This window comes from Hemiscyllium ocellatum, chromosome 29 (assembly GCF_020745735.1).
Source record: "Hemiscyllium ocellatum isolate sHemOce1 chromosome 29, sHemOce1.pat.X.cur, whole genome shotgun sequence".
Taxonomy (NCBI): domain Eukaryota; kingdom Metazoa; phylum Chordata; class Chondrichthyes; order Orectolobiformes; family Hemiscylliidae; genus Hemiscyllium; species Hemiscyllium ocellatum.
Genome location: NC_083429.1, coordinates 11,203,998 through 11,276,086, shown reverse-complemented (window position 1 = coordinate 11,276,086; position 72,089 = coordinate 11,203,998).

Genomic DNA, 72,089 nt, shown 5'->3' with positions numbered 1-72,089 from the left:
GGGGACAAAACATCTGCAATACAAATTCCCAGCTCGGCGAATAGAACCACAGCAACGAGCACCCGAGCTACAAATCTTCTCACAAACTTTGAAGATAAGGAAGAGTTGTGAGGCTGGGTGAGGTGACAGAGATAGGGAGAGATGTGAAGAGGGAGGAATGCAGAGATAGCAAGAATTAGAGTCGTAATGTTATGTAGCATGGAAACAGATCCTGTGATCCAAACAATCCATGTCAAACATAATTCTAAACTGAGTTAACCTCACCTGCCTCCCCTTAGTCCACATGTATCCAAACATTTCCTGTCAGGTACCTGTCCAAATGAGTTTCTCGTAGAATCACTGCGCTGTGGAAACTGGCCATGTAGAGTCAGAGTCATTGAGATGTACAACATGGAAACAGACCCTTCTGTCCAACCCATCCATGCTGACCAGATATCCCAAGCCAATCTAGTCCCATCTGCCAGCACCCGGCCCATATCCCTCCAAATCCTTCCTATTCACATACCCATTCAAATGCCTCGTAAATGTTGCAGTTGTACCTACCTCCACCACTTCCTCTGGCAGCTCATTCCATGCACCGTCTGTGTGAAAAAGTTGCCACTTCAGTCTCTTTTATATCTTTACCCTGTCACCCTAAACCTATGCCCTCTTGTTCTGGACTAGTTGCTGGAAGACTGGTGCCATTATTTGAGAAAGTTGGTAAGGAAAATCCAGCAAACTATAGACCGGTGAGCCTGAAGTCAGTAGAAGGCATGTTGTTGGAAGAGCTTATAAGGGGCAGGATGTACATGTAATTGGAAAGGCAAGAACGATTAGGGATAGTCCGCATGGCTTTGTGCATGGAAATCACTAACTTGGACTTCAGAAAGACGTTCAGCAAGGGTCCACATAACACACGGGTTACCAAATTCATCACCATAGAATACAAGGAGATGGGGAGATTTGGATACAAAATTGGCTGGAAGGTCATAGAGTCATACAGATATCCAGCACAGAAAAAAACCCTTCGGTCCAACACGTCCATGCTGACCAGGTATCCCAACCCATTCTAGTCCCACCTGCCAGCACCTGGCCCATGTCCCTCTAAACCCTTCCTATTCATGTTCCCACTGACAGAGGAACCTCAATTATGTGAACGGGTTGGGTGGGCAATAATTCATTCGGACAATCAATGATTCGGTGAATCGATTAAATGCCTTTCCTCTGGGGCTCAGAGTTTTCAAAGTGTGCTCCCCATTTAGGAGATTGCAGCAGCACACAACACGATTGCCCGTGCACAAACCGTCCCCAGCCTGACCCTCACTGCCTCCCACACACCATCCCCAGCCTGACGCTCACTAGCATCGACACACAACCCCCAGCCTGACCCTCAATGCCATCCACACACCGACCCAGGCTGACCGTTACTGCCGCCCACACAACGCCCCCAGACTGACCCTCAGAACTATCCACACACCGTCCCCCAGACTGACCTTTACCACCTTCCAAAGACTGCCCCCAGCCTGACCCTCACTGAAGCCCATACACCGCCCTCAGCCTGACCCTCACCGCCATCCAACACTGCCCCCAGTCTGACCCTCACTGCCGCCCACACACCACCCCCAGCCTGACCCTCAGCGCCATCCACACACCGCCACCACCCTGACCCTCACCACCAACCACACACTGCCCTCAGCCTGACCCTCAGCGCCGTCTACACACCGCCCCCAGCCTGTCCCTCACCGCCATCCAACACCACCCCCAGCCTGACTCTCACTGCCATCCACACACCGACCCAGCGATACCCTTACTGCCACCCACACAACGTCCCCAGACTGACCCTCAGCGCCATCCACACACCACCCTCAGACTGACCTTCACTGCCGTCCACACAATGCCCCCAAGACTGACCCTCAGTGCCATCCACACAATGCCCACAGCCTGACCTTCACCACCTTCCAAAGACCGGCCCCAGCCTGGCCTTCACTGATGCCCATACACCGCCCTCAGCCTGACCAACACTGTCCCCAGTCTGACCGTCACTGCCATCCACACACCACCCCAAGTCTGAACATCAGGGCCATCCACACACTGCCACCACCCTGACCCTCACCACCAACCACACACTGCCCTCAGCCTGACCTTCAGCTCTGTCCACACACCGCCCCCAGCCTGACACTCACCACTGTCCAGACACTACCTCCAGCCTGACCCTCACCACCATCCACACACTGCCACCAGCCTGACACTCACCGCCGTCTACACACTGCCCCAGCCTGACCCTCACCACCATCCACACACTGCCCCTGGCCTGACACTCACCGCTGTCTACACACTGCCCCAGCCTGACCCTCACTACCGTCCACACACTGCCCCTGGCCTGATCATCACTGCTGCCCACACACCACCCCCAGCCTGACCTTCGCCATCATCCAACACCACTCCCAACCTGACCCTCAATGTCACCCACACATTGCCCCATAGTCTGACACTCACCGCCGTCATCTCATCACCCCCAGCCTCACCCTCACCAGCATCCACACACTGCCCCCAGCCTGACACTCACCGCCATCCAACACCACCCCCAGCCTGACCCTCACTGCCATCCACACACTGACCCAGCCTGACCCTTACTGCCACCCACACAATGCCCACAGACTGACCCTCAGTGCCATCCACACACCGCCCCCAGACTGACCTTCACCGCCACCCATACAACGTCCCCAGATTGACCCTCAGCGCCATCCACTCACCACCCCCAGCCTGACCCTCACCGATGTCCACACAGCGCCTCCTGCCTGACCCTCCCTGCCGTCCAACACCAGTCCCAGCCTGACACTCACTGCCGTCTACACACTGCCCCAGCCAGAACCTCACCACCGTCCACAAATTTCCCTTAGCCTGACACTCGCCACCGTCTACACACTGCCCCAGCCTGACCCACACTGCCATCCAACACCGCCTCCAGCCTGACCCTCACTGCCGTCCAATACCAGTCCCAGTCTGACACTCACTGCAGATCACATACCACCACCAGCCTGACTCTCACCGTCATCCAACATTGGCCCAGCCGGACCCTCACCACTGTCAAACACTGCCCCCAGCCTGATCATCACTGCTCTCTACATACCACCCCCAGACTGACCTTCACCGACATACAACATCACTCCCAACCTGACCCTCAATGTCACCCACACATTACCCCATAGCCTCACCGCCGTCCATGCACCGCCACCAGCCTCACTCTCACCAGCATCCACACACGACCCCCAGCCTGACACTCACCACCATCCACATACTGCCCCAGCCTGGCCCTCACTGATGCCCATACAACGCCCTCAGACTGACCTTCACCGCCGTCCAACACTGCCACCAGTCTGACCCTCACTGCTGCCCACACACCACCACAGCCTGACCCCCATCGCCATCCACACACCGCCACCAGCCTGACCCTCACCACCAACCCCACACTGCCCTCAGCCTTACACTCACCACTGTCCATACACCACCTCCAGCCTGACCCTCACCACCATTCACACACTGCCCCCAGCCTGACACTCACCACCGTCCACACACTGCCCCCAGCCTGACACTCACTGCCACGCACACACCGCCCCCAAACTAACCCTCACTGCCATTCTCACACAGACACCAGCCTAACCATCACCACTGCCCACACACCATGCCCAGTTTGACCCTCACCGCCATTCACACAGCGCCCCCAGCCTGTCCCTCACTGCCGTCCCCACACCGGCCCCAGCCTGACCCGCACTGCTGTCCACACGCCGTCCCAAGCCTGACCCTCACCGCCGTCCACACACCACGGCAGCCTGACCCTCACGACTGTCCACACACCACTCCCAGCCAGTCCCTCACTGCAGCCCACACACCGCCCCCAGCCTGTTCCTCACCGCCGTCCAACACCGCCCCCAGCCTGACCATCATTGCCGCCCATACACCGGTCCAGACAGACCCTCAGTGCCATCCACACGTTGCCTCCAGGCTGACCCTCACGGCCACCCACACACCGCTCCCAGCCTGACCTTACCAGCCCCAGCCTGACCTTATCGACTGTCCAACATTGCCACCAGCCTGACCCCTCACTGCCGTTCTACACCACCCCAGCCTGACCCTCACTGCCGCCCACACACCGCCCTCAGCCTGAGCCTCAGTGCCATTTACACACCGCCCCCAGCCTGACCAGCCTGAACCTCACCACCATCCACACACTGCCCCCTGCTTGACCTTCCCCACCATCCACACACTACCCCAAGCGTGACCATCACTGCCACCCACACACCACCCTTCGACAGAACCTCAGCGCTATTCACACACCGCCCCTAGCCTGACCCTCACTGCCGTCCACACTCCACGCCCAACCTGACCCTCACCGCTGTCCACACACTGCCCCCAGTCTGATCCTCACTGCTGCCCAGACGCCACCCCCATCCTGACCTTCACCTCTGTCCACACACTGCCCCCATCCTGAACCTCACCACTGTCCACACACCACCCCAGCCTGATCCTCACCGGCATCCACACAACGCACCCAGCCTGACCCGCACCCCTGTCCACACTGTGCCTTCAGCCTGACCCTCACCGCCGTCCAACACTGCCCCCAGCCTGACCCACAACGCCATACAACAACACCCCCAACCTGCCCCTCAGGGCTGTCCAACATCGCCCCTAGCCTGACCCTCACCGCCGTCCAACAGCACCCCCAACCTGACCCTCACTGCCGTCCAACATCGCCCCCAGCCTGTCCCTCATCGTGGTCCAACACCGATCCCAGCCTGACCAACACTCCTGTCCACACACCGCCCGAGACTGGCCCTCACTGCCACTGAAACAACACCCCAGCCTGATCCTCACCGCTGTCCACACAACGCTAACAGCCTGACGCTCACTGCTGTCCATACACCGCCAGCTGCCTGACCCTCACTGCCATCAACACACCATTCCCAGCTTGACCTTCAATGCCTTCCACACACTGCCCCCAGCCTGACCCTCCGTGCCATCTACACACCGCTCCCAGCCTGACCAGCCTGACGCTCACCACCATCCACACACTGCCCCCAGTTTGACCCTCACCACCGTCCACACACAACCCCAAGCGTGACCCTCGCTGCCACCCACACACCACCCCGAGACTAACCCTCAGCGCCATTCATACACTGCCCCCAGCCTGAAACTCGCTGCCACCCACATACGGTCCCCAGTCTGATCCTTACCACCACGCTAATACCATCCCCAGTCTGACCCTTTCCACAGTCTAAACACTGTCTCCAGCCTGACCCTCACCGTCATCCACACTCCATACCCAGCCTGATCCTCACCTTTGTCCACGCACCGCCCCCAGCCTGATCCTCACTGCTGCCCATACGCCACCACGAGACTGACCCCCACCTCTGTCGACACACTGCCCCCATCCTAAACCTCACCGTTGTCCACACACCACCCCCAACCTGATCCTAACCAGCATCCACACAACGCACCCAGCCTGACTCTCCACTCGGTCCACACACCGTCCCCAGCCCGACCCTCACCGACGTCCACTCACCACCCCCAACCTGACCCTCACCGATATCCACACAGTGCCTCCAGCCTGACCCTCCCTGCCGTTCATCACCAGTCCCAGCCTGACACTCACTGCCGACCGCATACCGCTCCCAGCCTGATCCTCCCCACCATCCAACATTGCCCCCAGCCTGACCCTCACCGCCGTTAAACACTGCCCCCAGCCTGATCATCACCTCCGCCCACACACTATCCCCAGCCTGATCGTTAGCGTCATCCAACACCGCTCCCAACCTGAACCTCAATGTCACCCACACATTGCCCCATACCCTGACACTCACCGCCGTCCACTCACCGCCCCCAGCCTGACACTCACCACTGTCCACACACCACCTCCAGCCTGGCCCTCACCACCGTCCACACACTACCCCTAGCCTGACACTCACCACCATCTACACACTGTCCCAGCCAGACCTTCACTGCCGTCCACACACCACCCCCCCACCGCCTGACGCTCACCGCCCCGGACTCACTGCCCCCAGCCGGACAGTCACCGCCCTAGACTGACCTTACCACCCCCAGCCTGACCCTCACTACCGTTCAACATCACCCCCAGCCTGACCCTCACTGCAGCCCATACACCGGTCCAGACAGACCCTCAGTGCCATCCACACGTTGCCTCCAGGCTGACCCTCACGGCCACCCACACACCGCTCCCAGCCTGACCTTACCAGCCCCAGCCTGACCTTATCCACTGTCCAACATTGCCACCAGCCTGACCCCTCACTGCCGTTCTACACCACCCCAGCCTGACCCTCACTGCCGCCCACACACCGCCCTCAGCCTGAGCCTCAGCGCCATTTACACACCGCCCCCAGCCTGACCAGCCTGAACCTCACCACCATCCACACAATGCCCCCTGCATGGCCCTCCTCACCATCCACACACTACCCCAAGCGTGACCATCACTGCCACCCACACACAACCCCTCGACAGAACCTCAGCACCATTCACACACCGCCCCTAGCCTGACCCTCACCACCACGCAAACACCGTCCCCAGTCTGACCCTTTCCACTGTCCACACACCGCCCCCAGCCTGACCCTCACTGCCGTCCACACTCCACGCCCAACCTGACCCTCACCGCTGTCCACATACTGCCCCCAGTTTGATCCTCACTGCTGCCCAGACGCCACCCCCATCCTGACCCTCACCTCTGTCCACACACTGCCCCATCCTGAACCTCACCACTGTCCACACACCACCCCAGCCTGATCCTCACCGGCATCCACACAACGCACCCAGCCTGACCCGCACCCCTGTCCAACACTGTCCCCAGCCTGACCCTCCCTGCAGTCCAACACCAGTCCCAGCCTGACACTCACTGCCGACCACAAACCGCTCCCAGCCTGATCCTCCCCACCATCCAACATTGCCCTCAGCCTGACCCTCACCGCCGTTAAACACTGCCCCCAGCCTGATCATCACCTCCGCCCACACACTACCCCCAGCCTGACCTTTACCGTCATCCAACACCGCTCCCAACCTGACCCACAATGTCACCCACACACCGCCCCTAGCCTGACACTCACCTCTGTCCAGACACTACCTCCAGCCTGACACTCACCACCATCCACCCACTGCCCCCAGCCTGAAACTCACCACCATCTACGTACTGCCCCTAGCCTGACACTCACCACCATCTACACACTGCCCCAGCCTGAACCTCACTGCCATCCAACACCAGTCCCAGCCTGACACTCACTGCAGATCACATACCACCACCAGCCTGTCTCACCGCCATCCAACATTGGCCCCAGCCTGACCCTCACTGCCGCCCATACACTGCTCCCAGCCTGACCCTCAGTGCCATTCATCGTCCACACAGAGTCCCCAGCCAGGCCCTCACTGCACTCAGCCTGACCTTACCGCCTCCAGCCTGACCCTCACCACTGTCCACACACCGCCCCAGCCTGGTCCTCACTGCCGCCCACACACCACCCTCGGCCTGACCCTCAGCACCATCTACACACCGCCACTAGCCTGACCCTCGCCGATGTCCACACATGGTCCCCAGTCTGACACTCACCACCACCCAAACACCGCCCCAGTCTGACCCTTGCTGCTGTCCACACACCACTGCCAGCCTGACCCTTACCGCCGACCAACATTGCCCCAACCCTGACCCTTACCGCTGTCAAACACTGCCCCCAGCCTGATCATCACTGCCGCCCACACACCACCCCCAGGCTGACCTTCACCGTCATCCAACACCGCTCCCAACCTGACCCTCAATGTCACCCACACATTACCCCATAGGCTGACACTCACTGCCGTCCACTCACCGCCCCCAGCCTGACCCCCGCCAGCATCCACACGTCACCCTCAAACTGACCATCACCACCACCCACACACTGCCCACAGTCTGGCCCTCACTTCCGCCCACTCACCACCCCCATCCTGACCCTCACCGCCGTCCAACATTGCCCCCAGTCTTTCCCTCACTGCCGTCCATACACTCTCCCAGCCTGACCCTCAGTGCCATCCACACATTTCCTCCAGGTTGACCCACACTGCCACCCACACAACACACCCAGACTGACCCTCACCGCCATTAATATAGCGTCCCCAGTCTGACCCTCACCGCCATCCACACAACGCAACCAGACTGACCCTCACTGCCACCCACACACTGCCCCCGAACTAACCCTCACCATCGTCCACACACTGTCACCAGCCAGACCCTCACCGCACCCAGCCTGACCTTACCACCCCCAGCCTGACCCTCACTGCTGTCCAACATTGCCACCAGCCTGACCCTCACCAACGTTCTGCACCACCACCTACCTGACCCTCAAAACCGCCCACCCATCCCCGCCAGCCTGGTCCTCACTGCCGCCCACACACTGCCCTGAGCCTGACGCTTCAGCGCCATCTACACACCGCCCCCAGCCTGAACAGCCTGACCCTCACCACCATCCACACACTGCCCCTAGCTTGACCCTCACCACCGTCCACACACTACCCCAAGCGTTACCCTCACTGCTACCCACACACCACCCCTTGACTGACCCTCAGCGCCATTCACACACCACCCCTAGCCTGACCCTCGCTGCCACCCACATACGGTCCCCAGTCTGACCCTCACCACAACGTAAATACCGTCCCCATTCTGACCCTTTCCGCCGTCCACACTCCATGCCCAGCCTGACCCTCACCACTGTCTACATACCGCCCCCAGTCTGATCCTCACTGCTGCCCACACGACTCCCCCAACCTGACCTTCACCTCTGTCCACACACTGCCCCCATCCTGAACCTCACCGCTGTCCACACACCACCACCAGCCTGATCCTCACCGGCATTTACACAACACACCCAGCCTGACCCTCAACCCTGTCTACACTGCGCCTCCAGCCTGACCTCACCACCGTCCAATACTGCCCCCAGCCTGACCCTCAATGCCGTCCAACGCCACCCCCAACCTGACCCTCACCGCCGTCCAACATCGCCACCAGCGTGACACTTACCGCCGTTCAACACCACCCCCAACCTGACCCTCACCGCCATTCAACACCACACCCAGCCTGTCCCTCATCGCTGTCCAACACCAACCCCAACCTGACCCTCACCGCCATTCAACACCGCACCCAGCCTGTCCCTCATCGCTGTCCAACATCGACCCCAGCCTGAACCACACTCCTGTCCACACACCACCTGAGACTGGCCCTCAGTGCCATCCACACACCGCACCGAGTCTGACCCTCACATCCACTGAAACACCGCGCAAGCCTGATCCTCACCACTGTCCCACAACGCCAACAGCCTGACACTCACTGCTGTCCACACACTGCCACCTGCCTGACCCTCACTGTCATCAACACACTGCCCCCAGCTGGACCCTCAATGCCGTCCACACACTACCCCAAGCGTGACCCTCGCTACCACCCACACACCACCGTGAGACTATTCCACAGCGCCATTCACGCACCACCCCCAGCCTGACTCTCGCTGCCGCACACACACGGTCCCCAGTCTGACCCTCAACACCACGCAAATACCATCCCAGTCTGACACTTTCCACAGTCCAAACACCATCCCGAGCCTGACCCTCACCACTGTCCACACTCCACACCCAGCCTGACCCTCACCGCCATCTACACTCCACACCCAGCCTGACCCTTACCATTGTCCACACACTGCCCCCAGCCTGATCCTTACTGCTGCCCATACGCGACCCCCAGCCTGACCCTCACCTCTGTCCACACACTGCCCCCATCCTGAACCTCACTGCTGTCCACACACCATCCCAAGCCTGACACTCACAGCCGTCCAGTCACCGCCCCCAAGCCTGACCCTCACCGCCATGCAACACTGCACACAGCCTGTCCCTCATCGCTGTCCAACACCGCCCCCAGAGTGACCCACACTCCTATCCACAAGCCGGCCGAGACTGGCCCTCAGTGCCATCCACACAACGCCCCGAACCTCACCGTCACGGCGGCCGAAACACCGCCCCAGCCTGATCCTCACCGCTGTCCACACAACGCCAACAGCCTGACGCTCGGGGCTGTCCACACACCGCCACCTGCCTGACCCTCACTGCCATCAACACACCACCCCAAGACTGACCCTCACTGCCGTCCACACACTGCCCCCGAATTAACCCTCACCATTGTCCACTTACTGTCCCCAGTCAGACCCTCACTACATCCACACACCACCCCATAGCCAGACCCTCCCCGCCCCGGACACACTGCCCCTAGCCAGACCCTCTCCGTAACCAGCCTGACCTTACCGCTTCCAGCCTGATCCTTACCGCTGTCCAACATTGACAACTGCCTGACCCTCACCGCCGTTCTACACAACCCCAGCCTGACCCACGTCGCCGCCCACACACGGTTCCCAGTCTGACCCTCACCACCATGCAAACACCATCCCCAGTCTGACCCTTCCCGCCGTCCTCACACCGCCCCAGTCTGACCCTCACTGCCTTCCATACACCGCCCCCAGCCTTATCCTCACTGTTGCCCACACGCCGCCCCCAGCCTAACTCACACCTGTGTCCACACACTGCCCCCATCCTGAACCTCACTGCCACCCACACAACACCCCCAGACTGAACCTCACCGCCATTCACACACCTCCCCCAGCCTGACCCTCACCGATGTCCACACAGCGCCTCCAGACTGACCCTTACCACCGTCCAACACTGCCCCCAACCTGACTCTTACCGCCGTCCAACATCGCCCCCAGCCAGACCGTCACCGCCGTCCAAAACCACACCCAACCTGTCCCTCATCGCTGACCATCACCGCCCTCAGCTTGACCCACATTCCTGTACACACACCGCCCCGAGCCTGACCCTCACGGCCGCTGAAACACCGCCCCAGCCTGATCCTCACCGTTGTCCACACAGTGCCAACAGCCTGACGCTCACTTCTGTCCACACATCACCACCTGCCTGACCCTCACTGCAATCCACACACCGCTCCCAGCCGAGTCCTTACTGCTCCCTACACGCTGCCCCCAGCCTGACTATCACCTCTGTCCACACACTGCCCCCATCCTGAACCTCACTGCCACCCACACAATATCCCCAGACTGTCCCTCAGCGCCATTCACACACCGCCCCCAGTCTGACCCTCGTCGCTGCCCACACACGGTCCCCAGTCTGACCCTTACCACTACGCCAACACCGTCCCCAGTCTGACCCTTTCCGCAGTCCACACATCGCCCCCAGCCTGACCATCACCACCATCTCCTCTCCAATCCTAGCCTGAACCTCACTGCTGTCCATACACCGCCCCCAGCCTGATCCACACTGCTGCCCACACGCCACTCACAGCCTGACCATCAACCCTGTCCACACACTGCCCGCATCCTGAACCTCACTGCCACCCACACAACACCCCCAGAGTGACCCTCACCGCCATTCTCACACCGCCCCCAGCCGGAGACTCTCCGATGTCCACACCGCGCCTCCAGCCTGACCCTCACCACCGTCCAACACTGCCCCCAACCTGACCCTCACCGCCGACCAACATCGCCCCCATCCTGACCCTCACCGCCATCCAACACCACACCCAACCTGACCCTCACCGCCATTCAACACCGCACCCAGCCTGTCCCTCATCACTGTCCAACACTACTCCCAGCCTGACCGACACTCCTGTCCACAATCCGCCTGAGACTGTCCCTCAGTGCCATCCACACACCGCCCCAGCCTGACGCTCACTGCTGTCCACACACCGCCACCTGCCTGACCCACACTGCCATCAACACATCGTTCCCAGCTTGCTCCTCAATGCCGTCCACACCCACTCCACCTGACCCTCACCGCCGTCCACACACCGTTTCCAGCCAGACCCTCACAGCCGTCCACACACTGCCCCCAGCCTGACCCTCACTGCTGTCCTCACACTGCCAAAGCTTCTCCCTCACTACTCCCCATCACTGCCCCGCCTGACCCTCACTTCCATCCACATACCGACCCCAGCCTCACCCTCACCTTCCTGACACAACACCCTCTGCCTGACCTTCCATGCCCCGATACACCGCACCCAGCCTGACCCTCAACCCCGCCCACACACCATTCCCAGCCTGCCCATCACTGCCATCCACGCACTGCCACCAGCCTGACCCTTTCTGCCGTTGACACACCGCCCCAGCCTGACCCTCACCGGCCCCAGCCTAACCCTCACCGCCATCCAACATCATACTCAGCCTGTCCCTCACCGCCGACCAACACCGCCCCCATCCTGACCCTCACCGCCATCCAACACAGCACCCAGCCTGTCCCTCATCACTGTTCAACACTACTGCCAGCCTGACCGACACTCCTGTCCACAATCCGCCTGAGACTGTCCCTCAGTGCCATCCACACACCGCCCCAGCCTGACACTCACTGCTGTCCACACACCGCCACCTGCCTGACCCACACTGCCATCAACACATCGTTCCCAGCTTGCTCCTCAATGCCGTCCACACCCACTCCACCTGACCCTCACCGCCGTCCACACACCGTTTCCAGCCGGACCCTCACAGCCGTCCACACACTGCCCCCAGCCTGGCCCTCACTGCTATCCTCACACTGCCAAAGCTTCTCCCTCACTACTCCCCATCACTGCCCCAGCCTGACCCTCACTTCCATCCACATACCGCCCCCAAGCTCACCCTCACCTTCCTGACACAACACCCTCTACCTGACCTTCCATGCCCCGATACACCGCACCCAGCCTGACCCTCAACCCCAACCACACACCATTCCCAGCCTGACAATCACCACCATCCACGCACTGCCACCAGCCTGACCCTTTCTGCCGCTGACACACCCCCCCAGCCTGACCCTCACCGGCCCCAGCCTAACCCTCACCGCCATCCAATATCATACTCAGCCTGACCCACACTGCCGATCGCACACACCACCCCAGCCTGGTCGAAACATCGCCCCGGCCTGACTCTCAACACGCCCACACACTGCTCTCAGCCTGACCCTCACTGCTGTCCAACGTGGCTCCCAGCAAGACCCTCATGGATGCCCACACACCGCCCTCAGCCTGACCCTCTCCGTTGCCCATACACTGCCCCCAGCCTGACCTTCATTGCCATCCACACACCGCTCCCAACCTGACCCTCATTGCCCTCCAACACTGCCCTCAGCCTAACCCGCACCGCCCTGACACACCATCCCCAGCCTAACCCTCTCTGCTAACCGCACACCGCCCCCAGCCTGACCCTCACCGCAGCGACACACAGCCCCCAACCTAGCCCTCACTGCCTGCCCATACACCAACCCCCAGTCTGACTCTCCCCGCTATCCACACACAACCCCAGCCTGAACCTCACTGCCCTCCACACACCGCCTCCAGCCTGACCCTCACCACTCCCATCCTGACAATTACCACCCCAGCCTGACCCTCACTGCCGTCCACAATCAGTCCCCAGCTGGACCCTCACTGCCGTCCACACGCCACCCAAATCCTGACCCTCACTGCCGACCACACACTGGCCCCAGCCTGACATTCACCGTCACCCCCTCCCCCAACCCGTCCAACACCGTCTCCACACCCAACCCCATCCAACACCGCCCCCTCCCACAATCACATCCAATACCACACCCTCCTACTTGCCCCATTCATCACTGCCCCCTCCCCAACACCGTCAAACACCGCCCCCTCCCCAACCCCGTCCAACACCGCCCCATCCCCCAACCCCATCAATCACCGCTCCCTCCCCAAACCCATCCAAAACCATCCCCTCACCCCAGCCCTGTCTAACACCACCCACTCCCTCAACCGCGTCCAACAACACCCCCCCCAACTCCCAGCCCCATCCATTTCTGGCACCTCCCCAAACTCGTCCAACACTGCCTCCTCCCCCCAACCCCGTCCAACATCGCCCTCTCCCCAAACTCATCCAACACCGGTCCCTCCCCAAACACGTCCAACACCGCCCCCCTCCGAGCCCCGTCCAATACCGCACCCTCCACAACCCCATCCAACACTGCCCCCTCCCAAACCCGTCAAACACCACCCCTCCCTAAACCTGTCCAATACCGCCATCTTCCCAACATCGTCCAACACCCCCCATACCCAGCCCCGTCCAACACCGCCCCTCCCCAAAACCCATACATCACTGCTGGCTTCCCCAAACACCGTCCAATACCGCACCTCCCCGCAAGCACATCCATCACTGCCCCCTCCCCAACCCCGTTCAACACCGCCCCCTCCCCAACACCGTCCATCATTGACCCCCTTACCCCAACCCCATCCATCACTGCCCCCTCCACCAAACCCCATCCAACACTGCCCCCTCACCCCAACCCCATCCAACACTGCCCCCTCACCCCAACCCCGTCCATCATTGCTGCCTCAGCCATCCCCATCCAACACCGCCCCCTCACCCCAATCCCGTCCATCACTGCCCCCTCCACCAACCCTGTCCAAAAATGCCCCATTCCCAACCTGTCCAAAACCACCCCCTCCACCAACCCCGTTCAACACCGCCTACTCCCCCAGCCCCGTCCAACACCGCCCCTCCCCAACCCCGTCCAACAACGCCCACCCCCCATCCCCTCTTCCTCAACCCGATCAACCACTGCCCCTTCTCCCCAACACTGTCCAACACCGCCCCCTCCCCAACCCCGTCCACCACTGCCTCCTCCCTAACCCAGTCCAACACTGCCCCCTCCCCCAATCTGTCCCATATCACCCCCTCCCCCAACACCATCCAACACCGCCGCCTCCCCAACCCCGTCCAACACCACCCCGTCCACAATCCCGTCCAACACCACCCCCTCCCCAACCCCGTCCAACACTGCCCCCTCACCGCAACACTGTCCATCACTGCCCCCTCCCCAACCCCGTCAAACACCGCCCCAATCCCTAACACCATCCAACACTGCCCACTCCCCCAGCCCTGTCCAAAACCGCCCCCTCCCAAATACCGTCAAACGCCACCCTCCCCCCAACCCTGTCCAACACTGTCTCCACCCCCAACTCCTTGAAACACCGCCCCTCCCCAACCCATCACACACCATCCCCCTCCCCCAACATAGTCCAACACTGCCGCTTCCCCAACCCCGTCCAACACCGCTCTCTCCTCAGTTCCATCCAATACAGACCCCTCCCCAATCCCATCCAACACCACCCCTCCCCAAACCCGTCCAACACCCCCCTCACTCCAACCTCGTCCATGACTGCACCCTCCCCAACCTCATCAAACACAACCCCCATCCCCAACCACGTCCAACACCGCCCCCTCCCACAACTCCATCAAACACTGGCCCCATCCCCAAAACTGTCCAACACCGCCCCTACCCAATCCTGTCCAACACCACCTCCTCTCCAACACCGTCCAACACTGCCCCACCCCAACACAGTCAAACCCCGACCCCTCCCTAACCCCTTCAAACACCGACCCATACCCAACCCCGTCCAACACCTCCCGTCCCGAACCCCATCCAGCAATGCTCACACCCCCAGCCACGTCCAACACCCCCTTTTCCCCAACCCCGTCAAAAACCGCCCTTTTCCACAGCACTGTCCAACACTGCCCTCTCCCCAACCCCGTCCAACACTGCCCCCTCCCACAACCCAGTCCAACACCACCCCCTCCCCAACCTGTCCCACATCACTCCCTCATCCCAACACCATCCAACACCGCCAAATCCCCCAGCCCCATCCAAAACCGACCCCGCCCCTACACCGTCCAACACCGCCCCCTCCCCAAACCCATTCAACACCGGCCACTCATCCCATACCCATCCATCACTGCCCCCTCCCCCAACCCCATCAAACACCGGCCCCATCCCCAACCCCGTCCAACACCGCCCCTTCCCCAATTCTGTCCAACACCGCCTCCTCCGCAACCCTGTCCATCACTGCCCCCTCCCCCAACCCCGTCAAACACCGCCACAATCCCTAACACTATCCAACACCGCCCACTCCCCCAGCCCTATCCAATACCGACCCCTCCCTTACATCATCCAACACCGCCCACTCCCCCAGGTCTGTCCAAAGCGTCCCCCTCCCAAATACGGTCAAACACCGCCCTCTCCCCAACCCCGTCCAACACTGCCCCCACTCCCAACTCCTTGAAATACTGCCCCTCCCAAACCCATCACACACCACCCCTTCCCCCAACATAGTCCAACACCGCCGCTTCCCCAACCCCGCCCAAAACCGCCCCCTAGCCAAACCATTCCAAACCACACCCTCACGCCAACCCCGTCCATCACTGCACCCTCCCTTAACCCCATCAAACACCGGCCCCATCCCCAACCCCGTCCAACATCGCCTTATCCCCAATCCCGTCCAACACACCCCCCTCCCACAACCCCATCAAGCACCGGCACCATCCCCAACGCTGTCCAACACCGCCCCCTACCCAATCCTGTCCAACACCGCCACTTCCCCCAACCTCCTCAAACACTGCCCCCTCCCCAACCCTGTCCAACATTGCACCCTCACCTCAACACCGGCCATCACTGCCCCCTCCCCCAACCCCGTCAAACACCACCCCAATCCCCAACACCATCCAACACCGCCCCTCCACAAACCCGTCCAACACCGCCCCCTCCCCAAAACTGTCCAACACCGCCCACTCCACCAACACCATCCAACACCGCCAACTCCCCCAGCCCCGTCCAAAACCGACCCCGCACCTACCCCGTCCAACACCGCCCCCTCCCCAAACCCGTCCAACACCGGCCCCTCATCCCAAACCCATCCATCACTGCCCCCTCCCTCAACCCCATCAAACACAAGCCCCATCCCCAACCCCGTCCAACACTGCCTTCTCCCCAATTCCGTCCAACACCGCCCCCTCTCACAACCTCATCAAACACCGGCCCCATCCCTAACACTGTCCAACACCGTCCCCTACCCAACACTGCCCCTTCCCCAACGCGGTCAAACACTGACCTCTCCCTAACCCCGGCAAACACCGACCCATACCCAACCCCGTTCAACTCCGCCCCCCTCAACCCAACCCCACACCGCTCCCTATCCTACCCCTTCCATCACTGCCCCCTCCCCAACCCCATCAAACACCACCCCCTCTCCCAACACCGCCGCCAACCCTAACCCCGTCTGATACCGCCCTCTCCACAAACCCATCCAAAACCGCTCCCTCCCCCAAAGCTGTCCAAAGCCCGCCCCTCCCGAACCCTGTTCAACACACCCCCTTCCCCAACCTCGTCCAACACTGCCCCCTCCCCAACCCCATCCAACATTGCCCCCTCCCCGGAACTCCTTCAAACACCGGCCCTTCCCACAACCCTGTTCAACACCGCCTCCTCCCCAATCTGGTCCAACACCACCCCGTCTCCAACCCTGTCCAACTCTCCCCCTCACCTCAATTCCGTCCATCACTGCCCCCTCCCCCAAACCCGTCAAACATTGCCCACTTCTCCGAACCCCTTCAAACACCGGCCCTTCCCACAACCCTGTTCAACACCGCCTCCTCCCCAATCCGGTCCAACACCGCCCCCTCCCCAACCCTGTCCAACACTCCCCCTCACCTCAACCCAGTCCATCACTGCTCCCTCCCCCAACCCCGTCAAACACCGCTGCAATCCCCAACAACATCCAACACCGCCCCGCCAACACCGTCCATCACCGCCCCTCCACAAACCAGTCCAACACCACCCCGCCCCAAACCTGTCACAACGCCGCCCACTCCACCAACACCATCCAACACAGCCAACTCCTCCAGCCCCGTCCAAAACCGACCCCGCCCCTACCCCTTCCAACACCGCCCCCTCCCCAAACCCATCCAATACCGGCCCCTCATCCCAAACCCATCCATAACTGCCCCTTCCCCCAACCCCATCAGACACCGGCCCCATCCCCAACCCCGTCCAACACAGCACCCTCCCAAATCCCGTCCAACACTGACCCCTCCCCAACACGATCAAATACCGACCCCTACCAACCCCGTCAAACACCGACCCATACCCAACCCCATCCAACACCGCACCCTCCCCACCAAGTCCAGAATGGCCAGTTCCCCAACCCCGTCCAACACTGCCCCCTCCCCAACCGCATTAAGCACCACCCCCGCCCCAACACTGTCCAACACCGCCGCATCCCCAACCCCGTCCGATACCACCCCCAATCCCATCCAACACCGCTCCGTCCCCCAAACCTGACCAAAACCGCCCCTCCCCCAACCCTGTCCAACACCGCCCCTCCCCCAACACCGTCAACACCACCCCCTTCCCGATCCAATTTGACACCGTCCCTCCCCAATCCCGACCAACGCCGGCACCTCTCCAACCCCATCCAACACCGCCCCTCCCTCAACACCGTCCAACACTGCCTCCCATCCCGTCTGACACCGCCCCTCCCCAATCCCCCACCACAACGCCGCCCCCCCACAACTCTGTCCATCTCCGCCCCTCCCCAAACCTGTCCAACACCGCCCCCTCCCCAACTCCCTCCAAAACCACCCCCTCCCCAAACCCATCCAACACCATATGCTCCCCAACCCCGTCCAACATTGCCCTCTCCCCAACTCCGTCCAACATTGCTCCCTCCCGCAAACCCTTTCAAACATCACCCCCTCCTCAACCCTGTCCAACATCGCCCCCTCCCCCAACCCTGTCCAACACCTCCCCCTCAACCCGATCCAATACCGCCCACTCTCCTGGCCCCATTCAAAACCGCCCCCTCCCCAACACCAGCCAACCCTACCCCTCCACCTACACCACCCACCACTGCCCACTCCCCCAGCACCGTTCAAAACCGCCCCCTCCCCAACATCGTACAACACCGGCCCCTCCCCAACCCTGTCCAACACCACCCTCTCACCTGAACCCCGTCCATCACTGCCCCCTACCCCTGCTCCATCAAACACTGGTCCCAACCCCAACCCCGTCCAATACAGCCCCCTCCTAACACCGTCCAACACTGTCCCCTGCCCAACCCGATCAAACACTGTCCCCTCCCCAACCCTGTCCAACACCGTCCCCTCACCCCAACCCCGTCCATCACTGCCTCTACCCCAACCCCATCAAACACTGGCCCCTTCCCCAACACCATCCAACACTGCCCCCTCCACCAACAACACCCAACACCGCCCACTCCCCCAGCCCCATTCAAAACAGAACCCTTCCCCAACCATGTCCAATACCGGCCCCTTCCCAACCCCGTCCAACACTGCCCCTCCCCAACACCGTCAAACACCGACCCATACCCAATACTGTCCAACCCCGCCTCCTCCTCAACTCAGTCCAACACTGCCTTCTCCCCAATCTCATCCGTCATTGCACCCTCCCCAACCTCATCAAACACCACCCCCTCCCTCAAACCTGCCCGAAAACCGCACCCTCCCCCAACCCTGTCCAACACCGCCCCCACCCCAACACCGTCCAACACCGCCCCCTCACCAAACTTGTCCGACAATGCCCTCTCCCAATCCCGTCCAACAGTGCCCCCTCCCCTACTGCATCGAACACCGCCCCCTCGCCCAACCACGTCCAACACTGCCCCCTCCCCAACACCGTCCAACACTGCTGCCTCACCAACCCCGTACAACACCACGCCCTCCCCAACACTCTCTAAAACCGCCCCTCCCCAATCCATCCAACATCGCACCATCCCCCAACCCCGTCCAAAACCACCTCCTCCCCAACCCCGTCCAACACTGCCCTCTCCCCAACACCGTCCAACATCACTGCCTCAACAACTCCGTCCAACACCACCCCCTCTCCTACACTCTCCAAAATCACCCCCTCCCAAACCTGTCCAACATCGCACCAACCCCCAACCCCGTCCAATACTGCCCCTCCCCAGCACCGTCCAACATTGCCCACTTCCCCAGCCCCGTTCAAAACTCCCCCCTCCCCAACACGACTAAACACTCCCCACCCCAACCCTGTCAAACACTGCTCCCTCACCCCAACCTTGGCAAAACACCCCCCTCCCCAGCACCGTCCAACACCACTGCCTCAACAACCCCGTGCAACACCCCCCTCCCCAACACTCTCCAAAACCACCCCCTCCCCAAACCCGTCCAACACCAGACCATCCCCCAACCCCATCCAACTCTGCTCACTCCCCCAGCCCCGTTCAAAACCGCCCCCTCCCGAACCCCTTAAACACCTTCTCTCCCAAACCTCGTCTGACACTGCCCCCTCCCCCTAACTCGTTCCAACACTTCTCCCTCTCCTCAAACCCATTAACGTCCGACCCCCTCCTCAACCCCGTCCAACACCACCCCGTCTCCCAGCCCCGTTAATAACCGCCCCCCTCCCCAACACCATCCAACTCCGCCCCCTCCACCAACTCTATCAAACACTGCCCACACCCCAGCCCCATTCAAAACCGTCCCCCTCCCCAACACCTTCCAACACTGCCCTCTCCACCAACACCATCCAACACTGCCCACTCCCCCAGCCCCGTTCAAAACTGCACCCTCCCAAACACGGTCCAACAATGCCCCCACCCCAACCCTGTCCAACACCGCCCCCACCCCAACACCATCCAACACCGCCCCATCCCAAACACCGTCCAACACCGTCCCCTCCCCAACCCTATCCCACACCACTCCTTCCCCAAACCCATCCCACACCTCCCCTCCCCAACACTGCCCAATGCCATTGCCTCCCGAACCCCGTCCCACAACACTCCCTCCCCCAAACCCGTCCCACACCTCCCCCTCCCCCAACACTATCCAACACCACCAACTCCCCAACTCTGTCCGACACCGCCGCCTCCCACAATGCTGTCCCACATCGCCCCCAACCATGTACAACACTTACACCTCCACCAAAACCGTTCAACACTGCCGCTTCACCAACCCCGTCCAACACCAACCCCTCCCCAACCCCGTCCAACATTGCACCCTCCCACATCCCGTCCAACACTGCCCCCACCCCAAACCTGTCAAACACTGCTCCCTCACACCAACCCTGTCCAACACCACCCCCACCCCAACACTGTCCAACACCGTCCCATCCCCAACCCCGTCCAACACTGCTCCATCCCAAACACATCCAACATGGACCCCTCCCCCAACCCCGTCCCATACCACTCCCTCCCCAAACCCGTCCCACACCTCCCCCTCCCCAACACTGCCCAATACCATTGCCTCCCAAACCCCGTCCAACACCACCCCCTCCCGCAAACCCGTCAAACACCGAACGCTCACAAACACTGTTCAACACCGCACCCTCCCAAAACCTAATCCAACAGCTCCCCCTCCCCAACCCCGTCCAACAACGCCTGCACTCCAACACTGTCCAACAACGCCCCACCCCAACCTCGTACATTTCTGCCCCCTCCCCATCCCTGTCCGACACCGCCCCCTCCACAATCCCGTCCAACATTGTTCCCTCACCAACCCAGTCCAACACCGCCCCCTCCCCCAACACTGTCCAACACCACAGCCTCCCCAACCCCCTCTGACACTGTCCCCTCCCCAACCCTGTCCCCGCCACTCCCTCTCCCAAACGCATCCCGCATCACTCCCTCCCCCAAACCAGTCCCACACCAACCCCTTCCACAACACGATCCAACACCACTCCATCCCCAACACCGTCCAACACCGCCCCCACCTCAACCCCGTCCAACACCGCCCCATCCCCAACCCCGTCCAACACTGCACCCTCACCAAACTCATCCAACACAGCACCTTCCCCTAACCACGTCCATCACCTCCCCCTCCTCACAAGCCCGTCCAACACCCGGCCCCTACAAAACCACGCTCAACACCATACCTTCCCCCAACCTAATGCAACACCACCACCTCCACAACCCCGTCCATCACCGCCCCACACCCCAACCCGTATAACAGCGCCCCCAACCCCGTCAAAAACCACCCCCTCCCCAAACCCATCCAACACAGCTACCTCCTCAGTCTCATCCAACACCGCCCCGACCCCAACCCTGTCCAACACCAACCCCTCCCGGCAAACCCCTCCCACACCTCTCCAGACCCAAAACTGTCCAACACCGCCGCCTCCCCAACTCCACAATCCTGTCCCGCAACACACCTTTCCCAAACCCGTCCCACACCAACCCCTCACCAACACCATTCAACACCACCCCCATGTTCAACCCCGTCCCACACCATCCCCTCCCAAACCCCGTCCTACTCCGCCCCTCCCCCAAACCAGTACAACACCGCCCCTCCCCAATCCCGACCAACACCGACACCTCCCCAAACCCGTCCAAAAGTACACTCTCCCCAACCCCGTCCAACACCTCCCCCTCCCCTCAACACCGTCCCCTCCCAAACCCTGTGCAACACCGCACCATTCACCAACCTGCCCAACACCTCCTCCTCCCCAACGCCGTCCAACGCCGACCCCACCCCAATCCCGTCCAAATCTACACTCTCCCCCAATTCCGTCCAACACCTACCCCTCCCCCAACACCGTCCAACACCGGCCCCTCCCCCAAACCAGTCCCACTCCGTCCCCTCAACCAACAGATTCAACACTGCCACCTCCCCAACCCCATCCGACACTGCCCTCGCCGCAATGCTGTCTCACACCACCTCCTCCCCAAACCAGTCCCACACCACACCCTCCCCCAAACCCATCCCACACCAAACCTTTCCCCAACACCATCCCACACCGCCCACACCTTCAACCCCGTCCTACACCACGGCATCCCAAACCTCGTCCAACAATGTCCCCAACCCAATACTGTTCAACACCGCCCCATCCCCCAAACTCGTCCAAAACCATCCCCTCCCCAAACCCGTCCAACTCTACCACCTCCCCAACTCTGTCTGAAACCGTCCCCTCCTCAACCCTGTCCCACTACACCCCCTACACCAAACCCATCCCACACCACACCCTCCCCAAACCCCTCCAACACTGCCCCCTCCCCAATCTCGTCCAATACCGCCCGTCCCCAACCCCGTTCAACTCTGCACCCTCCCCCAAACCTGTCCAACCCCTCGCTCGCACCCAACACTGTCCAACTCTGCCGCCTCCCCAACCCTGTCCCACCACACCCCTTACCCCAAACCAGTCCCACTCCACCCCCTCCGCAAACCCGTCCCACACCAAACCCGCACCCAACACCATTCAACACCGCCCCCACCTTCAACCCCATCCCACACAATCCCCTCCCAAACCCCGTCCAACATCGCCACCTCCACAACCCAGTACAACACCGCCCCCTCCCCGAAACCCGTCCAACACCGACGCCTCCCCAATCCCGTCCAAAACAGTACTCTCCCCCAACACCGTCCAGCACCTCCCCCTCCCTCAACCACATCCAACACCGGCCCCTCTCAAACCCTGTTCAACACCACACCATACACCAACCTGTTCCAACACGTCCCCCGCCCCTACCCCGTCCAAAACCGTCCCCTCCCAAAACATCGCTCACCGCCCACTACCCGCAACCACCTCCATCACTGCCCAGTAACCCCAACCCTGTCCAACACCGCCCCCTCACCACAACCACGTCCAAAACCGGCTCTTCACCAATATCGTCCAACACTGCACCTTTCGCTAACCACATCCAACAGCCCACCCTCCCCAAAGCCGGTCCAACACCGACCCACCCCCAATCGCGTCCGACACCGCCCCCTCCCCCAAACCCATCCCACACCTCCCCCTCCCCAACACTGCCCAATGCCATTGCCTCCCGAACCCCGTCCCACAACACTCCCTCCCCCAAACCCGTCCCACACCTCCCCCTCCCCAACACTATCCAACACCACCAACTCCCCAACTCTGTCCGACACCGCCACCTCCCACAATGCTGTCCCACATCGCCCCCAACCATGTACAACACTTACACCTCCACCAACACCGTTCAACACTGCCGCTTCACCAACCCCGTCCAACACCAACCCCTCCCCAACCCCGTCCAACATTGCACCCTCCCACATCCCGTCCAACACTGCCCCCACCCCAAACCTGTCAAACACTGCTCCCTCACACCAACCCTGTCCAACACCACCCCCACCCCAACACTGTCCAACACCGTCCCATCCCCAACCCCGTCCAACACTGCTCCATCCCAAACACATCCAACATGGACCCCTCCCCCAACCCCGTCCCATACCACTCCCTCCCCAAACCCGTCCCACACCTCCCCCTCCCCAACACTGCCCAATACCATTGCCTCCCAAACCCCGTCCAACACCACCCCCTCCCGCAAACCCGTCAAACACCGAACGCTCACAAACACTGTTCAACACCGCACCCTCCCAAAACCTAATCCAACAGCTCCCCCTCCCCAACCCCGTCCAACAACGCCTGCACTCCAACACTGTCCAACAACGCCCCACCCCAACCTCGTACATTTCTGCCCCCTCCCCATCCCTGTCCGACACCGCCCCCTCCACAATCCCGTCCAACATTGTTCCCTCACCAACCCAGTCCAACACCGCCCCCTCCCCCAACACTGTCCAACACCGCAGCCTCCCCAACCCCATCTGACACTGTCCCCTCCCCAACCCTGTCCCCGCCACTCCCTCTCCCAAACGCATCCCGCATCACTCCCTCCCCCAAACCAGTCCCACACCAACCCCTTCCACAACACGATCCAACACCACTCCATCCCCAACACCGTCCAACACCGCCCCCACCTCAACCCCGTCCAACACCGCCCCATCCCCAACCCCGTCCAACACTGCACCCTCACCAAACTCATCCAACACAGCACCTTCCCCTAACCACGTCCATCACCTCCCCCTCCTCACAAGCCCGTCGAACACCCGGTCCCTACAAAACCACGCTCAACACCATACCTTCCCCCAACCTAATGCAACACCACCACCTCCACAACCCCGTCCACAACCCCAACTGCGTCCGACACCGCCCCCTCCCCCAAACCCATCCCACACCTCCACCTCACCAAACACTATCCAACACCACCACCTCCCCAAACCCCATCCGTCACCACCCCCTCCCCAACCCTGTCCCACAACACCCCGTCCCCCAAACCCATCCCACACCACCCCCTCCCCAAATCCGTCCCACACCGTTGCATCCACAACCCAGTCCAACACCGCCACCTCTGCCAACCCTGTCCTACTACACACCCTCCCCAAAACCCGTTCCATTCCACCCGCTCCCCAAACCCTTCCCACACCAACCCTCCCCAACACTGCCCAACAGTGCCGCCTCCCCGAACCTGTACGACACCACCCCAATCCCATCCAACGCTGCCCCCTTCCCCAACACCGACCAACACCGACCCCCTCCCCTAAATACGTCCCACACCTCCCCCTCCCCAACAATGTCCAACAACGCCGCCTCTCCAACCCCTTCCGACACCGTCCCTTCCCCAACCCTGTACCACAACACCCCTCCTGCATACCCGTCCCTCACCAACCTCTCCCCCAAAGCTGTCCCACACTAAGCCCACCCCAACACAATCCAACACCGCCCCCACCTTCAACCCCGTACCACACCACCCCCTCCCAAACCACGTCCAACACTAACCCCACCCCAACCCAGTCCATCACTGCCCCCAAACCCGTCCAACACCGACCCCTCCCCAACCCTGTCCAACACCGCACCCTCCCTCAACCCCATCCAACACCGCCTCACCCCAACTCTGTCCAACACCGCCCCACCCGCCAACCCGTACAACACCACCTGCTCCCCATCCCTGTCCCACAACACCCCTCCCCCAAAACTGTCCCACACCAACCCCTCCCTCATGCCTGTCCCACACCAACCCCTCCTAACACCGCCTATCACCGCCGCCTCCCCAACCCCGTCCGAGACTGCCCCTGCCAATTCCCATCCAACACCGCAACCTCCCCCAACCCCGTCCAACAACCGCCCACTCCCCCAAACCCGTCCCACACTTCCCCTTCCCCCAACACCGTCCAACACCGCCGCATCCTCAACCCTGTACCACAACATCCCCTACAAAAAACTCGTCCCACACCACCCCCTCCACCAAACCCGTTTTACACCAACCTCTCCCCAACACCATCCAAAACCGCCCTCTCCTTCAACCCATCCCACACCACCCCCTCCCAAACCCCGTCCAACACCGCCCCTCCCCCAACCCCGTCCAACACTGCTCCCTCCCCAAACCCGTCCAACACCGACCCCACCTCAACCAGTCCAACACTGCTCCTTCCTCCCAGCCCCATCCAACACTTGCCCTTCCCCAAACCTGTCCAACACCGCCCGCTCCCCAACCCCGTCCAAAACCGCCTCCTCCCCAAACCCGTCCAAAACTCTCGCCTCCCCTAACCCATCCAATACGGCACCCTTCCCCAACCCCGTGCAACACCTCCCCCTCCCCAAAACCCGTCCAACACGGTCCCCTCCCAAAATCTCCATTACCGCCCACTACCCTCAACCCCCTCCATCACTGCCCCCTCACCCCAACCACGTCCATCACTGCCCCCTCCGTACCCCATCCAAAACCGACCCCTCACTAATGTCGTCCAACACTGCACCCTCCCCCAACCCCGTCCCACACCTCCCCCTCCCCCAAACCCGTCCAACACCTGCCCCTCCCAAACCCCGTTCAATACCGCATTCTCCCCCAACCTAGTCCAAAACCTCCCCCTCCCCAATCCCGTCCAACACCGCCCCACCACAATACTGTCCAATACCGACCCACCCCCAATCCTATACAACACCACCTCCTCATCAACCGTGTCCAAAACCACCCCCTTCCCCAAACCCGTCCGACACCGCATCCTCCCCCAACCCCGTCCGACACCGCCCCCTCCCAAACCCTGTCCCTTGACACACCCTGCCCCAAACCCATTACACACCAACCCTCCCCCAACCCCGTCGCACACCGCCCTCTCCCGAAACCCGTGCCACACCTCCCCCTCCCACAACACTGTCCAACACCGCCCCTTCCCAACACCGTCCAATACTGCACCCTCATCAAAGCCGTCCAACATGGACCCCTCCCCCAAACCTGTCCATCACCGGCCCATCCCAAAACCTCCATCACCGCCCATTACCTTCAACCCTCTACATCACCGCCCCATACCCCCAAACCCACCCAACACTGCCCCCTCACCCCAACCGCATCCATCACTGCCCCCTCCCCTACCCCGTCCAAAACTGACCACTCACCAATATCGTCCAACACTGCACTATCCCCCAACACCTTCCGACACCTCCTCCTCCCCCAATCCCGTCCAACACCGGCCCCTCCCAAACCTAGTCCAACACCGCCCCACCCCAACACTGTCCAACACCGCTCTTCCCCAACCCCATCCAACACCGCCCCCTCACCAAACCTGACCAACACTGCCCCCTCCCCAACCACTCCAATACCTCCCCCTCCCCAAAACCAGTCCAACACCGCCCCCTCCAAAACATCCATCGCTGCCCACTACCCTCCACCCCCTCCATTAGCACCCCGTACCCCGAACCCCCTGCAAGACCCCCCTCACCCCAACCCCATCAATCACTGCCCCCTCCCCAACCCTGTCAAACACCGGCCCCTCACCAATATCATCCAACACTGCACCCTCCTCCAACCCCGTCCAACACCGCCCACTCCCCCAAACCCGTCCAACACCGGCCCCTCCCAAACCCCGTTCAACACCGCCCCCTCCCCAACCTAGTCCAACTCCTACCCCTACCCAAACCCGTGCCACACCTCCCCCTCCCCAACACTGTCCAACACCGCCCCCTCCCCAATCCCGTTGTACACTGCCCCCTCCCCCAAACCCGTCCCACACCACCCCGTCCCCCAAACCCGTCCCACTCTTCCCCCTCCACCAACACTGTCCAACACTGCTGCCTCCCCAACCCCATCAGACACCGCCCCCTCCCCAACCTTGTCCCACTACACACCCTCCCCCAAACCGTCCTACACCATCCCCTCCCCCAAACCCATCCCACACCAACCCCGCCCCAATACCGTCCAACATCGCACCCTCCCCAACACCATCCAACAGCACCTCCACCTCCAACCCCGTACACACCAACCCCTCCCAAACCCCGTCCAACACCACCCCTACCTCCAACTCCGTCCAACACCACTACTTCGCCAACCCATTCCAACATCACCCCCTGCCCAACCCTGTACAAAACCACCCCCTCCGCACACCCATTCCAACATGCCCCCTCCCCAACCCCATCCATCGCTGCACCCTTCCCAACCCCGTCAAACACCGGCCCCTCCCAGCACCGTCCAACATAGCCCCCTCCCCCAACCACATCCAACACCTCCACTCCGCCCAACCCCATCCAACATCACCCACTCCCAAAACCTCCATCACTGCCCATTACCCTCAACCTCCTCCATCACCGACCCCTACCCCAACCCCATCCAACACTGTCCCCTCACCTCAATACCCTCCATCACTGCCCCCTCCCCTACCCCGTCCAAAACCGGCCCCTTACTAATATTGTCCAACACTGCATGCTCCCCAACCCCGTCCAACATCTCCCCCACCCCACCAACCCCGTCCAATACCGGCCCCTCCCGAACCCCGTTCAAAACCGCACCCTCTCCCAACCTAGTTCAACACCTTCCCCTCTCCAACCCTGTCCAAAACCGCCCCATCACAACATTGTCCAGCACCGCCACACCCCCAACCCCTTACAACACCGCACCCTCCCCAACCCCATTCAAAACCACACCCTCCCCGAACCCGTCCAACACTGCATCCTCCCCAACCCCGTCCAACACCGCCCCCTCCTCCAGCCCAGTCCCACACCACATGCTCCCCAAAACTGTCCCACACTTCCCCCTCCCCAACACCGTCCAACACCGCCGCCTCCCCAACAACGTCTGAAACTGCCCCCTCCCCAAACCTGTCCCACAACACCACTTCCCACAAACCCGTTCCACATCAACTCCTTCTCCAAAACCGCCCAACACCACCGCCTCCCCAACCTCTTCCGACACCGCCCCCTCTCCAATCCCGTCCAACACAGCCCCCTCCCCAACAACATCCAACACCGCACCCACCTTCAACCCCCTCCAACACCACCCCCTCAGAAACCCAGTCCAAATCCGCCCCTCCCCAACACCATCCAAAATCGCCACCTCACCAACTCAGTCCAACACCACCCCCTTCCCAACCACGTCCAAAACCACCCCCTCCCCAAACCCGTCCAACATTGCCTCCTCCCCAACCCCATCCAACACCGCACCCTCCCCAACCCCGTCCAACACTGCCCCCTCCTCCAACCCCTTCCAACACCACACGCGCCCCCAACCCCGTCCAACACTGCCCACTCGCCCAACTCCGTCAAACACCGGCCCCTCCCCAATACCATCAAACACTGCAACCTCCCCTAACCCTGTCAAATAGCGGCCCCTCCCCAATAGCATCCAACACTGCCCCCTCCACAAACCAGTATAACACCGCCACTTCCCCAACACCGTCCAACACTGCCCCCTCCCCAAACTAGCCTAACACGGCCCCTCCCCAACCTGGTCCAACACGACACCCTCCCCCAACCCCACCAAACACCGACCCCTCCCTAACCCCGTCAAACACCGAGCCATACCCAACTCCGTCCCACATGCCCCCCCAGCTCTGTCCAACACTGCCCCGATCCCTCCAGCCCCGTCCATCACCGCCCCCCAATCCATCCAAGACCGCCCGTACCCCCAAAACCTCCATCACTGCCCACTACCCCCAACACGCTCCATCACCGCCCCCTACCCCCAAACCTGTCCAACACCGCAGACTCCCCTAATCCCTTCCAACACCGCCCCGGCCCCAAATCTGTGCAATACCACCCCCTCTCCAACGCCACCCAACACCCCTCCCTCCCCATCCCCATACATCACCGTCCCGTCCCCAAAACCATCCAACACCGCCCATTCCCCAAACCCTGTCCAACACTGCCCCCTCCCCAACCCCGTCCAACACCGCTCCCTCCCCATCCCCATCCAGCACAGCACCCCTCCGCATCCCCATCCAATACTGCCTCCTCCCCAACCCCATCCAACACTGTCCCTTCCACAATCCTGTACAACACTGGCCCCTCTCCCCAACCCCGTCCATCACCGCCCCCTCCCTCCACCCCGTTCTTCACTGCACCCTCCCTCCAACCCCGTCCAACACATCTCCCTCCCCACAACCCCGTCCAACACCACCCCCTCCCCAACTCCGTCCACGTTGCCCCCTCCTCAACCCTGTCCAACACCACCCCTCCCCAACCGTAGCGAACACCGCCCCTTACCCAACCCTGTCCAACACCGCCAACTCCCCATCCCCGTCCAATACCGCCCCCTTCCCAACACTGTCCAACACCACCCCTCCCCAAACCCATCCAACACCGCCCCCTCTCCCAACACCGTCCAACACCGCCCCCTCCCCAACCCTATCCAACACCGCCCCCTCGCCCAAACTCGTCCAACACCGTCCCCTCCCCAACCCCGTCCAATACCACCACCTCCCCAACCCATCCAACACCGCCCCTCCTCCAACCCTGTCCAACACCACCCCTTCCCCAACTTCGTCCAACACCGCCCCTTCCCTCAACCCCGTCCAACACCGCCGCTCCCCCAACCCTGTCCAAGACCGCCCCCTCTCCATCCCCGTCCAACACCACCCCCTACCCCAACCCCTTCCATCACCGTCCCCTCCCCAATCTCCGTCCAACACCGCCCCCTACCCAACTTCTTCCAACACTGCCCCCTCTGTCATCTCCATCCAATACTGCCCGCCTCCCTCTGTCATCCTCTCTCTGTCTGCCCCTCACTCTCTCACCCCTATCTCTGCCCCCACACTCTTTACCCCCTCTCTCTGTCCGCCCCTCGCTCTGTCACCCCCACTCGCTGCCGCCCACACTCTTTACCCACTCTCTGTCCCATACTCTCTGTCCCCACTCTTGGTCCCGCCCCTCTGTACCACTATCTCTGCCCCTTCTCCCTGACCCCCAATCTGTCCCCTTCTCTGTCCCCCTCTCCATCCCCCCATCCCCCCTCTGTCCCCGCTCTCTGCCTTCCGTCCCCGTCTCTCTGTGCCCTATCACTCTCCCCCTTTTCTCTGTCCCTATCTCTGCCCGTCTCTCTCTCTCTGTCCCCCGGCCCCTCATCTTTCTGCACCCGTCTCTCTGTTCACTCTCTCTCTTTCCCCCTCTCTCAACTCTCCCTCTCTCGGACCTTCCTTTCTTTGTCCCTCTTCTCTCTGTCCCCTGTCTCTCTCTGTCGCCCCTCTCTCTCTGCCCACTTACCCCCTCTCTGTCGCCCCCCTCTGTTCCCCACTCTCTGTCTCCATCTCTCTGTCCTGCTCTCTCTGTTCCCTCTCTCTCGGTTCCCCTCTCTATGTCGCATTTCTCGCTGTGTCCCCCTTTCTCTGTCGCCCATCTCTATGTCGTCCCTCTCTCTCCCCCCTCCCTGTGCCCCCTCTCTATCCACCCCTCTCTATCCCGCTCTCTGTCACGCCTCTCTCTACACCTCTCTCTGTCCCCCTCTTATGTCCCCCCTTTCTGTCCCCCTCTCTCTGTCCCCCTCTCTCTCTCCGACTCACTCTGCCCCCTCACGGTACACCCTCTCTCTCTGTTCCCCTCGTCCCCCTCTTTCTCTGTACCCCTCTCTTTGTTCACAGTCTCTCTGTACCCTCTCTCCGACACCCCTCTTTCTGTTCCTCCCTCAGTCCACTCCCTTCTCTGTCCGTCCTTTCTCTGTCCCACCCCTCTCCATCCCCTGTCTCACTGTCACTCCTCTTTCTCTGTCCCTGCCCCCCATCGCCCCCTCTGTCTTCCCTCTCTGACCCCATTTCTCTGTTCCCCTCTCTCTCTGTTCCCCTATCTGTCGCCCGTCTCTATGTTGCCCATCTCTCTGCCCCCTCTCTCTGTTCCCCCACTTCCTGACCTCTTCTATCTCCCCTGAAAATGTGTTGCTGGAAAAACACAGCAGGTCAGGCAACATTCAAGAAACAGGAGAATCGACGTTTCGGGCATAAGCCATTCTTCAGGAATGAGGAAATGTGTCCAGCAGGCTAACATAAAAGGTAGGGCGGCGGGACTTGGGGGAGGGGCATTGAAAATGCGATAGGTGGAGGGATTCAAGGTGAGGGTGATAGGCCGGAGTGGGGTGGGGGCGGAGAGGTCAGGAAGGAGACTGCAGGTTAGAAAGGCAGTGCTGAGTTCGAGGGATTTGACTGAGACAAGGTGGGGGAGGGGAAATGAGGTAACTAGAGAAATCTGAGTTCATCCATTGTGGTTGGAGGGTCACCAGGCGGAAGATGAGGCACTCTTCCTCCAACCGTCGTGTTGTTGCCATGGTCTTGCGATGGAGGAGACCAAGGACCTACATGTCCTTGGTGGAGTGGGAGGTGGGGTTGAAGTGTTGGACTATGGGGTGGTTGGGTTGATTGGTCCGGGTGTCCCAGAGGTGTTCTCTGAAACGTTCCGGGTGCAATGGATGCAATAGATGATGTGTGTGGAGGTGCAGGTGAATTTGTGGCGGATATAGAAGTGTCCCTTGGGGCCTTGGAGGGAAGTAAGGGTGGCGGTGTGGGCGCAAGTTTTACATTTTTTGCGGTTGCAGGGCAAGGTGCTGGGAGTGGAGTTTGGGTTGGTGGGGGGTGAGGACCTGACAAGGGAGTCACAGAAGGAGTGGTCTTTCCGGAACGCTGATAGGGGAGGGGAGGGAAATGTATCCCTGGTGGTGGGATCCGTTGGTGGTGGCGGAAATGACGGCGGATGATACGCTGGACATGGAGGTTGGTGGGGTGGTAGGTGAGGATCAGTGGGGTTCTGTCCTGGTGGCGGTTGGAGGTGCGGGGCTCAACGGCAGAGGAGCGGGAAGTGGAAGAGATGTGGTGGAGGGCATCGTCGACTACGTCTGGGGGAAAATTGCGGTCCTGGACATCTGGGTTGTACGGTTTTGGAACTGGTCCTCCTGGGAGCAGATGCGGCGGAGAGGATGGAATTGGGAATATGGGATGGCGTTTTTACAGGGGGTAGGGTGGGAGGAGGTGTAGTCTAGGTAGCTGTGGGAGTTGGTCGGTTTATAGTAAATGTCCATGTCGATTCGGTCACCCGAGATAGAAATGTAAAGTTCTAGGCAGGGGAGGGAGGAGTCTGAGACTGTCCAGGTGAATTTGAGGTCGGGGTGAAAAGACTTTCAAAAGTGAATGAACTGTTCAACCTCCTCATGGAAGCACAAGGCAGCGCCAATACAGTCATCGATGTAGCAGAGGAAAAGGTGGTGGGGTGGGGACCGCTCCCACTCCCAGCTCCAGTCCCACACCATGCCCTAGCTCCCAGCCCTGCCGTGTTTTCACCATCCCTCCAGATCTACCCCTCTCTGAGGATGAAAGATCAGTCCTCAGCAGAGGCCTCACCTTCAGTCCCCTATGCTCTCAGATTAATGAGTTCAACATTAGGCGTGACATCGAACAATTCTTCCGCTGCCTTCGCCTCCAATCTTTCTTCTTCAAACAAAATTCCCGCCCACCCTCTGACGATCCTTTCTCTCACCTCCAACACACCCCATCCACCTGGACTCCCCGTGCTGGCCTCTTACCCCCCTTGATCTCTTCATAGGCAACTGCTGCCGTGACATTAACCGCCTCAACTTCTTCACCCCTCTCACCCACTCCAACCTCTCACCCTCCGAACGTACAGCCCTCCACTCCCTCCGCTCCAACCCCAACCTCACTATCAAACCGGCAGACAAGGGAGGCGCGGTAGTAGTTTGGTGCACCGACCTTTACACCGCTGAGGCTAAACACCAGCTCGCGGACACCTCCTCCTACTTCCCCCTTGACCATGACCCCACCTCCCACCACCAAACCATCATCTCCCAGTCCATCCAGAACCTCATCACCTCAGGGGATCTCCCATCGACCGTCTCCAACCTCATAGTCCCACAACTCCCCACCGCCCGTTTCTACCTCCTGCCCAAAATCCACAAACCTGACTGCCCCGGCCGACCCATTGTCTCAGCCTGCTCCTGCCCCAACGAACTTATCTCTGCATACCTCGACACGGTCCTGTCCCCCTTAGTCCAAGAACTCCCCACGTACGTTCGGGACACGACACACGCCCTCCACCCCTCCACATTCTCCATGAGTTTTGCTTCCTCGGCCCCCAACGCCTTATCTTCAACATGGACATCCGTCCCTGTACACCTCCATCCCTCATCACGAAGGACTTAAAGCCGTCCGCTTCTTCCTTTCCCGCCGTACCAAAGAGTACCCTTCCACTGACACCCTCCTTCGACTGACTGAACTGGTCTGCACCCTGAACAACTTCTCTTTCCAATCCTCCCATTTCCTCCAAACCAAAGGAGTAGCCATAGGCACCCGCATGGGCCTCAGCTATGCCTGCCTCTTCGTAGGATATGTGGAACAGTCCATCTTCCGCAGCTACACTGGCCCCACCCCCCACCTTTTCCTCCGCTACATCGATGACTGTATCAGCACTGCCACATGCTCCCACGAAGAGGTTGAACAGTTCATTCACTTTTGAAGCACTTTTCACCCCGACCTCAAATTCACCTGGACAATCTCAGACTCCTCCCTCCCCTTCCTAGACCTTCACATTTCTATCTCAGGTGAACGAATCGACACCGACATTTACAATGAACCGACCAACTCCCACAGCTACCTACACTACACCTCCTCCCACCCTGCCCCTGTAAAAACGTCATCCCATATTCCCTATTCCTTAGTCTTCGCCGCATCTACTCCCAGGAGCACCAGTTCCAAAACCATACAACCCAGATGGCCTCCTCCTTCAAAGACCGCAATTTTGCCCCAGTCGTAGTCGACGATGTCCTCCACCACATCTCTTCCACTTCCCGCTCCTACGCCGTTGAGCCCCGCCCCTCCAACCGTCACCAGGACAGAACCCCACTGATCCTCACCTACCACCTCACCAACGTCCATGTACAGCGTATCATCCGCCATCATTTCTGCCACCTCCAAACAGACCCCACCACCAGGGATATATTTCCCTCCCATCCCCTATCAGCGTTCCGAAAAGGAGACTTCCTCTGTGACACTGTCGTCAGGTACTCACCCCCCCCCCCACCAATCCAACCTCCACTCCCGGCACCTTCCCCTGCAACCACAAGAAATGTAAAACTTGCGCCCACACCTCCCGCTTACTTCCCTCCAAGGCCCCAAGGGACACTTCCATATCCGCCACAAATTTACCTGCACATCCACACACCTCATCAGTTGCATCCGCTGCAGCCGATGTGGCCTCCTCTATATCGGGGAGACAGGCCGCCTACTTGCCGAACATTTCAGAGGACACCTCTGGGACACCCGGACCAACCAACACAACCACCCCGTCGCCCAGCACTTCAACACCCCCTCCCACGCCACCAAGGACATGCAGGTCCTTGGTCTCCTCCATCGACAGACCATGGCAACACGTCGGTTGGAGGTAGAGCGCCTCACCTTCCGCCTGGGAACTCTCCAACCACAAGGGATGAACTCAGATTTCTCCAGTTTCCTCATTTCCCCTCCACCCACCTTGTCTCAGTCTAATCCCTCAAACTCAGGACCGCCCTCCTAACCTGCAATCTTCTTCCCGACCTCTCCGCCCCCACCCAACTCCGGTCTATCACCCTCACCTTGACCTCCCTCCACCTATCGATTTCCCAACGCCCCTCCCCACGTCACTCCTCCCTACCTTTTATCTTAGTCTGCTGGACACACTTTCATCATTCCTTAAGAAGGGCTTATGCCCGAAACGTCGATTATCCTGTTCCTTGGATGCTGCCTGACCTGCTGTGCTTTTACAGCAACACATTTTCAGCTCTGACCTCCAGTATCTCCAGTCCTCACTTTCTCCTCTTCTATCTCCCCCTCTCTCTGTTCCACTCTCTCTTTCCTCAGCTCTCTTCCCCTCTCTGTTCCCCTCTCTCTCTCCTCACCTCTGTACCCACCTCTCTATCCACACCTCTCTGTCTGCCTCTCTGTCCTGCCTCTCTCTCCCGCTCTCTCTGTCCCCAATCTATGTCCCCCCTCTCTGTCCCCCCTCTCTCCTCCCTCTCTGTCCCCCATCCACATCTCATTGTCCCCTATCTCTCTCCCCCCTTTCTCTGTCCCCCCTCTGTTCCCCTCTCTCTTTGTTCTCCCCGTCCCCCGTCTCTCTGTACCTCTCTCTCTGTCCCCCTCTCTCTGTTCCCCCTTTCTCTGTCTACCCCTTTCTCTGTCCCCCCGTCTCTGTCCCCGTCTCTCTTTGTCGCCCCTCTCTCTCTGCACACCCGCCCCCGTCTTTGTCGGCCCCTCTGTTCCCCCTCTCTGTCCCCATCTTTCTGCCCCCCTCTCTCCCCCTTTCTCTGTTCCCCTCTCTCTGTCGCCCTTCGCGCCCTGTCCCCCTCTTTCTGTCGCCCGTCTCCTTGTCACCCCTCTCTCTGACCCCACCTCCCTGTCCCCCCACTCCCTGATCTTTTCTATGTCCCACCTCTCTCTGTTCCCCTCTCTCTATCCCCCTCTCTCTGTCCCCTGTCTCTCTCTGTCGCCCCTCTCTCTGCCCCCCGCTCTCCTCTCTGTCACCCCCTCTGTCCGTCTTTTCTGTCTCCATTTTTCTGCCCCCCTCTTTCTCTCCCTCTCTCTGTTCTCCTCTCTCTCTGTTCCCCGCCTCTGTCGCCCTTCTCGTTGTGTCCCCCTCTCTCTGTTGCCCGTCTCTATGCCGCACCTCTCTCTGATCCCCCTCTCTCTGTCCCCCGACTCCCTAACCTCTTCTGTCTCCCTCCTCTCTCTGTTCCACTCTCTCTTTCCCCCGGTCTCTACCCCACTCTGTTCCCCTCTCTCTGCCCCTCGTTCTGTCCCCCTCTCTGTCCCGCCTCTCTCTCTCCCCCTCTCTCTGTACCCAATCACTGTCTCCACTCTCTGCCCCCCTCTCCCTGTCCCCTCACTCTGTCTCCCTCTCTCTGTCCCCCTCTCTCTGTCCTCCTCTCTCCGTCCCCCGCTCTCTGTCCCCTATCTCTGTCCCCCCTTTCTCCCTCTACCTCTGTCACCCCCTCTCTGTCCCTTCCTTCTCTGTCCCCCCGTCTCCCCTCTTTCTCTGCCCCCTCTTTGTCCTGCCTCTCTCTGACCCCTCGCTCTCTGTCCTGCTCTCTGTCACCCTCCCTCTGTCGTTCTCTATCTATCCCACCCCTCTGTACCCCTCTCTGTCCCCTCTCTGTCTGCCCCCCTCTCTGTGTCCCCGTTTCTGTCTCCCCTCTCTCTCTGTGCCCCCTCTCTCTCTCCCCACGCTCTATCTGTTCCCGATCTCTGTCTCTCCTCTCTCTGTCCTCTCTCTCTCCCCATCCCCACCTCTGTCGGCCTTTCTCTCCTCCCCACATTATCTATCCTCCCACTGTCTGTCCCTGCACTCTCTGTCCCCCTCTCTCTGACTCCCTCTTTGTACCCCTCTCTCTGACATCCTCTATCTCCACCACTGTCTATCCCCTCTCTCTGTCCCCCTCTCTCTGTCCCCCCTCTCTGTCCCCTCTCTCTCCCCCCTCTCTCTTCCCCCTTTCTCTGCCCCCCTCTATCTGTCCACCGCTCACTCTCCCGCTGTCTGTCCCCTCTCTCTGTGCCACATCTCTCTGTCCCCCATTTCTCTGTCCCCCTCTCCCTGTCCCCACGATCTCTGTTGCCCTCTGTCTGTGCCCCCTCTCTTTGTTCCCCTCTCTCTGTCACCCATTTCTCTGTCCCCTCTCCCTGTCTCCCTCCCTCTGTCTCCCCCTCTCTGTCCCCCTCTCTCTCTCCCCTCCTCTGTCCCGCCCACTCTGTCCTCCTCTCTCTGTCCCCCCTCTCTGTCCTCCTCTCTCTGTTCCCCGCTTTCTGTCCCCCTCTCTCTCTGACCCCATCTCTCTGTCCTCCTCTTTCTGCCCCTCTCTCTCTGTCCCCCTCTCTCTTTCCCCCTCTATCTCTGTTGCCCCTCTTTCTGTTCCCCTCTCTCTGTCCCCCTCTATCTGTCCCCTACTCTCTGTCCCCCTCTCTCTGTCCCCCTCTCTCTGTCCCCACTCTCTGACCCCTCTCTCATTATGTCCTCCCCTATTCCTCTCTCTCCCCCTCAACTTATCTCTACCTTGACCCCCCCACCTCTCTCCCTGCTCCTTCCCTCTCTCTCCACCTTCTCTCACTCTCGATCCCTCGATCTCGATCTCTCTCCCCACCTCGCTCTGTTTCTCTCTGATTAAATCGCTCTCCCTCCTGCCACCCCCCCACCCCGACACACTCTGTCTCTCTGACAACTCCCTCTTCCTCTAATCCAGACGGGTGTGGGGGTGTGGGGAAGGTTGATGCATTGGCTGCATGTGGTTGGAGGGGTGGTTGTGAGATGATAGAGAGATATGGGAGGTGGGAGGAGAGGGAAAAATGGAGTAGAGACGGAATTGCGGGAGGCAGGAAGATGGCAGGAGAGAGTGAGTGCAGGGGAGGGGGAGAGGAAAGAGTGGAGGCAGGTGAAGAAATCAGGGTTAGGGGAGTGTGAGAGAGAGAGGGTGGACGAGCGAGAGTGAAAGGGAGCGGTGATGAGAAAGAGAGAGCGTGCAGTGAGAGAGAGGGAGAGAAATGAGGAGAAAGAGTAGAGGAGATGAAATGGGGAGGTCAGTTTGGAGTGGGGGAGGTGCAGAGGTAGTTAAACCCAGCTCCTTAGCTCAGGGCGCAGTGCCCTCCCCTTCCCTGAGGACCAGGACTTGGGTCTGAGTCTGTGTCTCTCCAGCTCAGCATCTCCAACACAAAGACACACAACAACATCGGTCACTCTGCTGCTCGGCACGCTTTAATCAACATTTTAATTGATGACAAATGGAAGTGATGGATACAGTCAGTGGGATGGTGCCTTTTCTCACTGGCCCCTGAGTTGTGAGAAATATTGAAATGCTTCCCTGTAACCCCCCTGTGGGATAAGGATGGACAATCCAGCACTACCCTCAGTCTGTTACCATAGCGACAGGCTGCGCCATCGTTGAAACACTGAACTGAAATTAGAAAATCCCGGATGGATTTATGAATGAGGGAATTTGATTGATGGATGGATTTGGGTGAAGGGACATTTCAGCACATTTTCAGCTGCTGCCTGAACTTAGTCTGGGTCACTGCATAAAACGCGGTGTTTGTGCAGCAACTGAGGAGCTGCAGCATGAAGCCCAATTCCTGCACAAAAGGATGGAGATACACAGACCTATACCCAATATTAAACATCCGGTACCATATGGAACGCACCATGAACGTTGAGCATAACAAGATGAAATTGGCCGAGATCACAAACAGTAAAACGATGGATTTTTTTCGGTTTCTCATTTCAGTGTCAGACTGAGCGTCCCCATTGGTGTGAGCGCGGAGTCTCCTGCGGGCTCTGCTGGTCACTAAAATGTGTCTGATGGTGAGAACATTGAGCAGCAGAATCAGGAGAAATGGGACACCCGGTGTTAGAATGTAGTGGAGGAACTCGATTGTGACCCAGACACTGGAGTACAGAACAGCGAGTGTTACATTACAAAACCAGGGGGCGTTCCTCAGCAAATACCGAGCCGTGAGAATAAAATACCAGGAAATATTCTTTAAACAGCTCAGCACAGTCACTGCTCCCAGAACCACAGCCGCCGTTTTCTCACTGCAATATTTACTTCTCAGCTTCTGGCAACAAATGGCCACAAATCGATCAAAAGTGAAAATAACGGTGAACCAGACAGAGCAGTCAGTGGCTGCACAAAGCAGGACGGCGTGGATATTACATACGGGGACGGACTCCTTCAGGAAATAAAACTGTTCCTCATAAACAATGGGAATGTGTCTCAGGATCAGGTCGAGGATAATGACCAGGAGATCGCCGCTGCCATGGCCCCCAGGTAACGTCTGACACATGGAGACAATCCACAATCTTTATAAAGCAGGACGTAGATGGTCACTACGTTAACTGTGAGGAAGGAAAACAAACCCATTATCCATCAGCCTGGAGGCAAAGGGACCCGTTTGATCGGGGACCCAGTGAGATTTTCAAATGTGCCCCTGTATTCAGGAATTTATTAAAATAATTGGAGCTGGAATAAGAAATGGGAAGGTGTGAATTGCTGACAAAAATGTCAGTTTTGGAATGTTGGGGACAGAACGTTTAGGCAATGCCAGTTATAGAATGTCGGGGACAGAACGCTCCAGGATTTCCTTCAACTGTCCATCACCTTTCCCCTCTATCCACCGCATCAACATGATGTACTGTGCACAGGCTGCATATCTGCCCAGCACTGGGAGCTGTGGAGACCACACCAGGGCACTAATGTGTGAACCTGAAACAAATATCCATCCAGTATAAGGGGCTACACAAACCATGTCATTGTATTATCTATAAACCTCAACTGGATAGTCTGACCAGCACAGAGACCTGTGCAGTGATCACCCGTGAATTAATCTGTAAACCAGGAGCAGTTACCTTCCCAGCATGTAGGACTGCATACCCCACTCCAGTGCATTGATCTGTAACCCAGGAGCAATTATCCTCTCAGCATGTCGAACTGAGTATACCGCTCCAGTGCATTGATCTGTAACCCAGGAGCAGTTACCCTCCCGACACGTAGAGCTCTGTACACCAACCCACTGCATTCCTCAGTAACACTGTGTTAGATCCCTGCACAGTAGGGGAAACTTGCAGCCCGTGCTGGAAGGGACAGGATGTGCAACTCCCACCCATTTACAGCTCCATATCTCCATTGTGCCATGACAAGGGGGTGCTGTGGGTGTTAAACACGGTGAACAAATCCGTTTAAATACCACCACATGGGAGGGGTATAGGAAATAGACAGAGAGAGGGAGACTGAGAGACAGTGTCATGGAAGAATGTGATCCCAGGTTTCAGAATGCTGAAATGGCGGCACTTGGATAACATCCTGTAACATGAACCAGTCTTCCCAGGAAAGATGGGAAAAAAGGATTTTGGTGTAAGATTAGATGACCATTTGTTCTGCATCTTTGTTCCTGGAATTGCTTTCAACCGAATCTATGAGTCATTGGGCAGATTCTAACAATAATTTATCTTTGTTTGAGTTTCCTTGAGTATGACAGAGGGATCGTCCGCACGAGGCTGAGATAGTTTCCTTGTGCTATCATATCGGACTCACCTCATTAACTACCCACCCCACCCCATGGTGTCCTTCTCATTCAATATCAGCCCGATTCTCCCACCCATCATGGCTGGAGGTACTCACCATCGCCCGAATGCCTCTCGATATTCCGTGATCCCTGACACTGGTGCCACCTTTAAAAGGCCAATGGGCACATGGTTGAACTTTCTCAGTTCGGAGCTGCCCTGCACAGTTTACCTCGAGCATGGCAGATAATGAGCAATTACACCGCGGTTTGTCGACAGGGGCACGGAGGTGGTGGTGGATGAGCTAGTACAGAATGAGACCATTCGCTTTCCAGAGGAGGCCACACCACCAGACCCACCAAGCAAGGTCTGAGCTCACCACCTACCTCAGTGCAGTATCTGCGGTCAGAAGAAATGACCAGCAATACAGGACAAGCTTCAATAACCTTCCCCACTCTTTCATGATAAGGGTCACTGTATTGTCTCTGCTCCCTCACACTCACTGTATATCTGTTATAGCACCGACCCCCGAACAAGACTCATACTCCACTGCTCTCACTCCTGCATGCAGCACCTTCGCGCCCCCACCTTCCCTCCACTTTACCCCACTCCCCTACACTAATAATGCTGCATGCATACAACACTGTGGATTGACTCCCTCCGGATACCTCACCATGACACTGTCCCCCACCTACACCAGCACTAAGAACAAGGCCACCCACCCCCACCCTCACTCCAGCCCTCCCTTTCTCCCATTCCAGTAGAAACAGCGTGGAATAGGACAGAAAGGGCCAGGCCGGGTGGTGGAGTGCTTGATACCCGTTCCCTCACCCCCTCCACCTGCCATGTTGTGGGGGGGGGGGGGGACCCTGCTACGAGCCGGAGAGGACCAGGACGCCTCGTGTGGAGATTCTGAAACATCCACGTCCCACCGACCAAGTAAGGAACAATTTTCAGTGAAGGGCAATTCTCACTTTAAACCCATTGGCAGCTCCGTTTCCCCCCAGCACAAAATAGAAGCCGTGGCCCTGATGCCATCTCCCTTTTGTGTCAAGCTGGTATAAATGTAATTCCCATGGTCTCGGTGGGCAGGAGGGTGGGTTCACAACACATTGTCACCACCAACTCCCAGGACGGGAGCACCGAGACTCCCTCCTACACCTCCCCCTGTAAACAGCCCAGATACTGAAACTAATCTGTGACAGTTACTGCTCTCCCCACTTGTCCTGATAGCTTCAACAATCTGTGCTCATATACACCCAAGACTCTCTGCTCCTGCACCCCCTATTGAACGGTACAGCCTGTTTTATATAGTCTTTCAGTGTCTTTCCTACCAAAGTGCATCACCTCACACTGATCTGCATTGATCCCCAGCTGCCATACACCTGAACACTACACCAACGTGTGATTGTGCTGTTAAAGTTCCACACTGTCCTCTATAGACTTTACAATTCTTCCAGGTTTGGTGCCATCTACAAACGTTGAGATTGTTATCGCGTCCCAGTTCCCATGCAAAAACTGAAATTCTGCGACACTCATTAGTATGAGCAAGGGAAATACCGCTATATTCCCACGGGACAGAGTCGAATAATGACATGGTGTCAAAGGAGCAACAAAACTCCTGATACAAACCAGACGGAGTGAATGAAATATTGACAAACCTTAGAGGAGAGAATTCCAGATTGGCTCCAAGTTTCTGTATTGACATCAGGGTATTAATGTCATGAAGTCGAAAGTGTGTAGGTACCTTTAAGAGAGAGGGAAAGCTGTTCTGAACTGAGAGCTTCCAAGCACCTGTGATATGAGAGGATGGCAGACCCAGAGTGTCAAGGACAACTGCAAATATGTCACATTTGGCTGTGGGATAGATCCATGAGATGGTTGCTCCTTGGACAACAATTCGAATTTTACCAATCAGTTTAAATTATGCCCCATGATACTAAAACCAAATCAAGTGTGAATGTATTGGTTTTCGGAAGTTGAACCAATGAGATGATCCGACGTTGTGCATATTAAAAATGCAGGCATTTAGAAAATTGCAGACAGAATAAATGCCATCAACACAGATCCAAGAGATTAGGGAACACTCTCTATCCAAGGTACCTTTTCATATGGAACATATTCGCAGTAAAAGAAAGAAGATGACCCATGGAGATCTAGCCGCAAGACGACACACACAACAGCTTCTGTGTGATTTTGAGATCAAATGAGTGCAATTTTAATAAGTGTCTTATTGAAACAGTATATCATTATAGAGTTGGAATGGGGTAATAAGCAGTTAAGAGAAAGTGGGTCTCAGAATTCAGAATGCTTGATGTAAAATGTTCACTTTCGGAGTTAAAAAATAAATTGATGTTATTATGTAAACAGTGGAATTTGGGAGTTCTCTGTCGCTCATATTTTTACAGTTTACGAGGCAGATTGAGCATTTCTTTACGTGTTGTTTAAGTTACGAGATGAGCTTCCCGCCGTGTCTTCACGATCCCGTGTGTGTAACACTGTGTCTCTGTGTGGGGCAAGTCTGGCAGTCTCTGTGGTGCTTAAAGTGTTGCAATGCCACCATCTGATGGCCTCCCCACGCCACTGCACCGGCATTAGCAGAGGGTGAAAACCAACAGAGATTCATTCAGAGAGGGGGAAGGAGAGGGCAACTGCTCACAGCACCATCCAAACTGATGTCTTATCCATGGACAGATCTAAATGTACTTCAAACATTGTAACTGTCCCTGCTTTCACCACTTGCTCTGGGAGTTCATTCCAAGCATAAGCCAGCTTCTGTCTAAAATAATTACTTCTCATGACTTCTGTAAATCTTTTTCCTCACACCTTAAAATATCCCTCAGTTTTGAATCCCCAACTGTAGGGAAAAGACATCAGCCCTTCAGCTTATCTATACCCCTCATTATTATATAAACCTCTGTAAAGTTACCCCTTAATCTCATACTTTCCATTGAAAAGAGTCCCAGTCTATCCAGCCTCTCCTTATAGCTCACTCCCTCCATTCCCAACAACATCCTAGGTTAATGTCTGCTCAATCCTCTCCAGCTTAATAATATCAAGGTCAGTAATATCAAAGTGAATAATCAAGGTATTTTCTATGGGTGGGGAGAACAAAACTAGACGGTACAGGTTTAAGGTGAGAGGGGAACCGTTAAAAGTGACCTTATGGGCAGCTTTTTCACCCAGAGGGTGGTGTGCCTATGGAATGAGCGTTAGTCATTCTTCAGGGCTTATGCCCGAAACGTCGATTCTCCTGTTCCCTGGATGCTGACTGACCTGCTGTGCTTTACCAGCAACACATTTTCAGCTCTGATCTCCAGCATCTGCAGACCTCACTTTCTCCTCTATGGAATGAGCGGGCAGGGAGACCAGACTGGACACAGTATTCCAGAAGAGGCCTCACCAATGTCCTGTACAACCTCAATATGACGTCCCAATTCCGATACTCAACGGTATGACCAATGAAAACAAGTGTGTTAAACATCTCCTTAACCATACTGTCTATCTAAGATGCAATTTTTTAAGAATTATACCTGACGGCCTAGGTCTCTGTTCTCCAACACTGCCAAAGGCCCTGCTTTTAATTGTTTAGATCCTGCTCTTGTTTGATTTACCAGTTCCAATACCTCGCATTAATCCAAACTAAACTCCATCTGCCAACCCTCAGCCCAGTGAGTGATATTACCACCTCCTCGCTCTCCCCCTTTAAAATATCCTCCCCGTCGCCAGGATGCCTGCACACTCCGGCCTTGTGTTTCACAAAGACCCTGAGCTTGGGTTGCCTTGTGTGGTTTGGGGGAGGAGGAACAGATTTCAGGCACTGTCAATGGGGAGGAGAGGCTGGAAAGTAATCAGTGGCCTAGTGTCATTTCAATGTTTTAGGAAGAGGGCAGTTGCATGTTAGAGATGGATCATAGTGATCGGCGTTTTGGGACCAGAAATTATGCTTTTTCGTTGTCTGTGGTGTTCAGTGATAAAAATCTATTTGAGACCCTTCATTGGTCAGACTGTGACTGCAGGATTTCTTTCCTTAATATTGTAGATTACAGATAATAGCGATTGAAGACGTTCATAGTTAATTTCGATAGCATAGCACATGCACTGAATATCCTACAGTTGAGACAAATATCTTGCATTTGTTTAACAATACAAAGTGTTTTGTGTAGCTCAGTAATGGTAACCTGATTATAATAAATCCACACTGAGCTGAAAGCTGGCACTTAAAATATGACTCAAGTCTGGGTATGGTAGTGTAGTGGGTAGTGTCCCTGGCTCTGAACCAGAACTCTGGATTTGATTTTAATTCCTGAACTTGTGTGGTAGTGTTCCTAGCTCTGGACTAGTAGGACTGGATTCAAGTCCTGCCAGTTGCAGAGGTATGTCACAGCATGTCAGAACAGGCTGATGCACAAACATACAGGAGAAGAATGTTACAACTTTATGGGTATTGCTGAGTGATGCTGGTGTCCCTACCTCCGGGCACAAAGGTATTGGTGTAAATCCCACAGAAGTGTCTCATGATACATCTGAACAAACTGATTAAACTGGTTGTAGAATTGTGACTTGATGGAGAAATAAGTGTCAGAATTGAATTTCAGAATTTAGGCCCAGAATGACTGAAAGCACAAATATTCGTGTTGATTGGAGTCACATCTTGCAGCAGTAAACGTTTATAAAATAAGAATGATCATGGATAGGGTGAGTAGTTAGGGGTTTCCCCCAGGTTAGGGCGTTCGAAACGAGAGGGCATTGGATGAAAGTGAGAGGGGAAAGGTTTTGAAGAGGCCTAAGAGGAACCTTTTCATGCAAAGGGTGGTGTGCGTATGGAATGAGCTGCCAGAGGAAGTGGTGGAGGTTTGTACAACTGCAGCATGTAAAAGGCAGCTGGATGCTGACAGACCTGCCGAGCTTTTACAGCAATTTCTGTATTTCTTTAAAAAATGCATTCATTTTAACACAGGTAGTCTAAATACATTAAATATTTTATTTTTTAATGACGCAGGGGCATATAAGCATATTTTCAAATTCACCAAGACCATTTTCAGCTAAGGGCATGGCTCTGTGCGAGGTGGCAACAATGATGCACCTACATGGAACAGGGAATGTGATGGAGACATAGTTTGGACATTATACAAGGAGACCTCACATGATCCAGTTTGGGAGAGGATGACATTATATTGTGTGATTCAACTCAGAGAGGGAGAAAATGTCATCTTCCTGATAAGGAATGGCCTATTACACCCTCTCTCTTCCTCATTATTCCTCATCACAGCAATGTGTGAGATCTAAAAAAAAACTATACGGTCATCATTGCCATTCTCATTTTTAAAGAATTTATGCAGTGTGGAAACAGGCCCTTCGGCCCAACAAGTCTATACCAAACTTCCAAACAATAACCTTACCAGGCCCGTTCTCCGAGATTTACTTCTGACTAATGCACCTAATCTAGAAATCACTGAATACAACAGACAAATGTCATGACCAATCCACCTAATGTACACAGTTTGAGCTGTGGGAGTGAACTGGAGCACCTATTAGAAGCTCACGCAGTCAAAGGGAGAATGTACAAGCCCCAAACAGATAGCCGCCCGAGGCTGGAATACAACCCCTGTTCCTAGTGCTGTGAGGTAGCAGTGCTAACCACTCAGCCACTGTGCGTGACTACTGACCAGAATTCATTGGAATCTTCTCACTGCCTAATACAAAGGGAATTCAGCCAAATCCAACTGTCCCAGGATGAAATCCCATTGCTAGCAGCTTGTGGGAGTAGAATATCTTCAAAAGCCGAATCACATTCTGGACAATCTCTCAATTTTACCTTTTGTCATAAGTTACACTACTATTTGGACAAAGTTCTTTCAACTTCAAATTGCAGAGATTGTGTGTGTGTGTGTGTGCGTGTCAGCATTTTAAACAGGGAAATATTGATTATATATTTGCAATACCCAAACAGTTTGCCATTCATCTTTCTGTCATATTTTGAGTAACATTGTTCAAAGTTTGGGAGAAGATTTGTAGCTCGGGTGCTCGTTGTTGTGGTTCTGCTCGCCGAGCTGGGAATTTGTCTTGCAAACGTTTTGTCCCCTGTCTAGGTGACATCTTCAGTGCTTGGGAGCCTCCTGTGAAGTGCTTCTGTGCTGTTTCTTCCGGCATTTTTAGTGGTCTGTCTCTGCTGCTTCCAGTTGTCAGTCCCAGCTGTCCGCTGTCGTGACCCGTATATTGGGTCCAGGTCGATGTGTTTGTTGATAGAGTCTGTGGATGAGTGCCATGCCTGTAGGAATTCCCTGTCTGTTCTCTGTTTGGCTTGCCCTGTAATGGTAGTGTTGTCCCAGTCAAATTCATGTTGCTTGTTATCTGTGTGTGTGGCTACTAAGGATAATTGGGCGTGTCGTTTCGTGGCTAGTTGGTGTTCATGGATACGGATCGTTAGCTGTCTTCCTGTTTGTGCTATATAGTGTTTTGTGCAGTCTTTGCATGGGATTTTGTACACTACATTTGTTTTGCTCATGTTGAGTATCAGGTCTTTCGTTCTGGTGCGTTGTTGTCTGAGAGTGGCTGCTGGTTTGTGTGCTGTTATGAGTCCTCGTGGTCGCAGTAATCTGGCTGTCAGTTCGGAGATGCTCCTGATGTATGGTAGTGTGGCTAGTCCTTTGGGTTGCGGCATGTCCTCGTTCTGTTGTCTTTCCCTTAGGCATCTGTTGATGAAATTGTGAGAGTATCCGTTTTTGGCGAATACCTTGTATAGGTGTTCCTCTTCCTCTTTTTGCAGTTCTGCTGTGCTGCAGTGTGTTGTGGCCCTTTTGAATAGTGTCTTGATGCAATTTCGTTTGTATGTGTTGGGGTGGTTGCTTTCATAGTTTAGTACTTGGTCTGTGTGTGTGGCTTTCCTGTAAACCTTTGTGATGAATTCTCCGTTCGGTTTTCTCTGTACCATCACGTCTAGGAATGGGAGTTGGTTGTCCTTTTCTTCCTGTCTAGTGAATCGGATTCCATTAAGTGTGGCGTTGATGATCTGGTGTCTGTTCTCTATTTCTGTGGTTTTAATTATTACAAAGGTGTCATCAACATATCTGACCCAGAGTTTGGGTTGAATTTGTGGTAAGACTGTTTGTTCTTACTTTTGCATTACTGCTTCTGCTATGAGTCCAGAGATCGGTGAGCCCATGGGTGTTCCGTTGATTTGTTTGTATATCTGGTTGTTGAATGTGAAGTGTGTTGTGAGGCACAAGTCCAGTAGTTTAAGTATGCCGTCTTTGTTGATAGGTTCAACCTCCTGTTGTCGGTTATGTCTGTCCAGCAGGTTGGCTACTGTTTCTTTGGCTAGGGTTTTTTTCGATAGAAATGAACAGTGCCGTTACATCGAATGAGACCATAGTTTCTTCCTTGTCTATGTGTATATTTCTGATGATGTCCAAGAATTCCTGTGTCGATTGTATAGATTGTCTGGATCCGCTGATCAGGTGTTTCAGTTTCTGCTGTAGTTCTTTAGCCAGTTTGTGTGATGGTGTCCCTGATAGTGATACTATATGTCTGAGTGGGATGTCTGGTTTGTGCACTTTGGATAGTCCATAGCATCTGGGGGTGTTGTTGCTTTCCGGTTTCATTCTTTGTAGGTCAGACCTGGTTATCTGTCCGGTTTTTTTTGTGTTGTTTATCCTACTGGTGAGCTGTGGGTGGAGTCCAACTCCCTCTTTTGGTAGGTGTTGGTATCTGCAAGTAGTTGTTGTGCTTGTTGGATGTACTCTGCTTTGTCCAGGATGACCGTCATTCTGCCTTTGTCTACTGGAAGTATGATTATGTTCTTATCGTTTCTTAGTGATTTTAGTGCTTCCCTCTCCTTGGTGTTGAGGTTATGTGTTTGTCTTTTCCTTGTTATCAGAGGTACGATGCTTTGTCTCACGATTTGTTGTGTCTCTTCCGTTAGTCCATTGTTCCTGAGTGTGCATTCTAGTGCTGCTAGGAAGTCTGCTGCCTTGGCGTCCCTATGGTTGCAGTTGAGTCCCTTGGCCAGTATTGTTCTTTCCGTGTCTGTGAGCTGTCTGTGGGAGAGGTTTCTAACCCAGATGTGTGTTGTGGTGTCCTCTTTGTTGGGTGTTAGTTTGGCCATTTTTTCTTTTAGTGCCGTTTTTTTGCGGTGTGTTGTCCTGTTCTGTCTTATGGTGACGGCCTGTTCTATGGTCTGGGTCCATTCCTGATTGGTGGTTTTTGAAATTAACGATTTTTGGCGCGCAATTTCTTGTCTGTATTTGTGAGGTCTGTTGTGAGCGTCTGTAATTATTACCCGAACCATCCTGAATCCGTTCTGCCCGGCTGTGTCCCTGGCTTGTGGATTGTTGACCGGTGGTCTATATCTGACACATGGTGGAACCAATTGATTCTTTCGGCATTCATGCAGGAACTGGAGTTGTTTGTATGTCGCGCTAATGTGGTTGGCACAGAATTCCCATTTCCTGGCTTGTCTTAGCGTCTCTCGACCGTAGGTGTTCAAAGTTTGGGAGAAGATTTGTAGTTCGGGTGCTCGTTGTTGTGGTTCTGTTCGCCGAGCTGGGAATTTGTCTTGCAAACGTTTCGTCCCCTGTCTAGGTGACATCCTCAGTGCTTGGGAGCCTCCTGTGAAGCGCTTCTGTGCTGTTTCTTCCGGCATTTATAGTGGCCTGTCTCTGCCGCTTCCAGTTATCAGTTCCAGCTGTCCGCTGTAGTGCCTGGTATATTGGGTCCAGGTCGATGTGTTTGTTGATAGAGTCTGTGGATGAGTGCCATGCCTCGAGGAATTCCCCGGCTGTTCTTTGTTTGGCTTGCCTTATATAGGTAGTGTTGTCCCAGTCAAATTCATGTTGCTTGTCGTCTGCGTGTGTGGCTACTAAGGGTAGTTGGTCGTGTCGTTTTGTGGCGAGTTGGTGTTCATGGATACGGATCGTTACCTGTCTTCCGGTTTGTCCTATGTAGTGTTTTTTGCAGTCTTTGCATGGGGTTTTGTACATTACATTTGTTTTGCTCATGTTGAGTATCGGGTCCTTCATTCTGGTGAGTTGTTGTTTGAGAGTGGCTGTTGGTTTGTGTGCTGTTATGAGTCCTAGTGGTCGCAGTAGTCTGTCTGTCTACTGCCGTATCCATGAACACCAACTAGCCATGAAACGACACGACCAACTATCCTTAGTAGCCACACACACAGATAACAAGCAACACGAATTCGACTGGGACAACACTACTATTATAGGTCAAGCCAAACAGAGAACAGCCAGGGAATTCCTAGAGGCATGGCACTCATCCACAGACTCTATCAACAAACACATCGACCTGGACCCAATATACCGGCCACTGCAGCGGACAGCTGGGACTGACAACCGGAAGCAGCAGAGACAGGCCACTATAAATGCCGGAAGAAACACACAGAAGCGCTTCACAGGAGGCTCACAAGTACTGAGGATGTCAGCTAGACAGGGGGCGAAACATTTGCAAGACAAATTCCCAGCTCAGCGAGCAGAACCACAACATTGAGTAACATTGCTCTGGATCATAACGGTGCTATTTGAGCAGATTAAAGAAGCTAGCCTGACTTGTTCTTAAAACTGACCGTGATCCAGTCTGAGACCTTTATCATCGGCCACATCATCAACCTGGTCACATTTAATATTTGTTGGGAGCAGTGGAGGAGTGGGACGAGAAAAGGAAACAGTAACCCAAAAAGTCGGGGAACTATAGACGGGTGAGCCTGATGTCAGTGGTGGCTAAGTTGTTGAAGGGGATTCCGAGGGATAGCATTTACATACATTTGGGAAGGCAAGGGCTGATCGGGGTAGACAACGTGGCTTTCTGCATGGGAAATCATATCTCATTAATTTGGTTGAGTTTTATGAAGAGGTAAAAAAGAAGATTAATGAAGGCAATTTGGTAGACATTGTCTATATGGACTTCAGCAAGGTGTTCATAACATTCAGTAGGTAGGCAGATTAAAGGTTCGGTCACATGGGACACAGAAGAATCTAGTCACAATTGGCTTGAACGAAGAGGGATATTTTTTCAGACTGGAGGCTTGTGAGCAGCAGTGTGCTGCAAGAATCAGTGCTCAGTTCACTGCATTTCATCATTTATGTAAACAACTTAGATGTGGATATCGGGGCCATAGTTAGTAAGTTTACAGATGACATTAGAAAGGTGATGTAGTAGATTATCTCAGAGTACAACGAGACCGCAAATAGATGGGACAAAGGGGCAAGGAGTGACAGATGAATTTTATTTAGATAAATATAAGGTTTTGCATTTTAGGAAGAAAGTATACACTTAATGGCAAGGTCCTGGGGAGTGTTATGGAAAAAAGGGACCTAGGGCTGCAGGTACTTTGTTCCTTGAAAGTGGAGTCACAGGTAGACAGAGTGTTGCTGAAAATATTTGGCACATTTGCCTTAATCAGTCAGAGCATTGAGTATAGGGTTTGTGGTGGCATGTTGTATCTGTACACCATGTTGGGAAGGCCATTTTAAGAAAACTGCAAACAACGCAGTTGTCTGCAGAAAAGATTTACACAAATGTCCCAGGAGAAGATTGATAAGGTTGAGGTGTTTCTCCCTGGAGTGTCAGAGGCTGAAGGTTGACATTATAGATGTTTATACAATCATCAGGGGAATGGATACACTGAACAGCCACGTTCTGCTCCCCAGGGTAGGGGAGACCAGATTCAGAGACATAGGTGGGAGGGGAGAGGGAGACTGATTTAGAAGGGAGCTGAAGATAAATGTTTCACACAGAGAGTGGTGTGTGTACAGAAAGTACTGTCAGAGGAAGTGCTGAAGGCGGTTACAATCGCACATTTAAAAAGTATCTGAAAGAGGAGGGATATTAGCCAAATGCTGGCAAATAGGACGAGATCAGATTTGATATCTGATCAGAGTGAACAGCTTGGACTAACGGGTCTGTTTGTGTTCTGTTTGACTCTCTGATTCTATAAGAAGGATGTCGAAAAATTCTAAAATGACCTTTCAAGTGGGAATTCTCTTCAGTGGAAGTTTATTGTGCCTCTATGTTCACATTGATTGAAAGTTGCATTACTAAATATTTGACAGGGAAGTAAGTCACAGATAGTGGGATACAGACAGGAAAGTGGGACTGAGTTCACAACCTGATCAGCCACAATCGTAGTTCCTGGTGGAGAAGGCTCAAAGTATCTAATGACGCACTCCTGCTCCTCAGTCCCATGTTTCTGTGTTCCATTCAGCCCCTCATTCCTGCTAGACAGGGACAGTTGGAGGCTACTTACTCCTATAATCTGGTGCACAGAAACAGAAGAGACCATTCAGCCTCTCAAGACTGTCACACACGCTTTGAAGTAATTTGGGAAATATAATTGGAAAATCCAGGCATAGGTATGGAAGAGGCCCCTCATCTCTCTTCACAGAGCTTCCCCTAACTGCAACTTGTGCTTCATTTGTTGGTCATGCTGTAGACGCAGATTGACTCTGAATGCAGCCCATATACTCACAAGAGATGGCTCACAAAATCATCTGGTCTCCCTGACTGCAATATTCAGTAATTGCACATTTATGACAATAACACCCACTATCTCTCCAATAACAGAATGTGAGAATATCAGAAACAGGGATAGGTCGTTCACTCCCCAAGCCTGCCTTGCCCTTCCCTAAGATCATAACTGATCTGCTCTTGGTCTCACATCGTCTTTCACTCCCAATTCTTCATCACCCTCAACTCTCTGTCAGATCCATATCCATCTACCTCTTCTTCAAATACTTTCAGTTGTCTTGCTCCCTAACATTCTTGAGAAGAGAAACCCTGACATTCAATACCATTTGTTTGAAGAAAACACATGTTGTTCCGATACCATGGCCTATTGATATGGACAACAGAGGTTGGCTCAAGGGTTCAGGTCAAAATGACTGGCCCTGATATCAAGGCAGTGGTTGGCTTTTGTTGACCTAAAAAACTTAACAAAACTGGACTTAATGGGAATCAGAGTAAACTGTCCATTGTTTGGAGTCAAACATGGCACAAAGGAAGATGTTCACCATCTCAGTCCTGGGTCAGCTCTGTGGGAGATCCTCAGGGTAGCTTCCTCTTCACAAACAGCTTCAGCTGCTTCATCAATGTCTCCCCGTCCCCACCCTCCGCAACATAATATCAGAAGTGGGGATGGTCACTGAAGATTCCACAATGGTCAGAACATTTGTCGCCCATCAGCTCCTGAACCGGTTTCCGCCCATGTGCAGCCAAGATCCAGACACCAGTCAGGTTTGTGCTGTTAAATGGTCTGTAACATTCATTTAACAGCACTGCCTGACACTGCACACTGCCACAGTGAAATAAAGTTAATTCAGCAGCTCATGCTAGTTTAACAGGAATATGAGGAAGTCATTCAGCCCATTGCCAGTATTAGAGTAGAACAGGGACAGCCCATTCAGTGCCTCCAGCCTATTACTCAGGAAGGGAAGATGTCTAGTGTGATGGACCATACCACAGCCCCTCGAAAATATTTGAAGACGGTAGCCTTGCCGCTAATGTTTTCGTATTTTAAAGGAAATGTAAACTGTCTGTCCCAGATGCAATGTGATTGGTCAAACTACTCGGTGTGAAGCAGACACCATTTATTTAAACACGGAAGATAAAATGAAACCAAAGAAAGAGGAATGTAGAAAACGTAATTCTATTGGACATGTTAACAGAATAATAGATCGTGGAGCGATTACTAATGAACTGTTCCAATATAGAAAAATCGCATAAGCACAGCCCTTGGCAAAAATGAATATGCAGACACAGAATGTCACAAATATTTCTCCAATCCAGGAATTAAAAACAGCAGCAAGAGAAAGTTCAGAGAGAGTAGCAGCCAGGAGACATTCATTGAAGCTTCCAACTCTGTGTTGACCCCAATATTTTCTGATGGTGCTGAGAAACCAAAACCCTGAAATCCTAATCTGTGAGAGTCACATTAAAATAAACCCAAGGCCTCCCTCGCTGTTTACCCAGTGGTCTTAACTAGCCAGCTCGTTCAATCTCTCTCTTAAAAGAAACCAGGACAAAATAACCTCTTAAAGTTGCAGCATCATCACACTTGTCAGCACACCGAGCTGTCAAACAGGAACCAGGGGTTAACCCAATCCAGCCCTTGACCATGTCCAACCGGACAAGGAAGAAGTCATTCAGTCCTTTGAGTCAATTACACAGTAACAGAATGAGGCCATTCAGCCCGTTGAGCCACTTTTACAGGAACAGGAGGAGGCTATTCAGTCAGTTGAGCCACTTATATAGGAACAGTAGGAGGCCATTCCCACCTCAATGCACTTACACATAGGCAGAATAGGGTAATTGATGCTGATCCTGATGAATGGCTTATGCCCAAAACATCGACTCTCCTGCTGTGCTTTTCCAGCCAACCACTGTCTACTCTGATCTCCATCATGGGCAGTCCTCACTGTCTCCTAATTGATGCTCTAACATGATGACCAATTAGAGTAGAGGCTGCACAGATAGACTGCTCCACATTGTACCTCGTGACGCCATCGCTCATGATACACACGTGGGACTTTAACGTGGTTTACTCGCGGTGAGGAGGGAAGCCATATGTCTTGTGTGAAGTCTCAAGAAGGCATGTTCCATCTCCGACAAGACAGCCTCGTGTTCTCTCGTAGGGCGGAAGCTGGTGGGAATGGCTACCTGTTTCAGATGGAAGGTATTGTGGCTGCTGTTGGGGATTGTGAACAACATAACGTTCAGTACGGGTTCACACGCCGATTAGATTAGATTACTTGCAGTGTGGAAACAGGCCCTTCGGCGCAACAACTCCACACCGACCCGCCGAAGCGCAACCCACACAGACCCATTCCCCGACATTTACCCCTTCACCTCCCACTACAGGCAATTTAACTTGGCCAATTCACCTAACCTGCACATTTTTGGACTGTGGGAGGAAAGCAGAGCAACCGGAGGAAACCCACACAGACACAGGGCGAATGCGCCAACTCTACACAGAGAGTCACCTGATGTGGGAATTGAACCCGGGTCACTGGCGCTGTGAGGCAGCAGTGCGAACCACTGTGCCATCGTGCCGACTTCGCATTCATGTGGGGAGAGTTAATTAAGACATATAAACTATCAGGAAAGTCACGTTGGACTGATGAATGGACTCTCTAAGTTCAAATCATGCTTATTCATGTTGATCTTGACTCGTGCTTGTCCTGTTCAGTGTATCCTGTATGCCTTACTCTGTCGAAGTCCATTTCCACCCTATGATCTGTCTGGCCATGCTGACTATGACCTGCCTCCACTGCTCATAAATAAAGTGTTTCCCTGCACTGAGGTACATGTGGCAATAAATAAAACCAATCAATCCTGAGTGAAGTATGGAATTTCTCACCCTATCAATGTCTCTTTTGGAAATAAGTGATCGCTGTCACTCCTCGTGTTTCAGCATCGCCATTTCTTCGTCTCTCACAGCTCTACCGATTTAGCAATCAGCCAATGTGCCAAAAGCCTTTTTCACTGTCCTGTCTACCTGTGACTCCACTCTTCGAGAACCGTGCACTGAACACCAAGGTCTCTCTGCCCACTACACCCCTTAAGAACCTTCCATTCACCATGAAACTCCTACCTTGATTTGAGTTTCCAAAATGCAAGTCCTCACACGTATGTATTAATCTCCATTTGCCATTTCTCAACCTACATCCCCATCTGATAAAGGTCAAGTGGCAATTTCTGACAAACAACCTTCAGCTGGCATCTGTGGCTGTACTTTTTATTCAGCAAAACCCGTTCTGACTTAAAATGACCAGGCATGATTTTGTCTTCAAAACAACTCCACCCTTCAGGGGAAAAAATATCATGAAACAGCAGAATGAAAAGATGGCTTCATTTCTTTTCCTCTAATTCTTAATCCCATTATTATGAATTACAAAAGTATTAATCTCAGCTATATCATACATATTAATTCTGCACACATAACTAACATTGCAATAAGTCAAATCTTATCTAAACCTTTTCCTTTAAATCTGAGATAACACATCTGCTATCACATTTTAGGACCCACAGCATGTACATTTTATAAGTGTGAAGTCGGTAAAATAAGACTCCAATGAAATACTCTCATATTCTTTACTTAAATATTCAAAAAAATGCGGGAGGTTTGTCGTTGTCCACAATCATCTCTGACAATTTGTTTATCATATAAACATTAAAATATTGTCACTCCAGTGCGAAACTTAATCATTCTTTTTCAATAATGGCGATGTTGCATTTTTCTCCTAGTGGATATTGAGTTTTTTCGGCAAGTAGCTAATTGGCCATTCAATTCCATCATCATCTTACTGTATCAATACATCTCCTAGTACTATATCTCGAGCATCAAATGCAATTTTCAAAGGTTTTCAAAATAGTTGGTTCAGTTAAACTGGTGCGGTGATTAATCCTGATTTAAAATTCTCAAGTGCCTCCTGTCATTGTTCTGTCCACCACAATTCTGTGTTCTTCTTAATAAATCCAGCAGTGGTGCCAATATTTTTCTGAAGTCTGGAACAAACCTCCGATAGAATCCACTCAGTTCCAAAAATCGAAGCACCTCTTTCTTCGAGGATGGTCGTGGAAATTCCTCAAAGCTCTTCGTCTTTGCATTCCATGGGATCAACCTTCCATGTCCAATGTAATGTTCTAAGGACGTCACCTCTGCTTTCGTGAATTCTGTTTTCTTTAAGTTTATTACCAAGTTTGCTTCTTGTAATCGTTCAACATGCCCTGCCAGCTGTAACATGTGAGCTTTCAATTAATTGCTAAAGATCACTATATCATACAGATAAATTACACAATTTGTTCATCTGTCCACAACTCTGTTCCTGAGTCTTAAATGTGTCTGGAGCATTATTCATTGACATGACGTACTCTAACTTTTTTTGTCATCTCTGGTATCTTTACCAAATAGTTGAACTGACTCGACACTTTTTTAATTTGAAAGGGGCCACTAAACCTGGCTTTAAAGAGATTTCCTACCACTGGTGGCAATACTAATATGTCATCCCCAGGGAATTCATCAAAGTTTCAGAGTTTTTATCTGCCACCTGCTTCATTCCATGCTGTGTCCTCTTCAGGTGCTGTTTAACTAACTCACCTACTCCATCTAATTTCTCCCTCACCTCAGATACATAATCCAAGTGTGAGATCTCCGATTTCGATCCTGTCAGTTTATAGTTAATTAATTTCAAAGGACCTCTCACTTCATAAACGAACATTAACTGAAAGGAAGTAAAGTGAGTAGATTTATTTGGGGCATGTGTGATGGCAAACAATATAATGCGACACCTTTATTCCAATCATTCGGGTAATTCTAACAGTACGCCGTTAATATTGTCTTCAGCATCTGATGCCAACTTTCCAAGGCTCCCTGGGATTCGGGATGTGATGCACTTGATTTAAAGTGCCATGTGCCGAAGCTATCCAAGATGTCTTTAAACAGCTGATTGGTAAAATGAGACCCTTGGTCTGACTGAATCACACTGCGTAGCTCACAGTGAGTAAAGAAAGCTACCAACTCCACCACCTTCCCTTTTGCCTTAACACTCCGTAATGGAATTGCCTCTGGAAATCTGGTGGACACATCTATTATGATCAGCAGATATTGGTTTCCACTTTAATTTGGAAAGGGGAGCTACACAACTAACCATAACCCATGAAAAAGTTTCTTCGACTACAGGAATTGGCAACAAAGGTGCTGGTTTATACTGACTGTGACGTACCTACCATTTGGAACGTATGACATGTACAACAAAAATTAACCCCGTCCTTGTGCATTCCAGCCACGAGAAATGCTTTAGCCTGAATCTTCCGTGCATCAACTCCTTTGGCTTTTACTTTCGGTTTTCCTTCCTGTTGTAACTTATGAGAGTGGGATCTTGTCACTACACAGTCTGGAAAAATCCCTGGGTATTTTACTTATAATTGTCCAGTTCCCTGGTCTTACTTTAGCTTCACCACACAAGGGGTGCCTCTCCTACCTTGGATCCTGCTAAATCATTCCCAGGAGCAAACTGCATTCCTGGAACTGACACACTGTCACTCAATCTCACTGTTAATTCTCCAACCTTGATTTGACACTCCAACCTTATGTTAAACAGGGAATGCTTAATTTCTGCCCCCATTCCACAAATTATCACGCTGTTGAGTGACATGTCAGAAAGTGTGAAAATACTTCTTACAATTGGAGGCCGAGAGAAAGTGAGGACTGCAGATGCTGGAGATCAGAGTTGAAAAGTGTAGGGCTGGAAAAGCACAGCAGGTCAGCAGCATCCGAGGGGCAGGAGAGTTGACGTTTCAGGCATAAGTCCTTCATTAGTAAAGTGGAGGGTAAGGGAGGGGGAAGGGGTTTGAGAAATAAATAGGAGGGTGTGGATGGAGCTGGGTGGGAAGTAGCTTGGAAGGCAATAGTTAGATGCAGGTGGGGGGGGTGATGGTGACAGGTCAGAGATGAGGGTGAAGTGGATAGATGGGAGGACATTTGGACCCCTCAAACAATACAGCATCAACGTTGACTTCACCAATTTCCAAACCTGTCCTCCCCAACCTCATCCCAGATCCAACCGTTCAACTTAGCACTGCCCTTTTGAACTGTTCTAACTAACCATCTTCCTTTCCATCTGTTCACTCTACCTTCCCCTCCGACATATCACTGTCACTCCCTCCTACATTTTCCTATCGCCCTCCCAGTGACCCTCCAGCCTGCCAAGCTCTGACCCTCGCATTTATCTTTCAGCCCACTTGTCTCCCCGCCACATTCCTGACGATGGCTTTATGCCTGATATGTCGATTGTCCTGCTCTTCGGATGCTGCCTGATCTGTTGTGCCTTTCCTGCTCCTTTCTTCTCAACTATTAGATACTGAACAGATCCCGTATCTTGCAAAATTATAACTTCTTGTCCTCCCCCCGCACCCCATTTTTTTTTCTTAGTAAGGTTTATCTACGGAGGCAAATTCTTTATAGAGATCAGGCACTGACTCCATACGCAGCCCCTGCCCAGGCTGTGCGCTCTCCTGCAGCTCCTCGGCTCTGCTTGGGGTCTCCTTTACCAGGGTCACTAATGCCACTGGCTTAAACTCTTTTACCATATCTTTTCTCAAAGTTTCTTCCTTCAACCCTCAGCACTGTGTGTCCCAGCTTACTGCAGTGACAACAGCTTTTCCCAGTGCCCTTCTTAAACCTTCGGCACTGTAATTTTATGTGTTCCACTACGTTATAGTGAGAACACCTGATGCCTTTCACCTCCTTTCAACCTTCTTGGGCTTCTTTTTTCACCCGTGGTAAACTATTGCCAGTGTGCTTTACTCTATGTTTTGTAGTGTAGGGTCTCCCTTTCTCCAAATTTCTATCCTTCAACAGGATGAAAATCCTCCCAGAACCTAAATTTAATCTCATGCACCAATGCATACTTAACTGCTATTTCTGCTGCGCTTCTCACACCTTGAACTTCCTGTTCATTCACATGAATTCTTACCATTTCTTGAAGTGAGCCTTTAAACTCGTCCAGCAGAAAAATCTCCCATCGGGCCTCACAGGTATTATCCATTTTTAAGGCCTGCTCCCACTTATCCCACTTTCAAACTCAACGTAACTCTGAGCTGGTTCCATCTCTATATTTCTGAACCACTGTCTATATTCTTCTAGTACCAATTCATACGCACTCAAAATAGCCTGCTGACATCTGCATAATCTCTTGCTCCCTCATGTGACAGCACTGCACATACCTCTCAAGCTGTGCCAACCATCTTAGTCTGAACTAGCATTACCCACATGTTCACTGGACACGCCATCTGCCGAGCCAATTTTGCAAATGAAATAAAAAAGGGTTTGGCATTTTTCTCACCGAACTATTGCAATGTATTAACACAGTTGTATACATCCCTACGTTCTCCCTTCATCTTCAGTCTGCTAATTTAACTTTCTTATCTAATTCCAAACTTCTGAATTTCAAATTCTCCCCGTCTTCCTTTTTCCTCACTTTCTCTTTCACTATCTTCTCTCCCTCTTTCTGTCTCTCTCTTTATCTTCTAACTCCAATTGCTCCACTTGCAATTTAAGTTTTTTTTTCTAACTCGACGGCAGTTGCCTGCTTCTCTGATACACCAAAGTGCTTGACCAACTCCATTATGGTGACAGCTTTCCTTTTGTCCCTGGTAAAACCCAATTCTAATCTACATGTTAATTCTAAAAGTATGCCCTTCCTTTGTCTTTCTAAACTTTGTCGGCAAATTTGTGAATCATCTTCAAACCTCAGAACCTCTTTAGTAATGTTAAAAGTCATTTCTTTTAATTTAACCAACCACAAGGAAACAAAATTAAATGAATTTTCTCACCTGTTTTATTTGAAGATCTAGGTCACTAACTGCCAAGTGATGGAATCTGCTGGGACATTTTCCATCCCAAATCTATTCAAATCTGTCCACATCCTGTACGACAAGCCCTCAACCCATTATGATGGCGATATTGAACTCCACTGTTAATTAAACCACAAACCCAGAAAAGCAAACCTCGCCTCATACTCTGTTAAAACATGAGTGACAGAGAAGTCCCAAATTCGACTATTAAGAGAAAAATAAGCATTTATAAGTATGCAAGTTAGCTCGCTGAGCTTGAAGGTTTGTTTTCAGATGTTTTGTCACCATGACTAGATAACATCATCAGTGAGGGTCTCTGGTGATGCACTGATGGTGTGTCTCGTCTTTCTAGTTATAGGTCTTGGTTTCTTAATGTGCGTGATGTCATTTCCAGTTTTTTTTGTTCAAGGTAAGGTAGATAGGATCTAAATTGATGTGTTTATTGATGTATTTCTGGCTAGAATGTCATTCATCTAAGAACGTTCGTGCGTGGCTTTGTCCTAGGAAGTGTGTGTTGTCACAGTCAACGTGGTGTCCTTCTTTGTCTGTACGAATGAAAACTAGTGATAGTGGGTCATGTCTTTTGGTGGCTAGTTGGTGTTCATGTATCCTGGTAGCACAACAACAAAGCAGTTCACCAGAATGAGTGTATGAAAATGGAAGTATTTCCACATCAGAAACCACGTTAGGTCACTGAGTGCAGGGCTGATGGGTGAATGGGTCTCAGTGAGAATTGGGGAACAGACAGCAGAATTACATTGCAGGTATTGCAGCTCGAAACTGTGTATTCATGTAGTGCTGTAGACCACAGCATCAGGAGAGGCAGACATGCATTAAACTACAACCTGTAACTTTTGCCAGGATAACACCTCAGTCTGCCATTAGCATCAACACCATCTATGGCTCAATGACGAGTGTGGGTGAACACGTCAGAGTCAGAATCACATGAATCTTAACCTGATGCTAACTCATTAAAGCTACCAGACTTGACCAACAGATCTGATCGAAGCACTGCAGTCCTGTCACATTCAATCATAAATGGTGATGGACGATTAAACAAATGACTGGAGTAGAGGAATCCACAAACATTCCCATCCTAAATAATGGAACAGACCTGCACATCAGTGTAAAATAAAAGGATGTTTTATCTGCACCATCCTCTGCCAGAAGTGTTGAGTCGATGATACACCTCACCCTCATCATGATGGCCACAAAATCACAGATGCCAATCTTCAACCAATTCGATTTGCTGTACATATCATGAAGAAACAGCTGAACACAACAGATACTACAAAGCCAATGAGCCCTGATCCCACTCCTGCAATAGGTCTGAAGACTGGTGCTGCACAATAAGCCATGTCCCTGGGGAAGCTGTTTCATTCCAGATACAACTGTAACATGTCCCTGGCAATGTGCAAAATTACTCAGCTATGTCCCATTCCCTAAGAGTGGATTAATTACAATCTGACCAATTACTATCCCCTCAGTCCAATCACGACAGTAAAATTGGTGGGAGTTCTTTTTGACAGAGTCGTCAAGCAGCACAGAAATAACCTGTTCAGTGTGATTCCCATGTGGAGATGGTGCTGCTGTGGAAATGTCACTGGATTACTAATCCAGACCAGGCTAATGCTCTGGCAGCTGGTGGAAGTTAAAAACAATTAATAAAATATCGAGATCTAACATCTGGTGTCAGTAATAGTGACCTTGAAGCCATTATCGATTGTAAACAGAATTTCCTTCTCCAATATACTTTTGGGAAGTGAATCTCCCGTGATTTCCTGGGCTGGCCTAAAACTGACTCCAAAGACCCTGACATGTGATAAACATTTCAATGGTCTCTGAAACGGCCAAGCAACGCACTCATTTGTATCAAACTACTCCGAGGTCTGAAAGGATGAAACCGGACAGAACACCCGGCCTCAGCATCAGTGTCAAAAAAAGGAAATGGAACACCGTCCTGCCAACCCTGCAGAAACCTCATTCCGAACATCTGAGATCTTGTGACAACATTTCCCATAGACTGCACAGAAACAACGGGAAAGGAGTAGGTCATACAACACTTTGAGCCTCCCCATGGAGTTCATGGAAAAAAATCTCCTCAATGCACTTACCCCACACGATATACATATCCGTTAACGTGAGTAACCTTAGGAAGCTATAAAATAGGAAGCGCAGTAGTACATTTGTTCCATCGAGTTTGCTACCCAACTCAATGTAATGATGGTTGGCCCTTCATTTCCACGCCGTACTCCTGCTCTCCCACCATCCCTTTAATGTCTCTAAATCCTTATTTATAATCAGTGTCTTGGTTTCCAGGTGTGAGAGAATTCCCCATATTCACCAGTCAGTGAGTACAGGCATGTATTCTCATCTCAATGAAGAGTGGCCTGTCTGTACCTAACACTGTGGGCTCTTGTTTTAGACGTCCCAGCCAGGGCAATTATCATTCCTGCTTTCAATCTGTCTCACCTTGTCAGAGTTTTGTATATTTCACTGAGATCTCCACTCTTTTTCTTAACCCCGTGGAATACTGGCCCAGTCACCCCAAACTCTGCTCCCACAACAAGCCTGTCATACCAGAGATCAGTTTGGTCATCCTTCACTGCTCTCTCTCAATGTCAGGTTTGTCCTTTGATAGGTACGGAGATCAAAACTGCCCACAATACTGCACAATGTTTGAGATGATGTCTCACCAAGGCCCTGTACAGCTACAGTAAGACACCCTTTCTCCTGGACTCAAATCCACGTGAAATGAAGGTCAGCGGACGATTTATCTTCTTAACTGCTTTCTTTCATGCAATATTGCTTTCAGTGACTAGTGTACAAGGAGATCGAAATCATTTTCAATGTTATTGCTCCCCATTTGGCGGGTCTGTGGACACAGGTCAGCGTGGCAATGTCATTCCTAGTATTGACTTCTGGTTGCAGAACTCCCTGCGCTGCAGGAAACTCAGATGTTTATGCAGAAGGAAACAACAAAAAGGAACATACATCCCTTTGTAAATCAACATGTTTCAACCAATCCCTTTCAAATGGTAGTCTGCCAATTTATCGTTTCCACCAAAGGGCACACCGTCACCTCTATCCACATTGTTCTCCATCTGTCACGTATTTACCCATTCACTCCACTTGTCTTCGTCTTCTCGGTGCTTTTTTACATCATCCTCACCCACTCACAATCCCACATCCGTTAGTGCTGTCAGCAGGCTGGGATGTATTGTGTCTGATTCCAGCAACCAAATGTTTAAAGGGCATTGTGAACAGCTGGGCCCCAAGCACTGATTTCTGTGACCTCAGCAAACTTCCTTTGTTAATTTCTATTTATTTATTTCGTGAATCTGGGTGTCACTGGCTGGGCCAGCATTTATTGCCTGTCCCTAATTGCCCTTGAGAAGGTGGCGGTGAACTGCCTTGTTGAACGCTGCAGTCCACATGCTGTGGTTGACCTCCAGTGCCATTAGGGAGGGAATCCCAGGATTCTGACCCAGTGACTGTGACGGAGTGGTGATGTATTTCCAAGTCAGGATGGTGACTGGCTTGGAGGGGAACCTAAAGATGATTGTATTTCTATACAACTGCAGCCCTTATCCTTCTAGACAGACGTGGTCGTGAGTTGGGAAGATGGTCTCTGAGGATCTTTGGTGAATCATTTCATTGCAGCATGTGGATAGTAAAACACTGCTGCTGCTGAGCGTTGATGGTGGAGCATTGTGGATGAAGGGACAGTCAGACTGGTTGCTTTGTTCTGGATGGTATAAGGCTTCTTGAGTGTTGTTGGGACTGCACTCATCCAGGCAAATTGGAAGTCTTCTATCACACTTCTGACTTATGCATTGTAGATGATGGACAGACGTTTGAAAGTCAGGATGTGAGTTACTCGCCGCAGTATTCCTAGCTTCTGACCTGCTCTTATAGTTACTGTGTTTATGTGGCGAGACCAGTGAGGGTCTGAGCAATGATTACCCACCAGGAATTAGATACTGGGGAATTCACTGATAGTAACACCATTGAATGCCAAGGGGCAGGTTAGATTGTATTTTATTGGTGATGGTCACGGTGTGGCATTTGCGTGGTCTGAATATTACTTGCCACTTGCCAGCCTGGATACTGTCCAGATCTTGTCGCGTTTGAACATGGACTGCTTCAGTATCTGATTAGCCACAAATGTTGCAGAACATTGTACGAACATTGACGAACATCCCCTCTTCTGACCTTAAAATGGATGGAAGATCATCGATGAAGCAGCGCTGAAGAAGTTTCCAGTGACTGCTCGAGGGACTCCTATAGACTTGGAGCTGAGTTGACTGACGTTCATCAAGCATTCCTATGTGTCAGGTATGAATCTAACCAGCAGGGAGTTTGCCCCTGATACCCATTGATTGCAGTTTTGTTAAAGCCCCTGATATCACACTTGGTCAAAGGCAGCCTTGATTTAAAGGGCTATCGCTCTCACCCCACCTCTGGAATTCAGCTCTTTTGTCCATGTTTGAACCACGGTCATGAGGTCAGGAGCTGAGTGGCCTTGGTGGAGCCCAAACTGGGCGTCATTGACCAGGATATTGCTGAGCAAGGGCTGCTTAAAAGCACTGAGATCTTCCACCCCTTTACTGATGATCGAGAGTAGACTGATACAGTGGTGATTTGCCGGATTAGATTTATTCTGCTTTTTATATACAGGAGATACTTGGGGTAATTTTCCACATAAGCCATTGGTGGAACTGTGTTGAAACAGTTTGGCTAGGGGAGTGGCAAGTTATGGAGCACAAGTTTTCAGTATTATTGCCAAAATGTTATCAGAGTGTGGACCCTATGGAGCATCCAGTATCTCCAAACATTTCTGGATATCGCGTGGACTGAATCGAATTGGTTGATGATTGGTTACTGAATTGCTGAGGACCACTGGAGGAGGCTGAAATAGATCATCCACTCAGCACTTCTGACTGAAGATTGTTGCGATTGGACCAGCCTTATCTTATACACTGAATGGCTGGGCTCTTCCATCATGGAGGAAGGGGTTATTTGTGGAATCTCTTCCTCAAGTGAGTTGTTTAATTGTCTCCAACGTTTTTAGTCTAGGTGTGGAAGGACTGCAGAGCTTATATTTGATCCTTTGCTTGTGGGATGACTTAGCTCTGTCTATCACTTATTGCTTATGCTGTTTGGTGCACAAGTTATCCTGTTTGGTGCCATCACCAGGCTGACACCTCATTGTCAGGTATGCATGGTGCTGCTCCTGCCATCCTGCACACTCCATTGAACCAATGATGATCCTCTGGATTGATGGTAATTGTTGTGAGGGGGATATACCAGGCCATGAGGTCGTGTGGTGTACAACTCTACTCCTATAGATGAACCACAGCACCTAATGGACACCCAGACTTGAGCTGCTAGATCTGTTCGAAGTCTGTCCTATTAAGCACCGTGATAGTACCACCCAATTTGGTGGAGGCTATTCTCAATGTGCAGGTGTGACTTTGTCTCCACCATGACTATGTGGTGGCCACTCTTACCGATACTGTCATGGACAGCTACTTCTGCAACTGGCAGATTATTAACTCTGTGGTCAATATGTATTTTCCTCTTGTCGGTTCTTTCATCACTTGCCAGTCTAGCAGTTATATCATTTAGGACCCGGCCAGCTCGATCGGTATTTCTGTAGCTGAAATGCTCTTGGAGGTGGACATTACAATCCGCTACTCAGAGTACATCTTGCGTCCGTGCTACCCTCAGTGTTTCCACCAAGTGTTGATAAACATGGAGGAGTACAGATTCATCCGTTGAAAGAGGCTGGTACATGGTAATCAGCAGAACGTTTCCTTTCTCATGTGTAAACTAATGCCATTAGACTTCATGGGATACGGAGTCACTGTTGAGGACTCCAAGAGCATTTCCCTTTCAACTGTATACCAATGTGCGACCACTTCTGCTGTATCCGTCCTGCTGATGAGACAGGAGATATCCGGGGAAGGTGACGGGGAGTCTGGGACATAGTCTGAAATAGATCACCCACTCAGTACTTCTGACTGAAGATTGTTGCGAATAAATCAGCCTTAACTTATAAACTAAAGTGCTGGGATTTTCCATCATGGAGGAAGGGGTTATTTGTGGAATATCTTCCTCCAGTGAATTGTTGAATTGTCCCCAACGTTTCTTGACTAGATGTGGAAGGACTTCTACCTTACAGAATCATACCTTACAGACAATGTCAGGCTGTTGCTTGACGAGTCTGTTTATTTATATTCACTGTTTCCTGCCTGCTAGAAACATGCCCATACATTAGCCCCAATCCACTAAGATTTAATTTTGCAAACTGGGCTTGGAGCTTTACCAACATTTATCTAAAAATCGAAATGTTTAACATCCATTGCTTCTCTTTCGTTTATCTCCCAGTCTGTTCTCCAACATAATTCCCGTTTCATAAATCTATGTTAGTGTTGTCTATGACCTTTACTTTCAGCCCCAATAATTTCTCCTAAACCATTTACTTACTATGTTCTATGTTGCACGTACTCTACCATTTTGTCACACCAGAAGTGGTTTTCCTTGTATTGTTTGAAAGTTCTGTGAAGACAGAATGGAAGTAGTGGCTTCATAGTTCTGCCATTTCTCTGTTCCCCATTCTCCGTTCTGTTGTCTCAAACAGTAAGGAAACTGCACTTGTTTTCTCATATTTCTCACATTGACATGATTTAACAAGTTGTTACAGTTCACTCTTAGAACCCTTGTGAATATACTCTTCAGAAACTCATCAATTCTTGCCTTGATAATTGACTTCCACACCATACACTCACAGGAGCATCGACTCTGTGCCAACAGAAGAACAGCACGATCTATATTAGTCCCACTTTCCTACAGCAGGCCCATAGCCTTCAATGTAATGACACTTCCAAGTGTTCGCCCAAGTACTTTTTAGTGATTGTGAGGTTAGCTGTGATGATTCCCCTCTCAGGAAGTAATCCCAGAACACAACACCCTCTAGGTGAAACAAATGGTTAAATCCTCTCTGAACCTCAAACGTTTCACTTTAAAAGTGTACTCTTTTGTTCTTGATCTTCTGACTAAAAGGAACAGCTGCTGTCTCTCCACCCTGTCCGTGTCGCTCAAAATCCTATCCTTCTGAATGACTGACTCCTCAGCTTTCTCTGCTCCAACGTAAACAATCCGAGCTTAGCCAGCCTCTCTTCATAGCTGATATGCACCATCCTAGGGGCATCCTAGTGAATCCCCTCTGCAACCTCTCCAGTACAATCACATCCTTCCTGTAATGTGGCTCCCCGGAATACATACAGTACTCCATCATAGACTAAACAAAGTCCTGCATAGCACTTATAATGTACACCCGATTAGGAAACACAACACCCAAGTTCCAATTCTTAACTAGCCCATTACCCTGTCCAGCCACATTCAGAGATGTGTGGAGAAGCACACTCTGAGGTCACCATAATGCTGCCATTCATTGAGTTCCCTCCTGCCTGGTTCCATCTCCCAAAGTGCATCACCTCATATTTATCAGGATTACATTCTATCAGGCATTGATCTACCCATCTGACCATTCCATCTGCATCTTCCTGTAACTTAAGGCCCTCCTCCTCACTGAGAACCAACCAGCCAATCTTTACGTCAAGAATACACTTACATATCATACCTCTCCCACTCGCCACCTAGCCCCCTCCACATTCACATCTTTTTTTTATGAATAACACAAACAATAAGGGACACATCACTGATCCCTGTGGTACACCAGGGGACACTGGTCTCCAGTCACACAAACAGCCTTCTCTCAACACACTTTGCGTCCTGCCACTAAGACAATTTTCGTTGTAACTTGTCAAATTATCATTTATATTGTGAGGTTTAACTTTATTTTTGAGTTTCCCAGGTGGAATTTCTTTTCAAAGGCCTTCCCACAGAACAAAACAATCGACTACCTCAAACTAATACAATCAAACCCATTGGATGTGCCTTCCTTCTGACAAAGTTATGATGATTATCCCTGAAATAACCTTACGACTCTGATTGGAGTTCAATTTTCTCCTTCCTTTTTTCTCCAGTAGTCTCCTTAACAGTGATCGAATACTCGCTCATCTATAGTTCCCTGGTCTATCTCTCCTACCCTTAATGTGAAGTGGAATCGTATTAGCAGTTCTCCCATCCCTGGCACCTCCCCTATGGTCAGATCTTAATTAAAATATTCAGTCAGGGTCTTTCCTCCCTTGACCCCAACAGCCGCCTGTGATACAACTCTTTCAGACATGGAGATTGGTCCAAATTTATACAGAACAAAACCTCAAATCCCTGCTCGTATTTCACATCAAACTGTTCATGAGCTTCCCAGTCCATCTTCTTGAATTCTGTGCCTGCATCCTCCTTCTCCCAAGTAAAATAGATGTGAAGGTCTCATGTAACAATCCATCAATGTTCTCCAGCTTGACACACAGATTGCCCCTTTGGTTTCTAATGGACACTAAGCATTTGCTGATTATTCTGCTCTACTTGTCCGTGGAGAATATCGTGGGATTCTCCCTGACCTCGACTGCTTGTACTTCTCCATGTCGCTCTGTTATTCAGTTCCCCCCAACCCCCCCACCCCCCATTGTTTCTATGTTTAACTGCAATCACCTCTGATGTTTTGAAACTCGAGATCACAGGTTGAGTTTCCACATCCGACAATCTTGCCATTTTAGGGATTAATCTGGATAATCATCGTAGGGATTAATCTGGATGATACCTTTGCATTTCCTTTATAGGCAATATATTCTTTCTGATATTGGGCCTCCGAACGATACACAATACTCTAAGTTTAGTCTCAACAATACATGATACAACTGCTTCACTACATCCTCTATATTCCAATTATATTCACAAGAATGTAAACCTAATTTTTACTTTCCCATTTTCATATATTCTTCCAAATACCTCTCGCTTTAACTTTTTTCATGAGCTTACTATGTAAGTTCTTTAAAAAGAGCTCTTGAATATCCAACTCCACATTATCCATTGGTTCTTCATTGCCTAAGTTTCCAGGAATCATCTTCAAACCATTCCAAACAATGTTTACCACTTCTGGTTTTCCTTTCATCGGTACATTCTCACATTCCCCAGTTATGTTATTACCTTCTAAATATCTAGTAGCATGTTCTTTGTAATCGAGTCCAACAGATACCTTACTGTGGATGACAAGTTAACTGGTCTGCAGTTCACCATTCTCCTTTCTGAAACTGTTGGATGACATTTATAACCTTTGCCTTATCCAGATTGGCTAAATAACTTTCAGAAATGTGTCGGAACATAAAGTGAAAATCCGCAACGCAATCAACATGTCCATTGCTGCTTCCTCTGAAATTCTTGTATGAAGTACATCTAGTCTGTCAGATTTATAAATACTCAATTCAGCTTTCTTTTCAAAGATTACCTCAACATTGAGAAGAATGGTCTTAGACTTTACTTACACAAGTCCCATGGTCACTGGGTATTTCTGGAAGAATTTCTGGACATTCTTCCATGAAGATAGACACAAAGAAACTGTTTACTTTCCTTGCGATTTCTCTGTTCTCTGCAATAAATTGTCCTGAACGCACACCAACTGTTCGACATTTTACCTTGTTTTATTTTTTTCGTACATTGATAGACACCTTTTAGCAGTGTTTATGTTTTTCTTTCGTTTGCACGATCTTTCTCTTTTTGATTTTCTTTTCAGTTTCTTGGTCATCCTTTGCTGGGTCCTACATTTTTCTGAATCCATTGGCTTACTGCAACACTTGGCATTTTTCTAAGCTGCCTCCTTTCATCATTGGTAAAGTGTGGGCGGCACGTTGGCACAGTGGTTAGCACTGCTGCCTCGCAGCGCCAGAGACCCGGGTTCAATTCCCGCCTCAGGCGACACTCTGTGTGGAGTTTGCACATTCTCCCCGTGTCTGCGTGGGTATCCTCCGGTTTCCTCCCACAATCCAAAAATGTGCAGGTCAGGTGAATTGGCCACACTAAATTGCCCGTAGTGTTAGGTGAAGGGGTCAATATAGGAGTATGGGTCTGGGTGGGTTACGCTTTGGCGGGTAGGTGTGGAATTGTTGGGCCTGTTTCCACACTGTAGGGAATCTAATCTAATAAGTAGATGAAGGTGGGTTGAAAGTGATAGTCGGAGAGCAGGGTGGCCCAGATTGATAGGAAGGAAGGTGGCAACAAATGAACGTTCAAAAGGGCAGTGCTGACTTGGAAGCTGGGAGTGAGATAAGATGGGATTATGGGAAATGAGGAGATCCCCTGTGGTTGGATGGTCCGAAGGCAGAAGATGAGGTTTTTTTTGCCTCCAGGCTTCTGGTGGTTCGGGTTTGGCAATGGAGCAGGACCCTAATGTCCTTGGCAGAGTGGGAAGAGGTGTTAAATTGCCCAGCCTTTAACAATGTGGCCGTTCTCTGAGGTGTTCTCTGAAATGATCCCCAAGTTGACCTCCTGCCTCGCCAATGTAGAGAAGAACACATTGGGTTCAATGGATGCGGTAGATGAGGTGTTCTGTCTCCCTTAATCACCTATCACTTTCAACCCCACATTCATCTACCTATCGCAATCCCAGCTACCTCCCTCCTGCCGCACCCCCTTCCCATTTATCTCTCAGCCCTCTTGGCCCATAAGCTTCATTCGTGATGAAGGGTTTAAGCCCGAAACATCGATTTATCTGCTCTTGGTATGTTGCCCGACTGTGCTTTTCCAGCACCGCACTATTTGACTCTGATCTCCAGCATCTGTAGCCCCCACTTTCTCCTCACACCTTGATGGTTTGCATGACTCAGATTTATAACGGTTCCTTCGAATAAAACAAAAGCTGTCGTGTACTCAAACAACATAAAAGAAAACCAATACATTGTGGTCACTGTTCCCAAAAGGTCCTTTACAGCAAAATTTTCAATTAACCCTTCTGATCACTCAACACGAATTCCTAAATAACCTGATCTCGAGCTCAGTGCTCGACGTAATGATCATGCAAACCATCTCACACGTGGTCACGAAATCCATTTTACCCAGCATTAGCATTCAATTGAGTTAACACAGTTTAGATATAATTTAAACAGTACATTATTACTGCAGTAGCCACAAACGTGAATTTCTCATTTCCTGTTTTATAACATGTCCAGAATTTGTATTGCGGCTTTCACTTTGATAGATAACTCCCATCAATGTTTGCTCCTCCTGGCTGTTTTTGCGCTCCACCTTACTAGATTCTGTAGAATCAGAGCGATGTGGGCTCTGGGGAGATTAATGGTAGAGATCATCTCGCCACATCATTTATGATCTTCTCAAACTTTAATTTCTCCAGATCTCCCGTTATGCTGATGGAGTAGAGAAGGACAATGATCTTCCAACAATGCTCTGTATTCCCCCAGAGAGCTGAAACAGCTCTAAGCTGGGTGGGAACCTTTCAACAGGCTGGTAAAGTGTTGCTGCTGCTGTACAGGGTCTTAGTGAGATCACATCTGGAGTAGAGTGTCCAGATTTAATCTCTTTAATGAATAAAGGACGTTGTTATGTTAGAAGCAGCTCATAGATTGTTCCCTCAGCTGATTCCTGCAATGAAGGTGCTAGCTTATAACGAAAGGGTGATCAGGTTTACCCAGTAGCCATTGGAGTTTACAAAAATTAAAGAGTGTCCTATTTCAAAATAGATGACAGAAGGAGTCAACAAGTGAAGCAAATTATGCAGGAAGTGGAGGAATCCATTCCGTTCTCCAGCCTGTTACACAGGAACAACAGGAGGATATTCAGGTCTTCGACCCAGTTACACCAAAACAGGACGAGGCTACTTAGCCCATGGAGCCTGATAT